Source organism: Scyliorhinus torazame, chromosome 4 (assembly GCF_047496885.1).
Source record: "Scyliorhinus torazame isolate Kashiwa2021f chromosome 4, sScyTor2.1, whole genome shotgun sequence".
Classification (NCBI taxonomy): Eukaryota; Metazoa; Chordata; class Chondrichthyes; order Carcharhiniformes; family Scyliorhinidae; genus Scyliorhinus; species Scyliorhinus torazame.
In genome coordinates, this window is record NC_092710.1 from 151,331,285 (window position 1) to 151,403,204 (window position 71,920).

General features: G+C 51.7%; 1 protein-coding gene across 1 annotated transcript; it reads right to left on the minus strand.

Moving 5' to 3' along the window:
- Positions 1 to 1,732: 1,732 nt before the first annotated feature.
- On the minus strand, positions 1,733 to 39,136 carry LOC140410540 (uncharacterized). Its single transcript, XM_072498769.1, has 3 exons — positions 38,509 to 39,136; positions 22,993 to 23,045; positions 1,733 to 2,352 (listed from the first exon to the last, which is right to left on the minus strand). Exons 1-3 carry the CDS (start codon positions 39,046 to 39,048, stop codon positions 2,250 to 2,252), a joined length of 696 nt encoding a protein of 231 aa, XP_072354870.1. The 5' UTR covers positions 39,049 to 39,136; the 3' UTR covers positions 1,733 to 2,249.
- Between the last annotated feature and the right edge of the window lie 32,784 nt (positions 39,137 to 71,920).

Sequence of the window (71,920 nt, forward strand, 5' to 3'; positions counted from 1 at the left end):
GGGGGTCACTCGGTTCTACCACTTTATAAAGTCCCGCAACCTCCCCTACTCTGTGGAGGAGGTCCGTACAGTCACAAGGAACTGCCACATCTGCGCAGAGTGCAAACCGCACTTTTTCAGGCCGGATGGTGCGCACCTGATCAAGGCTTCCCGTCTCTTTGAACGCCTTAGTCTGGATTTCAAAGGGCCCCTCCCCTCCACCGACCGCAACACATACTTCCTGAATGTGGTGGACGAGTACTCCCGTTTCCCCTTCGCCATCCCCTGCCCTGACATGACAGCGGCCACAGTCATTAAAGCCCTTAACACCATATTCACACTGTTCGGTTGCCCTGCATACGTCCACAGCGACAGGGGGTCCTCCTTCATGAGTGACGAGCTGCGCCAGTTCCTGCTCAGCAACGGTATAGCCTCGAGCAGGACGACCAGCTACAACTCCCGGGGGAACGGGCAAGTAGAGAGGGAGAACGACACGGTCTGGAAGACCGTCCTACTGGCCCTACGGTCCAGGGACCTCCCAGTTTCACGGTGGCAGGAGGTCCTCCCGGACGCTCTCCACTCCATCCGGTCGCTACTGTGTACTAGCACTAACCAAACGCCTCATGAGCGCGTCCTTGTCTTCCCCAGGAAGTCCTCCTCTGGAACGTCGCTGCCGACCTGGCTGGCGGTCCCAGGACCCATCTTGCTCCGAAAACATGTGCGGGCGCACAAGTCGGACCCGTTGGTCGAGAGGGTTCACCTCCTCAACGTGAACCCGCAGTACGCTTACGTGGAGTACCCCGACGGCCGACAGGACACGGTCTCCCTGCGAGATCTGGCGCCCGCCGGCAACATGCACACCCCCCGACACCAATCACCCCCTCCCTGCCACCGGCGCACCCCGCGACCGCCCCCTTCCCGGGAGGATTGGTCCTCCTCCCAGGTCCGACCAGAAGTGAAGCTGAAGCAGAAACCATAAGGCTCCCGGAGACGACAACACTGGAACAAGCACCACCACCGGGGCCGAGGCGATCGACAAGTACGACCAGACCGCCCGACCGACTCGTGGCGTCGATGTAACACTACAATGTTGTGGACTTTAACGAGAAACGTTTTTTCTTTTTCCCCCTTACGACTACTGTAAATAGTGCAAAACAAAAAACCCTGTACATACTGTGATGACATGCAAAAGTGTTCCTCCCAGGACCAGCCTTGTAAACCACTACCACCATGCGAAGCACCACCCCGCCGGGTTCATTTTTAACAAGGGGTGAATGTGGTAGTATGCATTAGGGGTCATGTGGGACTGTGAAGCCGTGATATCATTGGCTGACAGATCCCGGGTCCTGGTTGGCTGTTGACCTCTAGCTCCGCCCTGAAGGCGGAGTATAAGAACCAGGAGTTCTCCCCCGCAGGCCAGTCTGTTACTGAACTGCGGGGAACAAGTCACGCTTAATAAAGCCTCATCGACTTCATCTCTATTCGTCTCTCGTGAGTCTTTGTGCGCTGCACACAGTAACTTCATTTGAAGCCTACTTGTGACAATAAGCGATTTTCATTTTCATTTTTCTTATTCATCCTAAAAAGTGCACACATTATTCTACCATAAAAACGACAAGCTTTTGAGAGGAATCAAATGGTCAAAGAGAGTGGTCATACCCACCAGTAACAGGAAGACTTTGCATTTCATCACCTGTTGTGGCCTAATTACTGATTAGCTCAATTGTGGCCCAATTGTAAATTATTCTGAAGCAAACATTGAGGTATATTTATTGATGAAATTGCTTCTTTACCAAATGTTAAGACTACATTTTGAATCAAATATACTGTAGCATCTTCACCTGGCAACAGAAAACTTGCCCTTAACATTTGAAATATAAAATTATTGGCTTTCTAATGCTGGGTAATTGCGTATACAAATCCTAAGCATCGACTGTGTTCAGATATCTCTTTCAGTGGACTTGCCTCTGACTATTACTACTTGTCAATACATCCATTAAACTTGAAAATCCAGCTTCAGATTAACAATTATTAATTATTATTGTTAATATCCCTGTGAATGAGTATTCTTTATAATAATAATCTTTATTATTGTCACAAGCAGGCTTTCATTAACACTGTGATATAAATCATTTATTCTATAAAACGTATATACAAGACAATTATATTACAATGAGCAATGAATGCATCTAAAGTAATTCCTTTTCACTTTGGTAAAGTGTGTGGATTCTTTCTAATGTGCCATATTTCATTTCTGTTTCAATGTTTGGTTAGCTGTATTCTTTTATAATGCTGGCCATCAGTTCCTCTTCAGAATAATCATACAGAATTGGCGTGGCGTTCAGAGATGCATTCTTTCTATTAATATGCCACCTGAAAGAGAAGATGGTAACACATTTTTCAATGTAATTGTACTTATCTTCATTCATTTATCACCAGGAGAGTGTTTTGTTTCATGAAATTACAGAAAGAAGATTAGTAATGGTTTTGCAATTGCACAAGATTTTATATTATGGACCAATTGGCCCGTGGGTAGGTTTACATACCAATCAAATTTTGGAGCTGTAGTTCAAGGAACATTGTTGTGTCCTGTTTTTCTAGGTTACCATGACAAAGCCAATAGAGATCTTTTTCTTTATAAATTTAGAATGCCCAATTATTTTCTTTCAATTAAGGGGCAATTTAGTATGCCCAATCCAGCTACCATGTATATCTTTTGGGATTGTGTGGGGGGGGGGGGGGTGAGACCCACACAGACACAGAGAGAATGTGCAAACTCCACACAGACAGTGACCTGGGGCTGGGATCGAACCCGGGTCCTCGGTGCCATGAGACAGCAGTGCTAACCACTGTGCCGCCCTCGCCAATAGGAATCTTAACACGGTCAACTCCTGCCATAATTGAAATCGGAATTTCTGAGCTCCCCAGAGGTGGGTTTGGGGGGGGGTACCCCAAGATACTCTGGGGAATCCCTCTCAGAATGTCACAAGTGAGGGTTTGCATGGCAATTGCTCAGGAATGCAAACTCTCTCTGGCCAAACGCCCTGCACAGGGAACCATCCGAAAATGTGATTTAAATTGCAAACTTCATAAAGTTCTGGCTGTTACACAAATAATTACTCAGAAAAAGTTAGAAGAATTAAAACCTTTTCTAGACTTCCGGTGGCGGCTATGCGCTAACGGCTGTGTAACTGGTGGCTCCGCCACGGGGAAACATTTATCTGCCCATAAATCCTGGTCGGACCTTTGAATCCGATCAGAGTTCCCGATTCTCGCTGGTGAAGGTGTCGGCAATTCTTCGTGCAGGTTCCGGAATTCACGCGGCAAAGAGCAATGGAGGGAAATAAGTGGCTGCAAGTAGACCGCGAGCCAATGGAAAGCGCGGTCGAAGGCACGATGGCGGCGAGCCCCGCGTCAGCACTTCTGGCCCAATGGGCTACTGCTCAGTTGGTAGACTTTTTAACTGCTCAGTACCAGAAACAGAGGTTGGAAACCTCTAAAGATCTGGTAAGGGCCATTGATCGGATTACGGTGGCAGTAGGGCAGCTCAGGGCACGTCAGTCCAGAAAATGGAGGAATTTGTTGCTGACCACGAGGACCAGCTGGCCGCGGGGGAAGCAGACCTTTCCTTGATGGCTGACAGCTTCAAAAGGTACGTGATAAGGTGGACGTGTTGGAGAATCGAGAGCATCGGTAAAATATCTGGATAGTGGGTCTGCCGGTGGGCTCGCAACACCCGGAATATGTGGCACAGATGCTGCAGAAGCTGGTAGAGGAGAACGTTTTCAGCCACAACCCCCCCACCCCCCACTCTGAGATTGACTGCACACACAGAGCGTTGAGGAGAAAGCCAAAGGTGGGTGAACAACCAGGGGCGATGGTGGTGCGACTGCACCATTTCCTGGACAAGGATAAAATTCTGAGGTGGGCCAGGCAGGCGAAGAAGAGCTCGTGGGAGGGACGTTTAATCCGAATATGACCCAATTGGGGTACGGAACTGGCTAAACGGCGCTGGATTCAACAAAGGCAAGGTGGTCCTGCATAAGGAAGGTGTGAGATTTGGAATGTTGTTTCCGGCCCATTTGTGGATCACCTTTCATAAGCAGGAGTATTTTTCACACAACCCGGAGGAGGCGGGCAAGTTTCTTCGGGACCAGGAGATTGGGAATCCGTAAATATGTTAAAATGTTGTTGCTCTGTGCCGTTGATGATATTGTTGTTAGTTCGATTGCTGTGCATTCCTATATCTTTGCTATGTTCCTCTCTCTATCATTCTCCTTCCTGTTTTTCATTTTATTGAGGTGAGTTTGATGTTTGGGGGCTGAGGAGATGTGCAGGGTGGGATAAGGGTTTATTTATTTGTGTTTTTTTTACGATTGGGTTTGGGTGATATGGCAGCTTCAGGGTAGTCTCAGGCCTCATGGGGGGCCCATACTGGTGTGAGAACCAGTAAACAGAAGGGATGTTGGGGACAAGGTGGTGTGAGGAGGGCAAGGTTTTGAATATTTCTTCTTTTTGGTTTAGCTTGAGGGAGGTAAGGGGGTGGGGAGGGGGGTGGATGGGGAAGCTGACGGTGTGAGCAATGTCAGGGCACTGAGATATAGAAGTCAGTGGTAGCGGATGCCTCACGGGGCCCCCAAAGAGCGCGAGTTGACAACCCGGGGTGATTGGCTCAAGCGACAATATGGCTGATTATTGGGGGGAGGAGGGGGGGAGGTGCCTCCTCACTCGATTGGTAACTTGGAATGTCCGGGGCATGAATGGACTTGTTAAAAGGTCGCACATATTTGCTCATCTGAGGACGGACATGATGTTTTTTCAGGAGACCCATTTAAAGATAAGACTGAGAAGGGGGTGAGTTGGTCAGGTTTACCACTCAGGACTTGATATGAAGATGAGGGGGGGTGGCTGTGTTAATAAGTAAGAGGATGTCTTTCTCAATGAAGAGGTTCATTGCTGATCCGAGTGGAAGATTTGCGTTGGTCAGTGGGTGGTTGGAGGGCTCCCCTGTGGTACTGCGCAAAATATACGCTCCAAATTGGGGCAATGTGGATTTTGTGAGGCGGGTTCTGTCCCTGCTCCCAGATCTGGATACGCACAGATTCATCCTAGAGGGGGACTTCAATAGGGTCCTGGACCCGGTCAATCGCTGATGTTCCAGTTCCGGGAGGACATCGGAGATGGCTGGGGAGCTGTCCAGATTCATGCAGCTCATGGGAGGATCCATGGCGCTTTGGGAGGCCTAGGACAAGGGAGTTTTCCTTCTTTTAACATGTTCACAAGTGTTATTCTCCGATAGATTTTTTTGTTTCAGATAAGAGTGGCGGGGACAGAGTATTCGGGGATCGTGGTGTGTGACCACGCTCCACACTGGGTGGACCTGCGGGCAGAAAAGCCGTCCCCCTGAAGACTCCAGTGGAGACTGGACGCTGGTCTCCTTGTGGATAAAGGAATATGGGAGAGGCTGGGAGGGGCCATTTGTAATTATATGAATCAGAACGACACGGGAGGTGGGGGGGGGGGGGGGATGGGGGTTCTTTGCCGGGGTGTTGTGGGAAGCACTGAAGGCTGCGGTTAGGGTAGAGCCCATCTCGATCCGGGCGCACAGACTAAGGGAGAAGCGAGAGGAACAATAAGATTGGTGGAATTGATCTTAGCAGTCGATTGCAGTTACCTGGAATCACATGACGAGGTGCTGTTGAAGGAGTGCCAGAGGCTCCAGATGGAGTTTAATCTGGTCACCTGAGAGGAGGTGGTGAGATAACGGCCCAGAGCTGGGGGTTTGTGTACGAATATCAACAGAAGGCTGGCAGGATGCTCACACAACAACTGAGGAAGCAGACTAAGGAAATAGGAAGGGGGGGGGCGATGTGGCAACAGACCCGGCAGGGATTAATAACATTTTTCAGTCCTTCTATCAGAGATTATACCAATCGGAACCGCCGCCAGGAGATGAACTGAGATGAAGATTCTTAGATGGATTAGAGTTTCCGAGGGTGAATCGAGCATGGGCGCAGGGAGTGGGAGCCCCAGTAGGTCTGCGGGAAGTGGTGGGATGTGTGAATTTGATTCAGTCAGGGAAGTCCCCAGGTCCAGACGGATTCCCAGCCAAATTTTATAAACGCTTTGGTGCATTGCTGGGTCCATTAATGGTGCAGATGTGCAATTAAATGCTGGAGAGGGGTGTCATACCCCCCAACCCCCCACCCCACTCTGTCGCAGGCTTCCATTTCCCGCATCCAAAAAAAGGACAAAGATCCTGAACAATGTGGATCTTATTGTCCGATTTCACTCCTAAATGTAGGTGCAAAGCTTCTGGCTGAGACCTTGGTTACCCGTATCGAGGACAGTGTGCCGGATGTGGTTGGAACGGACCAAACCGGGTTTGTAAAAGGCAGATTGTTAGCACCCAATATACGGAGGCTATTGGACGTAATAATGATGATGTGGAGATGCCGGCGTTGGACTGGGGTGCGCACAGTAAGAAGTCTTACAACACCAAGTTAAAGTCCAACAGGTGTGTTTCGATGTCACAAGCTTTCGGAGCGCTGCTCCTTCCTCAGGTGAATGAAGAGGTATGTTCCAGAAACATATATATAGACAGATTCAAAGATGCCAGACAATGCTTGGGGAGCAGCGCTCCGAAAGCTAGTGACATTGAAACAAACCTGTTGGACTTTAACCTGGTGTTGTAAGACTTCTTACTGTAATAATGATGGCCAGAGGAGGAAGCGAGATGGAGGTTGTGGTGTCAATGGAGCTGAGAAGGCATTTGACCGAGTGGAATAGGTGTACGTAACTGACATTTTGGAGCACTTTGGGTTCGGTCAGGGATTCGTGGACTGGGTTGTTATATAAAGCACCGAAAGTAGGCAACTCCACTAACGGGGTTAACTCTGAGTATTTAAGAAAGAGCTTTCGCTATCTTGGGGATTCAGGTGGCACGGCACTGGGCCCAACTTCACAAGTTAAATCTGGCAAGTTTAGTGGAGGGGATGAAAGAGGAGTTCAAAAGATGGGACAGGTTGCCCGTCTCTGTCAAGGAGAGTCCAGACAATAAAGATGGCGACCCTGCCGAGGTTCGTTTTGTATTTCAGAAACTCCCAATCTTCCTGCCCAGATCTTTTTTCAGAAAGGTCAATAGGCTTTGATGCACCATCAATTACCACAAAGACGAGAGTAGTGGAATAATCGAGGCTTTATTGAGCAAAGATGTTGTGCCTCCTGTAGCTGGAACCAGAATGGCTGCAGCACCGGCGAGCACACACATTTATACGCCGCCTACTGGGCGGAGCCAGCAGGCAGGGATTTACCCATGTACCTCTAGTATATGGGCAGTGCCGTAATACATGTAATACAACTAGTGGTGATTACCACATTCACCCCCTGTTAAAAAAAGAGTCCGGCAGGGGTGGTGGAAAACATTACAAGTTAAGTCTGTCGGGGGCCTTGAGTCTCCTCTGCGATTGCCTCAGTCCTGGTGGTGACGTGCGCGCTGACTTGGTCACCTGTGACTCCGGGAGCGTGTTGTCCTCGTCTTCGTCACTCCTGAGTGGAACCAGTGGGAGGACGGATTCTACTGGGGCGGGGGCTGCGGTGAGGTTCGCTGGAGGGAGGGTGAGTGGCGCAGGGGTGAATGAGGTAACCGGGGGGAGGGGGGCGGTGTCAGGTTGGGGTTCATGGGTGGGGATCCGGCGGGTGCCAGGTCCCGGAGGGAGACTGTGTCCTGGCGCTCATCGGGGTGTGCCATGTAGGCGTACTGCGGGTTTGCATGTAGGAGGTGGACTTTTTCGACCAAGGGGTCCGACTTATGAGTCCGCACATGTTTCTGAAGGAGGGTGGGTCCAGGAACAGTCAGCCATGTTGGGAACGAGACCCCGGAGGTGGACTTCCTGGGGAAGGCAAACACCCGTTCATGAGGGGTCTCGTTAGTCGCGGTGCAGAGGAGCAATCGGATGGAGTGAAGCGCTTTGGGGAGGACCTCCAGCCAGCGGGAGACCGGGAGATTTTTAGGCCGCAGACCCAGCAGGACGGCCTTCCAGACCATCCCGTTCTCCCTCTCCACCTGCCAGTTTCCCCGGGGGTTGTAGCTGGTCGTTCTGCTCGAGACAATGCCCTTGCTGAGCAGGAACTGACGCAGCTCATCGCTCATTAAAGAGGATCCCCAATCACTGTGGATGTAGATGGGGAAACCGAACAGAGCGAAGATGCTGTGGAGGGCTTTCATTGCCGTGGCAGAAGTCATATCGGCGCAGGGGATGGCGAAAGGGAACTGGGAGTACTCATCAATCACGTTCAGAAAGTACATGTTGCGGTCGGTAGAGGGGAGGGGCCCTTTGAAGTCCATGCTGACGCGATCAAAGGGGCAGGAGGCCTTCACCAGGTGCGCTCGATCTGGCCGGTAGAAGTGCGGCTTGCACTCTGCGCAGACCTGGCAGTCTCTAGTGACGGTCCTGACTTCCTCAATGTAGTAGGGCAGGTTGCGGGCCTTGATGAAATGGAAGAACCGGGTGACCCCCGGATAGCAGAGGTCATAGTGGAGAGCCCGGAGTCGGTCCACTTGTGCGCTGGCACATGTACCGCGGGATAGGGCATCCGGGGGCTCATTGAGCTTCCCTGGGCGATACAAGATCTCATAGTTATAGGTGGAGAGCTCAATCCTCCACCTCAAGATCTTGTCATTTTTGATCTTGCCCCGCTGTGTATTATTAAACATAAAGGCAACAGACCATTGGTCAGTGAGGAGAGTGAATCTCCTGCCAGCCAGGTAATGCCTCCAATGCCACACAGCTTCCACAATGGCTTGGGCCTCCTTTTCGACAGAGGAGTGCCGAATTTTGGAGGCATGGAGGGTGAGGGAAAAGAAGGCCACAGGCCTGCCCGCCTGGTTGAGGTGACGGCCAGAGCTTCGTCCCATGCATCGCTCTCTACCTGGAAGGGGAGGGACTCGTCGACCCCCTGCATCTTTGCCTTGGCGATGTCTGCCTTGATACGGTTGAAGGCCTGGCGGGCCTCAGCTGTCAGTGGAAAAACTGTGGACAGAATGAGTGGGCGGGCCTTGTCCGCATAATTAGGGACCCACTGGGCATAGTAGGAGAAAAACCCCAAGCATTGTTTCAGGGCCTTGGGGCAGTGGGGGAGTGGGAGTTCCATGAGGGGGTGCATGCGGTCGGGGTCGAGCCCTAGGACTCCATTTTCCACGACATAGCCAAGGATGGCTAAGCGGTTGGGGCGGAACACGCATTTCTCCTTATTGTATGTGAGATTAAGGAGTTTGGCGGTCTGGAGGAATTTTTGGAGGTTTGCATCGTGGTCCTGCTGATTGTGGCCGCAGATGGTGACGTTATCTAGGTACGGGAAGGTGGCCCGCAGCCCGTACTGGTCAACCATTCGGTCCGTCTCTCACTGGAAGACCGAGACTCCATTAGTGACGCCGAAAGGAACTCTAAGGAAGTGACAGAGGCAGCCATCTGCTTCGAACGCAGTGTACTGGTGGTCCTCCGGGTGGATGGGGAGCTGGTGGTAGGCGGACTTCAGGTCCACTGTGGAAAAGATTTGATACTGTGCAATCTGACTGACCATGTCAGATATGTGTGGGAGGGGGTACGCGTCGAGCTGCGTGTACCGATTGATGGTCTGACTGTAGTCAATGACCATCCTGCACTTCTCCCCAGTCTTTACTACTACCACTTGAGCTCTCCAGGGGCTGTTGCTGGCCTCAATGACCCCTTCCCGCAGAAGCCGTTGGACCTCCGACCTGATGAAGGTCCTGTCCTGGGCACTATACCGTCTGCTCCTAGTAGCAACGGGTTTGCAATGCGGGGTGAGGTTCGCAAAGGTGAGGGAAGGTGGATCGACCTTAAGGGTCGTGAGGTCGCATAGGGTGAGGTGGGGTAGGGGTCCGCCAAATTTTAAAGTTAGGCTTTGGAGATGGCACTGAAAGTCCAGGCCGAGTAACAGGGCAGCGCAGACGTGGGGAAGGACGTAGAGCCTGAAGTTGCTGAACTCTACTCCCTGGACGGTGAGGGTCACGATGCAGTACCCCCACATTTATACGCCGCCTACTGGGCGGAGCCAGCAGGCAGGGATTTACCCATGTACCTCTACTATACGGGCAGTGCTGTAATACATGTATTACAACTAGTGGTGACTACCACAGGCTTATTCTGGGCTTTGTGCGGGTGGGGATGATTCGCCGAATTGAAAGAGTTTGTCTGGAGAGGGGTAGGCAGGGTGGTGACCTGGCTCTCCCTAATTTTCAGAGTTACTTCTTGGCTGCAAATATTGTCATGGTTCAGAAGTGGGTGTTAGATCAAGGGTCGGTGTGGTGTAGGGTGGAAGAGGCCTCGTGTAGGGAGACATCCTTAAGGGCATTGGCAGCAGCTCCTCTACCATTCTCACAGAGTAGGTACTCATCAAATTTCATAGAATTTACAGTGCAGAAGGAGGCCATTCGGCCCATCGAGTCTGCACCGGCTCTTGGAAAGAGCACCCCACCCAAGGTCAACACCTCCACCCTTTCCCCATAACCCAGTAACCCCACCCAACACTAAGGGCAATTTTGGACACTAAGGGCAATTTATCATGGCCAATCCACCTAACCTGCACATCTTTGGACTGTGGGAGGAAACCGGAGCATCCGGAGGAAACCCACGCAGACACGGGGAAGATGTGCAGACTCCGCACAGACAATGACCCAAGCCGGAATCGAACCTGTGACCCTGGAGCTGTGAAGCAATTGTGCTATCCACAATGCTACCGTGCTGCCCCAAATCTAGTGGTAGTTTCCACATTGAGGGTGTGGAATCAGTGCCGGCGACATTATGGCCTGGAGGCCACATACAGAAAGGCCCCGATTTGTGGGAACCATAGATTTGTCCCAGCAAGATTGGATGCCAGGTTTAAGGAGTGGGACCGTTTGGGGATCAAATACTTTGAGGACCTGTTTCTGGGTGGGAAGTTTGGGGACCTATCTGAGCTGACAGAGGCTTACCAATGGTGCATCTGTAAAAGTTGGTAAGGGTTAATGTGGACATGCCGAATTTCCTTAATTCCTGAGGAAGTATAGACACTGTTGTGCTTTCTTGATGGTAGCGTCGACGTGGGTGGACCAGGACAGATTTTTGGAGATGTGCACCCCTAGGAATTTGAAACTGCTAACCATCTCCACCTTGGCCCCGTTGATGCTGACAGGGGTGTGTACAGTACTTTGCTTCCTGAAGTCAATGACCAGCTCTTTAGTTTTGCTGGCATTGAGGGAGAGATTGTTGTCGCTGCACCACTCCACTAGGTTCTCTATCTCCCTCCTGTATTCTGACTCGTCGTTATTCGAGATCCGGCCCACTATGGTTGTATCGTCAGCAAACTTGTAGATGGAGTTGGAACCAAATTTTGCCACGCAGTCGTGTATGTACAGGGAGTAGAGTAGGGGGCTAAGTACGCAGCCTTGCCGGGCCCCGGTATTGAGGACTATTTTGGAGGAGGTGTTGTTCATTCTTACTGATTGTGGTCTGTTGGTCGGAAAATCGAGGATCCAGTTGCAGAGTGGGGAGCCAAGTCCTAGGTTTTGGAGCTTCGATATGAGCTTGACTGGGATTATGGTGTTGAAGGCGGAGCTGTAGTCAATAAATAGGAGTCTGATGTAGGAGTCCTTGTTGTCGAGATGCTCTAGGGATGAGTGTAGGGCCAGGGAAATGGCATCTGCTGTGGACCGGTTGCGACAGTATGCGAATTGCAGTGGGTCAAGGTGTTCTGGGAGTATGGAGGTGATGCGCTTCATGATCAACCTCGAAGCACTTCATTACGACTGAAGTCAGGGCCACCGGACGGTAGTCATTGAGGCACGTTGCCTGGTTCTTCTTTGACACCGGTCTAATGGTACTCTTCTTGAAGCAGGTGGGGACCTCGGAGTGGAGTAGGGACAGGTTAAAGATGTCCGCGAATACCTCTGCCAGCTGGTCCGCGCAGGCTCTGAGTGCACGACCAGGGATCCCGTCCAGGCTCGTCGCCTTCCGAGGGTTCACTTTCAGAAAGGCCGATCTGACCTCGGAAGCTGTGATGGTGGGTGTGGGTGAGTGTGGGCTGCTGGGGCACCCGACAGCGGATTGTTGGTTACCTGCTCGAACCAAGCATAGAATGCATTGAGTTCATCGGGAAGGCGTGCGCTGCTGCCAGATTTTAAGAATGGAGCTCCGAATCAAGCCGGAGTGTCTGCAACTCAGCCCCCACGCGGCAAACTCAGTGGCAACCTTCAAGCACTGGCTGGCGTGTTTCAATAGATATTTCAGGATGGCCACAATTACACCCACGGTGCAGTTTCTGCACTTGAGGGTGAGCCCAGAGATCTACAATCTCATCGAGGATGCGGACGATTTCAAGGCCGCAATGGATCTGCTGAAAGGACACCATATTCGCACTGTAAACCAGGTCTACGCCCGACATCTACTCGCGACGAGGCGACAAATCCCTGGGTCCTGATGGGATTTATCCTAGGATTCTCTGGGAGGCCAGGGAAGAGATTGCTGGACCTTTGGCTTTGATTTTTATGTCATCATTGGCTACAGGAATAGTGCCAGAGGACTGGAGGATAGCAAATGTGGTCCCTTTGTTCAAAAAGGGGAGCAGAGACAACCCTGGCAACTATAGACCGGTGAGCCTCACGTCTGTAGTGGGTAAAGTCTTGGAGGGGATTATAAGAGACAAGATTTATAATCATCTAGATAGGAATAATATGATCAGGGATAGTCAGCATGGCTTTGTGAAGGGTAGGTCATGCCTCACAAACCTTATCGAGTTCTTTGAGAAGGTGACTGAACAGGTAGACGAGGGTAGAGCAGTTGATGTGGTGTATATGGATTTCAGCAAAGCGTTTGATAAGGTTCCCCACGGTAGGCTACTGCAGAAAATACGGAGGCTGGGGATTGAGGGTGATTTAGAGATGTGGATCAGAAATTGGCTAGCTGAAAGAAGACAGAGGGTGGTGTTTGATGGGAAATGTTCAGAATGGAGTTCAGTTACAAGTGGAGTACCACAAGGATCTGTTCTGGGGCCGTTGCTGTTTGTCATTTTTATCAATGACCTAGAGGAAGGCGCAGAAGGGTGGGTGAGTAAATTTGCAGACGATACTAAAGTCGGTGGTGTTGTCGATAGTGTGGAAGGATGTAGCAGGTTACAGAGGGATATAGATAAGCTGCAGAGCTGGGCTGAGAGGTGGCAAATGGAGTTTAATGTAGAGAAGTGTGAGGTGATTCACTTTGGAAGGAATAACAGGAATGTGGAATATTTGGCTAATGGTAAAGTTCTTGGAAGTGTGGATGAGCAGAGGGATCTAGGTGTCCATGTACATAGATCCCTGAAAGTTGCCACCCAGGTTGATAGGGTTGTGAAGAAGGCCTATGGAGTGTTGGCCTTTATTGGTCGAGGGATTGAGTTCCGGAGTCAGGAGGTCATGTTGCAGCTGTACAGAACTCTGGTACGGCCGCATTTGGAGTATTGCGTACAGTTCTGGTCACCGCATTATAGGAAGGACGTGGAGGCTTTGGAGCGGGTGCAGAGGAGATTTACCAGGATGTTGCCTGGTATGGAGGGAAAATCTTATGAGGAAAGGCTCATGGACTTGAGGTTGTTTTCGTTGGAGAGAAGAAGGTTAAGAGGAGACTTAATAGAGGCATACAAAATGATCAGGTGGTTGGATAGGGTTGACAGTGAGAGCCTTCTCCCGCGGATGGAAATGGCTGGCACGAGGGGACATAGCTTTAAACTGAGGGGTAATAGATATAGGACAGAGGTCAGAGGTAGGTTCTTTACGCAAAGAGTAGTGAGGCTGTGGAATGCCCTACCTGCTACAGTAGTGAACTCGCCAAAATTGAGGGCATTTAAAAGTTTATTGGATAAACATATGGATGATAATGGCATAGTGTAGGTTAGATGGCTTTTGTTTCGGTGCAACATTGTGGGCCGAAGGGCCTGTACTGCGCTGTTTTGTTCTATGTTCTAAATCCCTGGGGAATCGCTGGAGGAGTTCTACTGTGCGCTCCTGGTGTTGGGGAGGAACTGTAACTGCCCGCAAGTTTCGACCACACAGAACTTTTGATCAGGGACCCATTTGTTGCAGGTATGCTGTCCCCCCAAATCCGCCAGCGATTGCTGGAGAAAGAGACACTAGGCCTCAAGGAGGCACGGGCCCTTGCTAGCTCCCTGGATGTGGCCTCCTGAAACGCCCGCGCTTACGTCCCCGACGGCGCGGCAGCCCCTTGGGCAGCGTGGAATCCCCCAGCGAACGAGTCCGATGCATCCCCCATCCCCCCACAAGCTTGTGCTGCGAGACTGCCAGGCAACCCCGGGGAGCCCCGCTGCTATATTTACAGGCAAGCCAAGCACCCCCGGTAGCACTGTCCGACCCGCTCATCCCTCTGCAAACGATGCGGAAAAAAGGGCCACTTTGTGGCGGTATGCCAGGCCCGGGCGGTCGCTGCGATCTCCGGAGGCGAATCGGGACTGCCACCACAACCCTCTCCACGGGCCACATGCGGCCAGCGGGTGCCGCCACCTTCCTCCTTCAGGGCCACGTGTGGCCTCCGGGCACCGCCATCTTGTCTCTTGGACACCACGTGTGATGGATGGGCACCGCCATCTTGTGCACCCCCAGCCACATGCGGCCCGCGGGCGCCGCCATCTTCCTCCTTCAGGGCCACGTGTGGCCTCCGGGCACCGCCATCTTGTCTCTCGGACACCACATGTGATGGATCGACGCCGCCAGCCATGTGCGACCAGTGGGCGCCGCCATCTTGGCTGAACTTTCAGGGCTCCGACTCGGCTGACCACACACCGCCCGATGAGAACATCCAACTTCTGCCACGACTAGCCTCGGTGACCCTGGACCAGTCTCGGCCCCAAACACTCTCGACAGCATCGACGACCGTGCTCATCAACGGGCATGAAACATCCTGTCTGATCGACTCAGGGAGCACGGAGAGCTTCATACACCCCAACACGGTAAGGCGCTGTTCTCTCCCCGTTCACCCAGTTAACCAAAAAATCTCCCTGGCCTCCGGGTCTCATTCAGTGGAGATCAAGGGGTTCTGCATAGTGAACCTCATGGTCCAGGGAATGGAGTTTAAAAATTACCGGCTCTACGTCCTTCCCCATCTGTACGCTGCCACACTCCTAGGGTTAGATTTTCAATGCAACCTCCAAAGCTTAACCTTTAAATTCAGCGGCCCTATACCTTCCCTTCACTGTCTGCAGCCTCGCGACCCTCAAGGTCGATCCGCCTTCCCTGTTTGCGAACCTCACCCCGGATTGCAAACCCGTCGCCACCAGGAGCAGATGGTACAGTGCCCAGGATCGGACATTTATTAGGTCAGAGGTCCAGCGATTACTGAGGGAAGGTGTCATTGAGGCTAGCTAGTAAAGACCGGGGAGAAGCATAGGATGGTCATCAATTATAGCCAGACCATCAACAGGTAGACGCAGCTTGACGCGTACCCTCTCCCCCGCATATCCGATCTGGTCAACAGGATTGCACAATACATGTCTTTTCCATGGTGGATCTAAAGTCCGCCTACCACCAGCTCCCCATCCACCCTAGCGACCGCAAATACACTGCTTTCGAAGCAGATGGGCGGCTCTACCACTTCCTAAGGGTTCCCTTCGGTGTCACTAATGGAGTCTCAGTCTTCCAACGAGAGATGGACCGAATGGTTGACCGGTACGGTTTGCGGGCCACGTTTCCGTACCTCGATAATGTCACCATCTGCGCCCACGACATGCAGGACCACGACACCAACCTCCGAAAATTCCTCCAGACCGCAAAAACCCTTAATCTCACATATAACAAGGATAAATGCGTGTTCAGCACCGACCGTCTAGCCATCCTCGGCTACGTAGTGCATAATGGAGTTCTAGGCCCAGACCCTGAACGCATGCGCCCCCTCATGGAGTTTCCCCTCCCTCACTGCTCCAAGGCCCTGAAACGCTGCCTGGGATTTTTCTCTTATTATGACCAGTGGGTCCCCAACTATGCGGAGAAGACCCGCCCGCTAATCCAATTCACGGTTTTTATCCTGTCGACAGAGGCCTGCCAGGCCTTCAGCCGCATCAAAGCGGACATCGCAAAGGCCACGATGCACCCCATTGACGGATCCCTCCCCTTCCAAGTCGAGACCGACGCGTCCGACGTAGCTCTGGCGGCCACCCTCAACCAAGCGGGCAGACCGGGGGCCTTCTTCTCATACACCCTCCACGCTTCAGAAATCCGCCATTCCTCAGTCGAAAAGGAGGCCCAGGCCATAGTAGAAGCTGTGCGGCATTGGAGGCATTACCTGGCCGGCAGGAGATTCACTCTCCTCACTGACCAATGGTCGGTGGCCTTCATGTTCGATAATGCACAGCGGGGCAAGATAAAGAACGAAAAGATCTTACGGTGGAGGATCGAACTCTCCACCGACAACTATGAGATCTTATATCGCTGAGGGAAGCTAAACGAGCCTCCTGATGCCCTATCCCTCCGAGCCCTCCACGAGGACCTCTGCCACCCGGGGGTCACTCGATTCTTCCATTTCATTAAAACCCGCAACCTGCCCTACTCCATCGAGGAGGTCAGGACCGCCACCAGGAATTGCCAAATCTGCACGGAGTGCAAGCCACACTTCTACAGGCCAGAGAAAACGCACCTGATAAAGGCTTCCCATCCCTTTGAACGCCTCAGTATGGACTTCAAAGGGCCCCTCCCCTCCACCGACCGCAACACATACTTCCTAAACGTGATTGACGAGTACTCCCGGTTCACATCCGCCATTCCCTGCCCCAACATGACCATAGCCACCATCATAAAAGCCCTCCATAGTATCTTTACGCTGTTCGGTTTCCCCGCCTACATACACAGCGATAGGGGGTCCTCCTTTATGAGCGACGAACTGCGTCAATTCCTGCTCAGCAAGGGCATTGCCTCAAGCAGGACGACCAGCTACAACCCCCGGGGAAACAGACAGGTAGAGAGGGACAACGGGGCGGTCTGGAAGACCGTCCTACTGGCCCTACGGTCCAAGAATCTCCCAGTCTCCCACTGGCAGGTGGTTCTCCCGGATGCCCTCCACTCCATTCGGTCACTGCTGTGTACCACGACCAACCAAACACCTCACGAACATCTCCTTGTCTTCCCTAGGAAGTCCTCCTCCGGGACCTCGCTCCCAACATGGCTGGCAGCTCCTGGACCCATCCTGTTCCGCAAACACGTGCGGGCGCACAACTCGGACCCATTGGTCGAGAGGGTCCATCTCTTCCACGCTAACCCTCAGTACGCCTACGTGGCGTACCCTGACGGCCGACAGGATACGGTCTCCCTACGGGACCTGGCACCCGCTGGATCCCCACAAACCCCCCCACCACCAATCCCACCCTCCCTCCCACCGGCGCACCCCACAGCCGCCCCCTTCCCAGGTGGATCGGTCCTCCCACCGGTCCCGTCTAGGGTTGATGAAGCTACCGAAGAAGCTGAACCCACGCTCCCGGAGCCACAGATGCCCGAGCCGGCGCCTGCATCACCACCGAAGCTACGACGATCGCAGAGGACGACCAGGGCCCCCGATCGACTAATTGCTTCATTCTGAACTGTAAATACATTTTGTAAATAGTTGCGATGTAACGAGGCAAAACCACTGTACTGATGTATACCGGGTACCTCCATAACCTTAACCTCTACCATTGTGTAATGCGAGGCCACCACCCCCGCCGTACTCTTTTTTTAACAGGGGGTGAATGTGGTAATCGGTATTAGAGATATTATGGTACCGTGTAATGCTGTAAGACCATTGGTGTAGGGGGTACTGTTTTCATTGGTTAAGCCTGCCAGCTGGTTCCGCCCAGTAAAGCGGAGTATAAGAGCCCGTGTCTCCCCAGCAGCTGCCTTCTGTACCTGCACTGCTGGGGGAAACATCTAGTGTAATAAAGCCTTCAATTGTCTCCAATCTCGCTTCTGGCGTTATTGATCAAGCATCACTGCTTGGCTTCGCTTTGTTGCCTGTTATGTTGTTTAGTCCTTGCCACAATCGCCGAGGGTCTGTCTGTGACTCTAGCTTGGTTTGATATTCTCTCTTGGCATTCCGGATGGCTTTGTGGAGGTCGTACCTGGATTTCTTGTATAGGTCAGGGTCGTTTGACTTGAACGCCTCAGATCTGTCCTTCAGTAGGGAGTCAATCTCGTAATTGAGCCATGGTTTCTGGTTGGGGAACCTACGTACTGCTTTCTTTGGCACGCAGTCGTCCACACATTTGCTGATGAAGTCTGTGACGGTGGTGGCATACTCATTTAAGTTGGTTGCTGAGTTCTTAAAAATGGACCAGTCCACTGTCTCTAAGCAGTCACGTAAGAGCTCTTCTGTTTCCTCGGACCAGCACTGCACGACATTCTTAGCTGGATTCTCCCGCTTGAGTTTCTGCTTGTATGCCGGGAGAAGGAGCACCGTATTATGGTCTGATTTCCCAAAGTGCTGTCGGGGATGGAACGTGTTGTCGCCCCTGGTGGGACAGAAGATGTGCTGGTGGAATCTTGGCAGTACACTCTTGAGGTTGGCCTTGTTGAAGTCTCCGGCCACGATGAACAAGGCCTCCGGATGTTCTGTTTCGTAGTTGTTTATAACTGTGTACAGTTCATCCAGGGCCTTCCTCACATCTGCCTCGGGTGGGATCTAGACCGCTGTGATAATGGCTGAAGTGAACTCACGTGAAAGATGGTAAAGACGTGGGTTTGTTCCCAATGTTGCCGCCCTTGGGTCTACAGGACAAGCTCCTCTCGGAGGATGATATTGAGGAAGGCAAGGTCTCCAATGTGTACACTGAGTTGGCCAGGAAGGAGGAAGTTTCGATGGTGGCAATGTTGCAAAAATGGGAGGAGGAATTGGGAGGAAGCACTTTGTAGGATTAATGAATCCTCGTTGTGACTAAGACCTCTTAGTCTTATTCAGCTTTAGGTTGTACATAGAGCACATATGATGCCGGCAAGGTTGAGCGGATTCTTTCCAGAATGGCCGATCAGTGTGCACGATGTGCCAGGTCGCCTGCGAATCATGCTTATATGTTCTGGTTCTGTCCAAAATTGGTGGGGTTCTGGGAGGGAGCCACGGATGTATTGTCTCAAATGGTGGGAATGGTGGTCATGCTTTCTCCATGATGAGCTATTTTTGGAGTGTCTGAGGATCCGGGTGTTTTGGAGGGTAAAGAGGCCGATTGTTGTGGATTTTGCCTCCCTGCTAGCCCGAAGGAGAATTCTGCTAAACTGGCCGTCCTCGGATCCACCAAGTATCGGGTCATCGGTGCAGGATCTTGCTGAGTTTCTTCATTTGGAGAGAATTAAGTTCACCATTAGTCCTATGGATGAGGGATTCTTTGTGAGGTGGAAGCTGTTCATCGACTTTTTCAAGAAATATTAGAACGTCAGCGGTATGTGGGGGTGGGAAGTAGGGGGTGACGGGGTAACTATTGTTTATTAAGGGGTGGGGGGTACTTTACTTTGTTCTAAAAAATATTTTGGGGGGGTGTGGCTGATGTATTAGTATATATGGGATGTTTCAGATGGGTTATATTGCTATAGTGTTATATGCACTGTTAATATGTTATGGAGTGTTCAATATTCTTTTGTGTTATTGACTGTTCCTGTTTTTGTATTTTCTGGATATACCTTCAATAAATTATCTTTAAAAAAAATTAAAACCTTTTATAAACTCTGCTTAACTATTGTAAAGACCCAGAATGACACCCCTACGAGACTCCCACCCCACATCCCCAATTCCCCAAGCAACTCCCCCATTCTCCAACTGCCCCCACCTCCACGGGACTGTCTCTGTACCCCAGTAACCATCACCCACATTGTTCTCCTCGTCTCCCCATGACTCCCCATGGGATGCCCCCTGATCCAACTGGACCATCTCCCTCACAGTCCATTCTGTTTCTCTGCTCGACATGGATAACTTCACATTTATCCACATTATAATGCATCTGCCAAAAATGTGTTCACTCACTGAACGTGTCTAAATCATCTTGAAGCCTCTTAACATCCTTGTCACCACTCACATTCCCACCGAGTATCGTGTCATCAGCAAACTTGGAAATATTACATCTGATTCCCTCATCCAAAACATTGATGTATATTGTCAAGAGTGGGGCCCAAGCACTGATCCCTGAGGGACCACACTAATCACCGCCTGTCACTTCAAAAAGACCCATTTACTCATACTCCGTTTCCTGTCTGCTAACCAATTCTCACTTCATGCCAATATATTATGCTAAATCCATGTGCAATAATGTTGTTCACTGCCTCTTATGTGGGACTTTCTCAAAAGTTTTCTGAAAATCCAAATACACCTCATCCACTGGTTCACCCTTATCTATTCTACTAGTTACATTCTCTATCTATTCTAATAGTTACTCCTACTAGAATACTCCTCAGGACCTGTTGTTTTCCACCCCAAAATATTAAAAAATAAGGTGAGGAAATTATAGATCCATTAATCATAATTTTCCAAAGCTGTCTGGATTCTAGAATTATTTCTTTCGGATTGAAAAATTGCATAAAAACAGATAACTGCCGAGCAATCAACTTAACATTAATTGTTTGGGAAGTCACTGAATCAATAATGAGAAACGGAATGGATAGCATGGATTTGTGAACTATAGGTCTTGTCTGGCTAATCATATTTACTGAGGAGGTCATATCTGATAGAAGGGGAATGTCTATGGGTGAAGACATTTGATATGTTTTTACATCAGTCCCTCCACCACTGATGAACCGTGTGTACCATCTACAAGATGCACTGCAGTAACTTGCCAACGTTCCTTAGGCGCCACCTTCCAACCCACAACCACTACCACCTAGAAGGACAAGAGCCGCAGATACCTGGGAACCCCACCACCTGGAGGTTCCTCTCCAAGTCTCACCACCCCGACTTGGAAATATATCGGCGTTCCTTTACTGTCGCTGGGTCAAAATCCTGGAATTCCCCTCCCCAACAGCACTGTGGATGTACCTACACCTCAGGGACTGCAGCAGTTCCATAAGGCAACTCACCACTACCTTCTGAAGGGCAATAAATGCTATCCAAACCAGCGACGCCCTCATCCCGTAAATGAATTTTAAAAAACATTGTCAGACTTTTGGAAAATATGAGAGCACATGTAATTGGAGGTAATCTGGCAAATAATTGGATGGGAGCTAGGAGTCAGAGAAAGGGAATAAAAGATTCAATTTCTGATTCACATGATGAAAAAAGTGAAGCTCCTCCGGTATCTGTACAGGTGCCTCAACTGTTCACCATATAGATAAATGAAGAAGAGCGAGTTGCACATCCAAGTTTGTAAATGATACTAAGTTAGAGATATGATGAAATTTGTGAATGGGAGGAGGAAATTACCGAGGGATATGGACAGTGTAAGTGAGTGGGCAAAGCTGTAGCATATAGAGTTCAATGTGGGGAAGTGTGGCGTCATCAATTTTGGAACGATGAATCAAAATCAGATATATTTTCTGAACGGTGAAAGAAGAGCTGTGGAGGAGCGAAGGGATTGGGATTTCCATGTACACAAATCACTAAAAACTAGTGCATAGACGCAAATAGTCATCAAAAAGGCTTCCAGAATATTGGTCTTTATCACAAGGGAATTGTAATTGTAAAGTGAGGCAGTGATGCTTCAGTGAGAGTCAGCCTTGGTCAAACTCCATCTGTAGTACTGCATCCGGCTTTAGGCCCTGAACCTCAAGAAATATATGTTGGCAGTTCAACGGTTAAGGATTTATGTATAAGCTAATTAAGGGTTTCACAAGGGTAGATAACAGGAAATTATTTCCTCTAGTGGAAAAATCCAGAACAAATGGGTTTAATTGTAAAATTAGAGTTAGGTCATTTAGGAATGAAATCAGGGAGCAAGAGGGCAGTGGAAATTTGGAATTCACTCTCCCCAAAAGGCCACGGATGCGAGGTTAATTGAAATGTACAAGACCAAGATTGATAAAGGCATTTAGGTAAAGGCATCAAACAATATATAACAAAGGCAGGTAAATGGAGTTGAAATCTGCCTTAGCCATAATCTAATTAAATGACAGAAAAGGAGTGAGGGGGCTGAATGGCTCATTCCTGTTCCAATTATGCAAATATTTCCACAGGAGAAATGTTGCTTGTCACAAAACATGCAAGCTTATTTTGACTGTGAATTATACAAAATTTCACAACATGTCAGAGGATACTTTCAGGAATCACTATATTGAGTGTATAACTGAGCATTCTATTAATACAAAATAATTAGAGAATTATTACAGTGCCAATTACAAGAAGAGACATTAAAGTATCATAATTTCTTCGTGTTAAGTGATTTACATCTCTTGCTGGAATATGGTGCACTCTATTTTGAAAAGTTTTTTTAAAAAATCAGCTCTACGTGCTACATTTCAGCCAATATGTTAATGTTCTGGCAATTAATTTATTTGTAGCTTGGAATATTTAAAATCGGTTCCATAGCATCAAGTACAACAAAGCACAGGCAAATTCCTCAATTAAGTTTCTTTTTTCCCCTAAATTTAGAGTATCCAATTCTTTTCTTTTCCAATTAAGGGGCAATTTAGCATGGCCAATCCACCTACCTTGCACATATTTTGGTTTGAGGGGGGTGAGCCCCATGCAAACAATGTGCAAACTCCACACGGACAATGACCCGGGGCCGGGATCGAACCCGGGTCCTCGGCGCCATGAGGCAGTAGTGTTAACCACTGCACTACTGTGCCTCCCTAATTAGGTTTCTTAATAAACTGCTTGTTTTAAAGTATGTCTATACTTTGAGATCTGTGGAGATAGAAAAATACTCTTGATGGTTAGTGAGGTACTTGCTATTAACAGTGACTGAGGTAATTTGGAGGATATATTGGAGAGAGACTTAATCCATGAATAAGGGGCAATTGAATAAGAATTTATTTAGCTTTCCAAGATCCCACTTGAGTACTACAGGCTGTCATATTTAAATTGGGCTTACCCATTGGCCAAGTTGTTATTTTCTATGTCCTGTGTACTGATAGTGAATAATTCCTGGAAAATTAAAAAAGAAATTACACATAAATTAGATAAAGTTTCTAAATATCCATTCAATTTACACAATAATAATTAGCATTTACATAGTTTCGTTAACATAGCAAAAACATCTCAATGTACTTCACAGAGGCGCAAGGACAAAATGGACACAGAGAAATGTGACCAAAAACTTGGTCAAAGATGTGAGATTTTAGCAGGGTCTTAAAGGTGGAATACTGATTGAGCCAAAGCCCCATTTTTCTGTGATGTAAAAGATTGTACAGCGTTACTTGAAGAAAAGCAGGGAAATATCCTCTCCAGTCTAGGCAAAATTCCTTTCTTAATGGCATCAGCAAAATGGGCTTATGCCTCCATTTTCACTTCTTCATTTGCTATTTGTGAGATTGTTCTATATACAAATTGGCTGCTATGTTTGCCTACAGAAGTGATTATTCAACTACAATGACATTAGTTCAGCATCCTTAGCGGTTCACAGGAACATTATCAAACAAAATATGACTCCATGTCACACTGGGAGATATTGGGACAGAAGACCAGTCAAAGAGGTATGTTTTGAGGATTATCTTAAAGCAGAAGAAGGGAATTCCAGAGATTCTGACCAGGGCAGCTGAAAGCAAATTGCAAATAAGGGATTTGTAAGAGGCCAAAATTGGATGAGCACAGAGATCTTGGAGGATTGTAGGGCTGGAGGAAATTACAGAGGTAGAAAGTTGGGAGGGATTTGAAACGAAGGATTTTAAAATCAAGCAGTTGCTTAACCAGGAGTCAACGTAAGTCATGATAGCATTGCAGCCTCACAGCGCCAGGGACCCAGGTTTGATTTGGGGGGCTATTGTTGACAGGGGTTTCTGGACCATCATGTACCTACTGCACTCTGTTCTTGTGCAGAGCTGCAGGAGTGTTGAGGCACTGTCCCAGGAGAATGAACTTACTGAGAAATGCACCTGCAGTCTTCTCTCAGGATGGCATTAGGTGAAGTGTAGTTCAGTGAACTGCTCTCTGAGTTGTCTAGTAGCTAGGAATATTGGTGATTGATGCCTTTCATCCATCTACCTGGAGCTCCGTAGAATCGCTGCAGTGTAGATGGAAGCCAGGTTCGATTCCAGGTTTTGGATCGCTGTACTTGTGTGGGTTTTAATGGCCTGTAAATTCTATGATTCTATGATTCTTCTGGGTGCTCCGGTTTCCTCCCACAGTATAAAGATGTGCAGGTAAGATGGATTGGCCATGCTAAATTGCCCCTTAGTGTCCAAAGATGTGTTGGTTAGGTGAGGTTACGGGTATAGGGAAGGGGAATGTGTCTTTTGGAGAGTTGGTACAGACATGATGGACCATGTGGCCTCCTTCTACATTGCATTTCTCAGTAAGTTCATTCTCCTGGGACAGTGCCTCAACACTCCTGCAGCTCTGCACAAGAACAGAGTGCAGAAGGTACATGATGGCCCAGAAACCCCTGTCAACAATAGCCCCCCAAAGTCGAGACGGCCACTGTCAGAGTTGCCACGGCAGCTGCAAGAGCTGTCAGGAGACCTCCATGATGGTGGGCACTATTGTTAGAGTGATAGAACTGATTTATCAGTCCATATTGGATGGAATGGTTGACAGATGTGATCCTGAAGGAAATAAGTAAAACAATGTTATATGTTTAGCAAAATCAAAAGCAAGCTAATGCTTTTCATGTATCTGAGATAAAGGTACTGAATTCAAAAGAGTTGCCAACAGTGAAAAGTCAATGATACAAGGTGCACATCTACAATACATGGTTCACAGCATTTAACATAAGATTATGTGTGTACGACATTGAAACACACCTCAAGTGGAGAAGAGTACTCTAAAGAGGTACAACCTCAGGACTATATAACAGCAGCAATTCAGTGGTAACTATAGGAGTAAGTACACATCATGCATAATTATTATTTTCAGGAAGGTGGGGGGACGCTTTCATAGAAAATGTAAAATTTTGGGCAATTTAATGGGTTTTAGAGTAGATTTCTAAATTATAACATTTGGCACATGATGTGCATTTCCTGCACACATTTGCCCTTACTACTAATTATCCTAATTTTTCTGTCATGCTTTTTGTGTCAACACTGAATGAAAAATAATACATCACTGTTGCTATGGAAAACATCTTCGGTAGAATTCAGCTCCCCTGACACTCTGCAGTTGCTAGTCACTCGCCACTAGGCGCTCCAATGGCCTGCCTCGTCAGGTCATGAAGTTATTTTGTTCATTATGCCCGGGTACGTTTTACTGCTTAAATGCCATAAAATGTACTTTCCTCCCTGCTACTCTGATTCTCTTCGGGGGGGGGCGCTTCTCTTCCCTGCTTTTCCAATGACTCCCTTGGTGATGCCTCTCTGGGCCCCAGCTCGAATGTATTGCAGAACACTCCCAGTTTGTCTTGGGCACCTGAACCATGCCATCAGCATTCGAACTGTGCTCTATAATGGGTGGCACAGTAATGGGGAGCATGGTAACACAGTGGTTAATTTTTAAAATAAATTTAGAGTACCCAATCTTTTTTTCCAATTAAGGGGCAATTTAGTGTGGCCAATCCACCTACCCTGCATATCTTTGTGTTGTGGGGGCGAAACCCACGCAAACACGGGGAGAATATGCAAACTCCACACGGACAGTGACCCAGGGCCGGGATGGAAACTGGGAACTCGGCGCCGTGAGGCAGCAGTGCTAACCACTGCGCCACCGTGCTGCACCTAACACAGTGGTTAATAATAATAATCTTTATCGTCAAAAGTAGGCTTACAGTAACACTGCAATGACGTTACTGTGAAAATCCCCAAGTCTGGCGCCTGTTCGGGTTCACTGAGGGAGAATTCAGAATGTCAAAACTACTTAACAGCACGTCTTTCGGGACTTGTGGGAGGAAACTGCAGCACCCGGAGGAAACCCACGCAGACACAGGGAGAACTCCGCAGTTCTCCTTCACAGCAAAGAGTTCCAGGTTCGATTCCCGGTTTGGATCATTGTCTGCGCGGAGTCTGCACGTTCTCCCTGTGTTTGCGTTGGTTTCCTCCGGGTGCTCCGGTTTCCTCCCACAAGTTCCGAAAGACGTGCTGTTAGGTAATTTGGACATTCTGAATTCTCCCTCTGTGTACCCGAACAGGTGTGGCAACTAGGGGCTTTTCACAGTAACTTCATCGCAGTGTTAATGATCGCCTTGGTGCCAGAATGAACCTTGTTGCAGCAATGGTCAATGTCCTGGGTAAACTCTCAGCACTCCGGTTCCCCCCAGAGACTCACGCATCGAGTGCGGGCTACCTTAAAATGAAGGAATCCAATGAAGGTCCAAAAAAATACTTTATTTTAACTCTCCTGGCGCCGACTTAAAGACAAGCCCATCTGGCATTGCAATCGCCAGCGCGTGCTCGGTTTACCCCATTAGCCGCCCCTGTCACCACCTCCCAATGGTCGGGTTGCCGCCACTGAGAATACCGTCGGCTGTGGTTCTCGGTGCCAACTGGACCGGAGAGGTTGCAGTGGGCGCTGGAGCTGGGCGGTGGGCTCGGCGTGGAGATGGACGGCGCCGGCTTGATGCAGGTGGGAGGCCTGGGATGGGGGGTAGGAGGGGTTCTTGCTGCTGTTCCCTCCCTCAGCACTGCGAGAAGCGGCTCTCTGGGTTCAGTGTGAGGGGGCCCGGGGTGAGGGAGTTCACAGTCTCCCAGGTCAGATTTGTTAATCCGCAGTATGTGTGTGGGATACAGTATGTGGGAGGTTCAACTTCATTCATTCATTTGTGCTGTGTTGGTGCTTCATCCTGAGCTGTTGGCAGCTTTTGTCAGTGGTCTTTTGTCAGTGGTCTTCCACTCACAGGGGCCAGGGTGAGGAGGCAGGCGCCAAGACCACTTCAGCTAGAGGCGGAATTGAATCTGCATTGTGAGCAATGTTCTGAGCCACACGCTAACCAGCTGAACTAACCATCAGTGTGTGGTAGTCACCACTGTTGTATTATATTGTATATACTGCACTGCATACGAGGGTATTACGGTAAGGCCCCTGTACTACAGGTACGGGGGTAGATCCCTGCCTGCTGGCTCCGCCCAGTAGGCGGAGTATAAATGTGTGTGCTGTCTGAATGGCAGCCATGTGTAATAAATCCTCTCTACTCCCATCTCGTTGTAATTGATCATGCATCAATTTATTACGCAGAGATTTTACAACGATGGATCTCCGCATCAAGCCGGATCGCCTGCAGCTGCATCCTCAAGCAGACAACGCCAAAAAGGACTTCACACATTGGCTAGCTTGCTTTGAAGCATACATCGGGTCTGCGCCAGACCCAATCTCAGAAGCACAGAAGCTCCAGATTCTGTACACGCGGCTGAGCTCCGATGTCTTTCCCCTCATCCAGGACGCGCCTACCTCTGCAGAGGCCATGGTGCTACTGAAGGAGAACTACGCCCAGCAGACCAACAAGATCTATGCCAGGCACCTCCTGTCCACGCAGCACCAAATTCCCGGTGAGTCTGTGGAAGATTTCTGGTGTACTCTGCTCGCCCTGGTGAGAGACAGTGATTGCCAGGCCGTCTCGGCCGCTGAACATTCTAACCTGCTAATGAGAGACGCGTTAATTACGGGCATAGGGTCGGCCTACATCCGCCAGCGCCTCTTAGAAGGGGCTACGCTTGACCTCGCGGTGACCAAGCAACTAGCGCTCTCGCTCACAGTCACCTCACGCAACGTACAGGTGTATGTCCCCAACCGCACGGCTCACCCCTCCTGGGCATCGTGGATCCCGCCAGCGGCCACCCCATCGTGCACCCCATCAGCGACCGCCCCCAGCCAAGCCCACGCCTGTGCCATGTGGCAGCCAACCAACCCCGGGGGACCCAAGTGCTACTTCTGCGGACAGACAAAACACCCCCAGCAGTGCTGCCTGGCGCGGAGCGCGCTCTGCAAGGCCTGCGGCAAGAAAGGACATTTTGCTGCAGTGTGCCAGGCCCGCTCAATCACCGCTATTGTCCCTGCACCCACTGTGTGCGGCCAGTCAGCGCCGCCCTCTTCCTCGCCTCAGACAACGTGCGGTCCGTGGGCGCTGCCATCTTGCTCCCCCTCACAACACATACAGCAGTGGGCGTCGCCATCTTGCTTGCCTCACAACCAATGGGCGGAACCATCTTGCCTGCCCCAGGACACGTGCGGCCCAAGGGCGCCGCCATCTTGCCAGCCTCAGGACATGTGCGGCCCGTGGGCGCCGCCATCTTCCCCGCCTCAGGACCCCTGCCTGTCGGGCACCTCGTCGGGTCACTCATCGCCTGCAACCGCCGACGACCAGCCGCGTCTCGCCTCCGCCACAATCGACCAGTCCCGACCGCACAACCTCGCGACTGGGTCGACAAAGGTGAAGGTCGACGGGCATGAGATATCCTGCCTTCTGGACTCCGGGAGCACTGAGAGCTTCACCCACCCCGATACGGTAAGGCGCTGCTCCCTCACGGTCCACCCCATTAACCAAAGAATCTCCCTGGGTACTGCATCGCCACCCTCACCATCCAAGGCATAGAATTCAGCGGCTTCCGACTCTACTTCTTCCCCAACCTCTGCGCTACCTTGCTACTCAGCCTGGACTTCCAGTGCAACCTTCAGAGCCGAACCCTGAAATTTGGCGTGCCCCTACCACCCCTTACTGTATGCGGCCTCATGATCCTTAAGGCTGACCCGCCTTCTCTGTTTGCAAACCTCACCCCGGATTGCAAACCCGTCGCCACCAGGAGCAGACGGTACAGCACCCAGGACAGGACCTTCATCAGGTCTGAGGTCCAGCTGCTGCTGCGGGAAGGTACTATCGAGCCAGCAACAGCCCCTGGAGAGCCCAAGTGTTAGTGGTGAAAACGGGGGAGAAAAACAGGATGGTGGTTGACTACAGTCAGACCATCAATTGGTACACGCAGCTCGACGCGTACCCCCTCCCACGCATATCTGATATGGTCAATCAGATTGCACAGTACCGGGTCTTCTCGACAGTGGGCCTGAAATCTGCCTACCACCAGCTCCCCATCCGTAAGGCGGACCGCCCATACACTGCCTTTGAAGCGGACTGCCGCCTTTACCACTTCCTTAGGGTTCCCTTCGGCGTCACCAACGGGGTATCGGTCTTCCAACGGAAGATGGACCGAATGGTTGACCGGTACGTACTGCGGGCCACTTTCCAGTACTTGGATAACGTCACCATCTGCGGCCATGACCAGCAGGACCACGCCACTAACCTTTCCAAATTTCTCCACACCGCCAAAGTCCTCAACCTAACCTACAACAAGGAGAAGTGTGTGTTCAGCACGAACCGATTAGCCATCCTCGGCTATGTGGTGCAAAATGGAGTTCTAGGGCCCGACCCCGATCGCATGCGCCCCCTCATGGATCTCCCCCTTCCCCACTGCCCCAAGGCCCTCATACGATGCCTGGGGTTCTTTTCGTACTACGCCCAGTAAGTCCCTAACTATGCGGACAAGGCCCGCCCACTCATCCACTCCACCGGTTTCCCACTGACGGCTGAAGCTCACCAGGCCTTCAACCGTATCAAGGCCGACATCGCCAAAGCTGCGATGCACGCGGTCGACGAGACGCTCCCCTGCTAAGTCGAGAGCGATGCATCAGACGTCGCTCTGGCCGCCACCCTCAACCAGGCAGGCAGGCTCGTGGCATTCTTTTCCCGCACCCTCCATGCCTCCGAAATTCGGCACTCCTCCGTCACAAAGGAGGCCCAAGCGATCGTTGAAGCTGTGCGGCACTGGAGGCATTACCTGGCCGGCAGGAGATTCACTCTCCTCACAGACCAACGGTCGGTTGCCTTCATGTTTAACAACACACAGCGGGGTAAGATCAAAAATGATAAGATCTTGCGGTGGAGGATTGAGGTCTCCACCTTTAATTATGAGATTTTGTATCGCCTCGGTAAGCTCAACGAGCCCCCCGATGCCCTGTCCCGAGGTACATATGCCAGCGCACAAGTGGACCCAACTCCGGACCCAGCACGACGATCTCTGTCACCCGGGAGTCACCAGCTTTTACCACTTCATTAAAGCCCGCAATCTGCCCATCTCCATCGAGGAAGTCAGGGCTATCACCAGAGACTGCCAGGTCTGCGCGGAGTGTAACCCGCACTTCTACCGGCCAGACCGTGCGCGCCTGGTGAAGATCTCCTGCCCGTTTGAACGCCTCAGCGTGGACTTCAAAGGGCCCCTCCTCTCCACCGACCACAACACGTATTTTCTCAATGTGGCCGACGAGTATTCTCGTTTCCCCTTTGCCGCCCCATGCCCCGATATGACGTCTGCCACCGTCATCAAAGCCCTCACCACCACCTTCGCTCTGTTCGGTTTCCCCGCCTACGTCCACAGCGACCAGGGATCCTCATTTATGAGCGAGGAGCTGCGCCAGTACCTGCTCAACAGGGGCATTGCCTTGAGCAGGACGACCAGCTACAACCCCAGGGGAAACGGGCAGGTGGAGCGGGAGAATGGGACGGTCTGGAAGGCAGTCCAGCTGGCCCTACGGTCCAGAAATCTCCCGGCCTCCCGCTGGCAGGAGGTCCTCCCCGACGCACTTCACTCCATTCGATCGCTCCTGTGCACGGTGAATAACGAAACCCCCCATGAAGGTCTCTTTGCCTTCCCCAGGAAGTCCACCTCCGGGGTTTCGCTCCCAACATGGCTGGCAGCTCCAGGACCCGTTCTCCTCCGCAAGCACGTGCGGCTCCACAAGGTGGACCCGTTGGTTGAGAGGGTACAGCTACTCCACGCAAACCCGCAGTACGCCTACGTAGTGTACCCCGAATGCCGCCAAGACACAGTCTCCCTCAGGGACCTGGCACCAGCTGGGTCCCCACACCCCCCCACCCCCCTCTGCCCTGGCGCCACCCTCCCTTCCCCCAGCGCACCCCACCACAGCCCCCGCTCCAGGACAATCCGTCCTCTCCTTGGTCCCACCCGGGGATGAAGAGGATGTGGACATGCTCCCGGAGTCACCGACGACCGAGCTGACGCCTGACTCGCCACCAGCACTGCGGCGCTCTCAACGACGGATTAAGGCGCCCGACCGTCTAAATTTGTAACCTTCTCTGAAATGTTAATGACAACCTGTATGTAAATAGTTTTCCACCACTCCCGCTGGACTCATTTTTATCAGGGGGTGAATGTGGTAGTCACCACTGTTGTATTATATTGTATATATTGCACTGCATACGAGGGTATTACGGTAAGGCCCTTGTACTACAGGTACGGGGGTAGATCCCTGCCTGCTGGCTCTGCCCAGTAGGCGGAGTATAAATGTGTGTGCTCTCCGAACGGCAGCCATTTCAGTAGCACCTGTAGGAGGCCACAGATCTCTGTGTAAAAAGCCTTGATTACTCTCTACTCTCATCTCGTCGTAATTGATTGTGCATCACAGTGTATTAACACCATGTGGGTTGTGTTATTAATAAAGGAACTGAAACTGTGTATAGGCAGGAAGTGCACCCTTTGTAGTTGCGATGTCACCAAATGGTGCAGCACTCCTGTTAACACACCAGGGCTGGGATTCTCCGATATCGCGGCCAAGTTCTGACGCCAGCGTCGCCCCGATCAGAAGTGCGCATATTCTACGCCACGGATGGGGCCAGCACGGGCATCACGGAAAGTGCGATGGCGCGGCCCGGTATGGCGTCACAGACGCGCGTGGTGTAATTGATGCCGCGTCGCTCTCAAATAGACGCCACCCGCACATACACAGGCCAACGTGGGAAGATGGCCGCCCGCCGCACAGCGCCGGGGTTCCAGGACGTGATATGGAGATGCTTTTGGAAGTCGTGGAGCAAAGGAGGGAGGCCTTGTACCCGGACACGGCCACAGGGTCGCAGCCAACACCGCCCACCGTCTGTGGAGGGAGGTGGGAGAAGCTGTCAGCGCCGTGGGCATAACACCCAGGACAGGCAGCCAGAGCCACAAGGAGATCAATGACCTAGTCAGGGCAGCCAGGGTAAATACCCTCCACTGTGCCCATGGCACCAACCCCTCAAACCCCCCCTCCACATGGGGAGGGGTGTTTGAGACCCACATTGCTGCACCCACCATGCAAGCTGCATTAGCAGGATGGCCTGTGAACCTATGCCAACATACACCCAACAGCTGGGCTGCAATTATATGTCCCCCTAACACTGTTTTTTAAATAAATTTAGAGTACCCAATTCATTTTTTCCAATTAAGGGTCAATTTAGCGTGGTCAATCCACCTACCTTGCACATCTTTGGGTTGTGGGGGCGAAACCCACGCAAACACTGGGAGAATGTGCACACTCCACACGGACAGTGACCCAGAGCCGGGATTGAACCTGGGACCTCGGCGCCGTGAGACTGCAGTGCTACCACTGCGCCACCGTGCTTCCCTCCCCCTAACACTGTTAATCTTTTTGTGCCCCCCACCCCCCCCAGGAAAAGTGCGCCCATAACAACCGGGGGCGTGAGAGGACCGGAGGGGGGCCACCTGAATTGCGCCCCCTCACCGTGCATGAACAGAGGGCCCTGGACCTCGCAGGCGGACCAGAGGACCGGGAGGTTGCGGATGTCAAGATCGGGGGCGCACCATCAAGTGAGACCCTCCTTGTCTACCCCCCTCCTCCTCCCCTCCTCCTCCCCACCCCCCCTTCTCGACCCTCCTCCCATCCCCCATTCCCCTCCTCCTCCCATCCCCCATTCCCCTCCTCCTCCCATCCCGCTCCTCCCATCCCTCCCTCCCCCATTCCCCCCTGCTATCCCCCCCTCACATTCCCCTCCTCCCATTCTCCCTCCTCCCATCCCCCATTCCCCCACTCCACCCATCCCCATTCCCCCTCCTCTCATCCCCCATTATCCCCCTCCTCCCATCCTCCATCTCTCACACCCCTCCTCCCATCCCCCATTCCCCCCTCCTCCCACCACCCCTTCCCCACCTCCTCCCACCACCCCTTCCCCCCACCTCACACCACCCCTTCCCCCACCTCTTCCCACCACCCCGTCCCCCACCTCACACCACCCCTTCCCCCACCTCCTCCCACCATCCCTTCCCCCACTTCACACCGCCCCTTCCCCCACCTCCTCCCACCACCCCCTCAGTCCCGTCTGCGTGTCTAACCATACATGCTGTATTGCGTCTTGCAGGACCACACGCCGATCGACCTGTCTCAGCGGATGCAGACCGCCCCCAGGCAGTGCCAGGGCGGCAACAAGCCAGGGACCGACCTGGGCCATTCGACACAGCCCGCCCACAGGCAGTGCCAGGGCGGCAACAAGCCAGGGACTGACCCAGGCCATTAGGCACAGCCCACCCCCAGACAGTGCCAGGGCGGCAACAAGCCTGGGGCCGACCTGGGTCATCAGGCATAGCCTGCCCCCAAACAGTGCTAAGGCGGCCACGCCCTAGGGACTCATCCAGTGATAGGGAGGGCAGTCACACCAACAGCGCCCCCGTCCCAGTCAACTCACGATGCCACAACACAGGGGATGGAGACACAGGGGACAGACGGGCGGGACACCATGACACAGGGGACCTACACTGATGACACGGACACACAGGACACCCAAACCCAGGACACCCACACACAGGGGGTGGACGGACAGGACACACCACCCCAGGGGACGGACGGACAGGGCACACCACCCCAGGGGACGGACGGACAGGACACACCACCCCAGGGGACGGACGGACAGGACACCCACACACAGGGGATAGATGGACAGGACACACCACCCCAGGGGATGGACAGACAGGACACACCACCCCAGGGGATGGACAGACAGGACACACATCCCCAGGGGGCCCCAAACTTTGTGTCTGATGAGGACCTCCACGTAACGCCACTGCTGTCTCCTACACCCTCCACCATCGCAGAGACACTCACCTCGATTAGTCACCTTAGCGATGAGGCATCTGGGACACTCACTGGTGCGCACCACACAGCCGTCCCGGTACAGCAGGTGGAGGTAGAACGAGCCAAGGGGCCGAACAGTCTGATGGAAGACCGGCCCCAGTAACCAGCTGCTGTCCAAAAGGATCCCGGTTTCCTGGAGTTCCCACACCCACCCATAGACCCGATGCAGTCTGGTACCCAGGGACAAGTGAAGGGGCTAACGGCCGGCTTGCAGCACCTGCAGACGCAGGTGGAGGAGTCCAACCACGTGCAGGAGCAGAGAATGGTGCCGGTCATTGCTGTACCCAAGCCGAAACCGCATGGGTGGCGTCCGCGGTGGAGACAATGAGGGCAACGGTGTTGGACATGGGTCCCAGTATGCAAGGCCTGGTGCTTTCCATGCAGGCGGCATCCCTGGCCCAGGACATGGCTGCTCTCTCACAGGCAGCCATGAGCCAGCTGCAGATCGCAGCGGCACTCACCACCGTGGCCCAGTCTCAGCAGGCTATCGGTGAGGGCATCGGCGCCATTGCCCAGGTGCTGGCCGGCGTCGCCCAGACACAGACAGGGATGGCCAACTCCTTGAGCTCCATGGCTGAAAACTTGCAGACCCTTGTCAATACCAGGGCGGGCCTCCAGGACTAGCACGCCAGGTGCCGGGGGTGCCTCGGGTGCTGGATCCACTCGCATTCCTGTCCCATGGGGACCATCGGGCATCCCTGAGGGAGGAGGAGATGCTGGGGCCCTTTCTGGGTCCCCCTTCAGGGGAGGTCCTGGAACACCATGACACCTCGGACTCCCCCCCCCCCTTCTGTCCCAGGTGCACCTGGTGGGCAATGGGCAGAACAGGCTGGCAGCTCGCCATCCTGCTCACCTGAGGCGGAGCCTGGCCCATCCAGGCTGGGCCGTCCCAGGAAATGGCTGCCAAAGGGGACCCTAGTCACAGGGCAGGAATCACAGGAGTCCACCTCCAGTTCTGCTGCACTGTCTGGGGAACCACCTAGACGTAGTCATAGGGCTTGTAAGGCCAGAAAAGTAGGCACTGAGTATGTTGGCACGGGTGCAGGGCACAGACTAGTTCTCGAGGCTAGGGCACGTGTATGTAATGTTCATCCTTTAACTCACTTTAACACCTATGGAAGCTTCCTCTGTGCTCTGTCTGATGCGTGCGGGGGTGGGGTGGGACTTGAGCGCCAGTGTGTGTGAGGGGTAATAAGATGTCGAGCTCAGGTGAGTGTGGCGTGTGCCCCCCCCCCTCCCCCCAGCTCGCACTCGCCACCCAGCCCCCAGACAGATGACAGGTCCGTGCGCTGCAGTGTCCAGGTCGCATGCGGGGACCACCCAGGTGGTTACCGTGGCCATGAGTCAGACATTGTCTAACCATGTAGAGCCCGGATCTCATTGCATCCTCCATGGCCTGCAATAGACCCACTTCCACTGGCGACCGTGTGAGCCCTGCCCGTTGTGCCACAGGTGCATGCACAATGGAGGGGTGGTGTGCAAGCGGGTGGTTGGTGGTGGGTGGGATGAGTGTGACCGGTGGTGGGCGGGGTGAGGATGGTGGAGTTGTGCCGCACTGTGCCATCCGTGCCCATGCTCAGCGAATCTCTCCCCCCCCCCCCCCCCCCGAGTCTGTGAACCGTGCGGCTATCAACTCCTTCCATGCCTGCTGGCCCAACCGGTATAGTTGGGCAGCCTCTCGTCCCTGTCCAGCCCGTATGTCCCGTACATTGCCCCCCCTCCAGATCCTCCTCATCTGGAGAGCCGCACCCTTCGGTGTGATCCTCCCCCTCCTCCTCCTCTGCCTGCAGCACATCGCCCCTCTGCTGGGCTATATTGTGCAGGACGCAGCAGACCCGCTCCGACGGGTACTGGAGGGCCCCTGAAGTGCATCTTCGCAGCCCAAAGCACCTCTCGACCACATCCCTGGTCGCACAATGGGCATCATTGTAGTGGGTCTCCGCATCAGTCCGTGGCCTCCGTATAGGCATCATCAGCCACGCTCGTAATCCTTGTCGCCTAGCAACCAGCCCCGCAGCTTGGGGGGGATCCCTCGAACATGCCGGGGATGAACGATTGTGCCAATATGAACGAGTCATGCACACTGCCTGGGTACCGGGCGCAGACGTGCAGGATCCTCATCCGGTGGTCACAGACCACCTGCATGTTCATGGAGTAGGTCCCCTTCCTATTCATTAACATGGCCCTGTTATCCGCTGGTGGCTGCATGGTGACATGCACACCATTGATCACCCCCTGTACTATGGGAACCCTGGCAACCGCGGAAAGGCCCGCTTGCCGGGCATCCTGGTAGGCACGGTCCACAGGGAACTGCATGTAGTGGGCTGCGATGTTGTACAGGGCGTCGGTCACTGCGCGGATGCACCTGTGCACCGATGCCTGGAATGCCGGACAGGTCCCCACTCGGCGACTGGAACGACCCGTCGCAAAGACGTTCAGAGCGACCGTTACCTTGACGGCCACCGGGAGAGGGGATCCACCCCATGTCCTGGATCATCCGGAGTCTCCTCCTGCCTTTGTCCTCTCTCCACAGATGCAGACACACCCGCTGAGTCTTCCCAGCAATTTGCTGTTTTTATTTCAGCTTTCCAGCATCCGCAGTATTTATTTACCTGTTCGCCCATTTGAGGGCAGATGGTGGAAACTTGGATGGGTGAGAGTGTGTGTGTGAGTGTAACGGATGCCCAACCGACTTTCTCACTACCATCCAGCCATGAGTCAGACAGTGTCTAAAACAGCGGGAAACCCTGCCCTGTTGTTCAATGACAATTCATAACAACCTCCGAAAACGGGCAGCACAGTAGCACAGTTGTTAGCACTTTGCTTCACAGCTCCAGGGTCCCGGGTTCGATTCCTGACTTGGGTCACTGTCTGTGCGGAGTCTGCACGTTCTCCCTGTGTCTGTGTGGGTTTCCTCCAGGTGCTCCGGTTTCCTCCCACATGTCCCGAAAGACATGCTTGTTAGGTGAATTGGACATTCTGAATTCTCCCTCTGTGTACCTGAACAGGTGCCGGAATGTGGCGACTGGGGGCTTTTCACAGTAACTTCATTACAGTGTTAATGTAAGCCTACTTGTGACACTCACCTGATGAAGGAGCTGCGCTCCGAAAGCTAGTGATTCCAAACAAACCTGTTGGACTTTAACCTGGTGTTGTCAGACTTCTTACTGTGCCCACCCCTGTCCAACATTGGCATTTCCACATTGTGACAATAAAGATTATTATTACAAAACACATGGCGATGCTGACACTTAGCAAGTCCACTTGCTATACTGCTATGGAATACTGCTATTCCAAAGGATTACAGAACGGTTGATAGAAAAAGGTTTGCTGAGTGTTGGGTGGGGGGGGGGGGGGGGGGGCAGCGCTTTACTGGCCCCTGCCAGTATTTGGTGGCTCAACGTCACACAAAATACCCCTTGCAGTCAGAATCACCTACTTTCTTAAACAAAAATCGAGCCTACTCTGTGCCACCACCATCATCACTTCACTCCCCTTTACCGTACTGTCTGCTCCGTTGATAGTTTGAATTATAGTTTTTCCCAGTGTTTTGCCACACAGCAGGAGCCAGGTGGGATGATTGTGTTCAGGCTTTGATGCTCAATAACACGATAGGCTCCCTACAGTGCAGAATGGCCCATCGAATCTGCACACGTTCTGAAGGAGCATCCTACCTCGGCCCGTTCCCCCGCCGTACCCCTGTAACCCCACCTAACTTTTGACCACTAAGGGGCAATTTAGCATGGCCAATCCTCCTAACTTTGATTTGATTTAGACTGTGGGAGGAAACCGGAGCACCCGGAGGAAACCCACGGAGACACTGGGAGAACATTCACTCCGCATGGTTGTAAGGAGGGCGGCAGCATCTTTCTTCATGCAAGTATATCCCGGGTGGAATAATGTGGAAATTCGCTGCCCAATATACAAACGCGTTGTCGAATCCACTAAACTGAATAGTTTCAGCGGGAAAAGTAAACAAAAAAGCACGTCAGGTATGTAAAGGATTGCAAGAGAAACGTGACAGGGGGCTGAAGACCTTTAATGATTTAACCCGTTCCTGACCAGCTTTGTTGATGTAAAATCAGAAACAATCAAAAAACAATCAGAAACAATCTTCAACATGCAGTTAACGGACTTTCAGAGTTTAGAAGTTAGCTCCTGGCTCCACCCCCTTTTTCCTGGTTACTGATATGCAACAAAGTAAATCTCTCAGTTTGCTGTGAGCATAAAAGGGAACATTCCATTGGTGGAGTGTACTCCAGATTCGCTCTGGTTTAATTTTAATTGAACCATAGAATTTGACTTGAACCAGAACACTGACTTAGATATTTCGACATATTGACATTTTTATAAAACAATGAAATAATTAAGATCCTAACTGTTGAGTTTTTTTTAACCCACCACGAAATCAAACGTGTTCTGCAGTCTGTTCCCACTGAGCGATGTTCAAATGAAATTGTGCGGTAGGCGAGTCGCTGGGTTACTGATTTGGTTGAAAGATTTCTGCTCAGTGTCCAGGCTGTCGGTTTCTTTTTTTGTAAGTAACAGAATGTGAACTCACGTGTGGGAGGTTTTGCTGCTGCTTCCTGAGGTTGGTGTGAGGTTTGGGGGGACTCAGTGCCGGAGTTTGGGTTTGAGATGCTCCTTCCCTCTCTCCTTGTTCACTGTGACCCCGTCGTGCTGGGCTTTGCTGGGAGCCCAGCAGCGGCTCGGATTGCTTCCCCACCATCTGGATGTGAGGAGTGGAGTTAAAGGCCGGTTGGCTGCGGGGGGTCGTGTGGGCGTTGGGTGGCTGGAAGGGGCCAGGCTCCGCTCTCCGGTCCTGGCACTCCTCCAGCGCCCTCTCCAGCTCCTGCTCGATGCTCCCGTCCTCGGCAGGGGATTGCGGACGGCTCTCCCTCCTGGACCCGGGGTCATGCTGCCAACGTCCACCCTCTCTCCTCTCGGTGCCTCCTGCTGTCTGCTGCCCTCCGCCACTCTGGCCCTCCTGCCCTGCTGCCTGTCTGTCTCCCCGGTCCTCTGTGGCACTCTGCCCTCTGCACTCACCTGCCTCCGGCTCCCCCACTGAAATCTTTCTCCATTTACTCCCGCCGCCTCCCATACTTGTCCCCTTCTCCCGGGGCTACTCTCCCACTTGGTGCAGCACCCCGTTGCCCACCTGTCACTTCCTTCTCCAGCAAGTCACTCCCTCCTTCTCTGACTCCTCTCCCTCCTTCCCTCTCTCCCTCCCTCCTTCTCTGGCTCCTCTCCCTCCCGCCTTCACTCTCTCCCTCCCTCCTTCCCTCTCTCCCTCCCTCCTTCCCTCTATCCCTCCCTCCTCCTCTTGCTCCCCTCCGTCCCTCCCTCCCTCCTCTGGCTCCCCTCCCTGACTTCTCACCGGGGTGGGGGGTCAGAACCTGCTCACACCCCGAATGATCACCAGCTCAGTCTCTCTGCCCCAACACTCAGGGCGGAGGGTGACTCGCCTCCCCCTCTGGTTTGATGGGTTCTGCGGTGGGGGAGAATCCAGTGCTCCACCCGCATACTCTGCCACATGTGGGGAAGGTGGTGCTGGGTGGGTTGTTTGGGCAGTTCGTCCGCTCCCCCCACCCACCCCGACTCCCAATGAAGTGATTTCCAGCGCCTCCCGAGCCAGGAATCGCTTTCAAGCTGTAGCCCAATCGCCAAGGTGATGATTAACACACCCGAATGATCACCGCATTTATATTTTCCGAGTGTCAACCTCTTCACTTTCTGTCAAGGATCCCAGACCTACGGTGAATTTCCATCAGGATTTGAGATTCAGATGAAATTCCTGAAGCTGTTTTTGAGCAAGTCTGTCCATTGGAGGTGCTCCCGCCCATAACAAGCGGGACTAGTCCATGTTGCGGCAGGTGGGCGGGTTCACTCTTTCATGCTTCACCGTTCAACCCAAGTGAGATATTTATACTTCAATGAAGGTGCTTTAGTCACACCGGGCTCATGTGGAGTTATTAAGATGTCCCCCCGCAGATTTGCTCACAGTAAGTTAACACTGTGGGGAGGCGGTGGGATTGTGTTATCGTCGCCGGACGAGTAATCCAGAAACCACTGCAGGTGATGGAATTTAAACTCTATAAAATATCTGGAATTAAAAAGTCTAATGATGACCATGAAATCATTGTCAATTGTCAGAAAACCCCATCTGGTTCACTGATGTCCCTTTAGAGAAGGAAATCTACCATCCTTACCTGGTCTGCCCTACATGAATGGGCAGCATGGTAGCACAGCACTGTTGCTTCACAGAGCCAGGGTGCCAGGTTCGATTCCCTGCACGTTCTCCATGTGTCTGTGGGTTTCCTCCGGGTGCTCCGGTTTCCCCCCACAAGTCCCGAAAGAAATGCTGTTAGGTGAATTGGATATTCTGATTTCTCTCTCTGTGTACCTGAACAGGCGCCGGAATGTGTTGACTTGGGGATTTTCACAGTATCTTCATTGCAGTGTTAATGTATGCCTACTTGTGACAATAAAGCCATGATGTGAAGGTGCATGTTGGACTGGGTGAGCACAGTAAGATGTCTTACAACACCAGGTTAAAGTCCAACAGGTTTGTTTCAAACACTAGCTTTCGGAGCACTCACCCGAGGAAGGAGGAGTGCTCTGAAAGCTAGTGTTTGAAACAAACCTGTTGGACTTTAACCTGGTGTTGTAAGACTTCTTACTGTGACAATAAAGAATTATTAATATTATGTGAATGCAGCAATGTGGTCCAACAGCCATGTGGCTACCACTCACCATTGTATTACATTGTATTATCTTGATGCCCTTGTGGGCTCCACCTATGGCCCACCATTGTATTACATGACATTACATTGTATTATGTTGGTGCCCTTGTGAGCTCCGCTTATGGCTCTGCCCCCTCAGGGGAGGTATATAGATCTGCAGCCTGTAGGCGGCACTCAGTACAGAGCAGTCACAGGCAGGCACAGTTCTAGCTGATTAAAACCACTGTTCACTTCAACTCTCCGTCTCGTGTGAATTGATGGTCGCATCAGTGGTTGACTCTTAACTGCCATCTCAAGGACAATTAGGGATGGGCAATAAATGCTGGCTGAGCCTGTGATGCCCACGTCCCATAAACACATTTAAAAAATGTTGATAAATGATGAGTTGAGCAACCATCAAAATTAACCCTTTTGTTCGGCTTCAAACCCCTGTCAAATCCTGTGATGTTTTTTCAATCGCAAGTTTCCTTAATTTCTCCACGCAATGCATTATAATTTCAATCAACATTATGAACATGTGTTTGTCTCTCTCCCTCTCTCAAATTGCTCCACTAGTTCCTTCAACAACGGACTGCACAGTTGACAATTTCATCCAAATTTAATTTTAACTCATGCTGCGGAGCCCATCGGTTGCTGTGAAGTAACCAGTTAAATAACATAGAACATTACAGCGCAGTACAGGCCCTTCGGCCCTCGATGTTGCGCCGACCTGTGAAACCACTCTAAAGCCCATCTACTCTATTCCCTTATCGTCCATATGTCTACCCAATGACTATTTGAATGCCCTTAGTGTTGGCAAGTCCACTACTGTTGCAGGCAGGGCATTCCACACCCATACTACTCTCTGAGTAAAGAACCTACCTCTGAGAGCAGTAGGTGGATAAGCAGGACTACGCTTTTAAACACGCTTCTGCTTAAATTTAAATCGCAGTAAGGGCAAAAAAACTCAATCACTGACTGAGTTTCAGCCTTATCTCCGTGACTAGTGTTAAGTTTTGGCACAGTGAATCATATTGATCTTCACTATTCACGGTTAGAAAAAAGGAAGCAAATTACCTGGTCCTGTAGCTGCCTTTCGACTTGTTTCCCACTGCAAATCTTCCACTTACCTTCTTCCTGTTTATCTTCTACTTTTTCTTCCTCTCTCTGTCTCCCGCTCTCTGTCCACTTATACATTATTGGCTTTACTTTTCATTCCCTTTGTCAATTCTCCTGGTGGTCTGACTCGAATTAATCCCTCAAATTGCACAAAGCAAAGCACATTATTTTGTCATTTATCTCATTGCCAATCAGCTCAGAACAAATTGACTGTCTTTTCCCGACATTGTAACAATGACCACACTTCAAAATGCATTATTGGCTGTCAAATGCTTTGAGGTGTCCTGGGGTTATGAAAACTGCTTTATAAATTCATGCTCCTTTGTTAATTTCTTCTTCCAGACCTTTTCTTCCAAAATCGCTCTTAACTTAACCTCATACAAGGGCAGCACGGTGGTGCAGTGGGTTAGCCCTGTTGCCTCATGGAGCCGAGGTCCCAGGTTCGATCCCGGCTCTGGGTCATTGTCCGTGTGAAGTTTGCACATTCTCCCCGTGTTTGCGTGGGTTTCGCCCCCATAACCCAAAGATGTGCAGGGTAGGTGGATTGAACATGCTAAATTGCCCCTTAATTGGAGAAAAATGAATTGGGTACACAAAATTTATATTTAAAAAAACTTAACCTCATACAGTTACTGTCCTGCTCTCTTCTCTCTTTATACATAATAGTGGAATTTTATGGTCCCTGGCTGGTGGGATTGAAGGTGTGTGTTTTGTGTGTGTGTGTGGGGGGGGGGTCATAAAATACAATGTATGGCGTGCCTGCTGCCACCTGTCTGCCCCCTAACCTCTTTCCCAATAATCCAATTAATGGCCTGTTAACTGCCTTCCCCCACCCCATTGCTATTTTACCATGCCAAACTGCTAGCCTGGCAACAATAGCTGGTATTGGACAAGGAGGTGACTTTCTTTGGGGATTTCCTGTGCCCATCACAGCCCCCCACCCTGCTGGCAAGGTCATGCTCATTTCAAGCCCCCTACTGGCCTCTCAAACTCAACCCCTCACCCTCCTCACTTCCCTCATTGCGGCCTGCCAGCGGGCTCTGCTGATACTCTGGACTTACCTTCAGTCTGGCCTCCATTTGCTCCTTTTCTTTGGGGACTGGCTTTAGTCCCAACAGTTGCTACTGCTCAAACCTGGCACTGCTGGGGCTACAGAGCTGTTGGCCATCTGATTGGTTGGCAGTTCTCAAAGGCATGACTTCCTCCCCAAGTGGGGGCCGATGACTCAGCATTAGCTAATTAATGCCCTGGTTGGTATCGGTGAGGATGTGTTCCCCTCTGATTCTTCAGGTGGCAGAGTGGGAAACCCCGCCATTCAAAAATCCTGTCCAATATCTTTTACACTTTCTCATTAGTGCTGGAACTCCATGCCACTATTACTCTTTATATGTCATTTTTGCTCACACAGGTGTTTTTTACACATGATCCCACATACACCATGGACTGGATTCTCCAATTCTGAGGCTATGTGCCCACACTGGCGTGGGAACGGCCAGAATAATGGCGTAAAACGGCCACTGATCGTTTGGCAGGGGGCTTGCATGCCAGCAGCATAGAGCACCTGGTCTAGCTCTCGATATGGCCCAGAGAATTGCCGGGTCCGTGGCCACGCATGTGCACGCCGGCAGTCTGCAGCAGCCGCGCCATGCTACATGGCAGAGTCCGCTCGTGGACCTGGCCCATAAAAGAGTGGCCTCCCTTTGGCCGGCTCGCGTGCCCCGGACCACCCCCCCATATTGCTCCAGCCCATGATTGGCCCTCCCCCGACTGTGGCGGTGCTGGACTGAGTCCGCAGCCGCCATGCCGAGTTCCCGACGGATGAGACTACATGCGACCGACGCCATCGGGAACTTGGCTAGTCGGGGGCTGAGCATCGGGGGGGGGGGCCTCAGGCAATGTCCTGAGGCTGTCGATACGTCGCGCAACGTACTCGGAGAGTATGCCACTTTGGAGGGGGAGGAGCATCACAAAAGCGGTGCCGCCCCGATTTGGTCGGGAACTGTGATTCTGCGGCCGATCGCCGAACGCTATTTTGGTGTCGCCGACTGGAGAATCCAGCCCCTGATCTCTCATGCAATGCTCATCTCCTTCTCTCTCTTTCTTTCTATTTCACGTTGGGTGGAATTCTCCCATTTTGAGACTGAGTGCAGTGGCAGGCACTCCACCAACCAGAATAGCTGGATCCACCCCAAATTTCACGCTTGGAAGTTGATTAATTATGCACAAGTGAGTTCCCCTCCGTCAGTCTTGGCTGGCTGGCTGGTAGCTAATTCAGACAGTGTCTTTAAACACTAGTCCAGCGCACTCATATCACTCTCGCCAGCCCACCTGTCTTCTCCGGACTGCAGGATGTCAGCAACGCAGAGAAAAAAGGTTAGCAGCCTCAAAAAAAGTCTGTTCTTTGATTCAACCCTCCCTTCGAGCCCATCACCTGTGAGGCACCCTCGCCCCACTTAGACCTCTACCCACTGCATCTGAAGTTTTCGTGCACCTCCTTCCAGTAAATGATGGGGTTGTGGTGAACGTATTGTACTAACCATTCACCACTGTATTACACTATATCACGCTGTTGCCCATGTGGGTTCAACCTATGGACCATTGTACGATATTACACAAAATGTATCATGTTGGTGTCCTTGTGGGCTCCCCCCCTGGCTTTGCCCCCTTGAGGGGAGGCATAAAAAGCAGCTGCCCTGTAGGGGGCTCTCACTAGCAGAGCAGTCACAGATTGTTCTAGTCGATTAAAGCCACTGTTCACTTCAACTCTCTGTCTCGCGTGAATTGATGGTCGCATCAGGGGATCCTTTTAACTCTCCCTGTTTGTGAGCTGTTCATACAGCCTTGTAAGGGTACAGCTTCCCTCCCCATAGACTTCCCTCTGCTTCCCATGCTTCATCCACCTCCTTGCCCTTTGCATGCCATTGTGAGCTCTTTTCCTCCATCCCCCTTGCATGGCCCGCCTTACACATTTCCCCCCCCTTTTCCTTTTTTTAAGCCATACCTCCCTCTCCCATCCAACCTCACCTTGCACTCCACCGCTGGTTGAACTTTGGACCTTTGTAGCAGTGGCAGCATGAGTCCCACATCACAGTGCTGTCCAAATAAAGACTGCTGGGTGGCACCAGGGGCAAGGGAACCCCTGTACTTCTCAATGCCAGGCATGGTACTGAATTGACTTGGTGACGCAGGAGAGTCCATGCATGGTGCTCTCCATGAAGACAAGCATGACATGGAGATAGAGGCAGGAACCGGTCTGCCCCGGCAGGATAGTGAATAGTGCATCAGGACCAGTGCAGCACTATGGCAGAAAATTGTTGCATTCACCCCAACGTCTCTGGCGAAGGGCAGCATGGTGGCGCAGTGGTTAGCATTGCCGCCTCACGGCACCAAGGTCCTAGGTTCGATCCTGGCTCTGGGTCACTGTCCGTGTGGAGTTTGCACATTCTCCCCTGGTTTGCGTGAGTTTTGCTACCACAACCCAAATATGAGCAGGGTAGGTGGATTGGCCACGATAAATTGCCCCTTAATTGGAAATAATGAATTGGGTACTCAAAAATTTTTTTTAAAGGTCTCTGGCGAACTGCGGACCACCTTGTGCATGCCACTCATTAGCAATTGGGTTTGATGTTGACACATTTTAATGCTAGCATGACACAAGATTGAAGGCCTGACGGGATGCTGGCGGGCAGCTGTTTTTTAAAAATAAATATTTTTATTCTCCTCCTTTTTCGCATTTTCTCCCGCATTTACACCCATCAACAATAAACAATAATCAGCAACAGATATGTCAATCCCCATAACAATAACAACGATCCCATCCTCCCACCAACCCCCAAACATCAGCCCGCATGTTTACATAAACAAATGACAAAAAATAATCAGTGATTACCCATAGTCGCCCTTAATACACACAGCCCCCCTCCCACCCCCCCAACCCTCCCACCCATCCCCCCCACCCCCAACTAATGTTCTATGTTATCCAGTTCTTGAAAGTGCATAATAAATAGTGCCCATGAATTGTAGAACCCCTCCGAGCTTCCCCTCAGTTCGAACTTAACCTTCTCAAGGGTCAAGTATTCCAACAGGTCACCCCGCCACGCCAGGGCACTGGGTGGAGAGGCTGCTCTCCATCCCAGCAGGATCCGCCTTCGGGCGATCAACGAGGCGAAGGCTATGATATCTGTCTCCGCACCCGTTTCCAACCCTGACTGGTCCGACACCCCGAATATGGCCTCCCGGGGACCCGGGTTCAGTTTCACACGCACCACCTTGGAAACTACCCTAAACACCTCCTTCCAGTACTCCCCTAGCTTTGGACAGGACCAAAACATATGAACGTGATTAGCGGGGCTCCCCCCGCAACGTTCACACACATCCTCTACTCCTTCAAAGAAACTACTCATCCTCGCGAGGTGCGCTCTATATACCACCTTCAGCTGTATCATCCCCAAGCTCGCACATGAGGTGGAGGCATTCACTCTCCGGAGCACCTCACACCAGACCCCCTCCTCTGTAACCTCTCCCAGCTCTTCCTCCCACTTTGCTTTGATCCCTTCCAGTGGTGCCTTATCCTCTTCCAAAATAGCTCCGTACACCTCTGACACTGCCCCCTTCTCCAGTCCCCTTGTCGTCAGTACCTCCTCCAGCAATGTGGAGGCCGGTTCCTCTGGGAAGCTCTTTATCTCCTTCCTGGTAAAATCGCGAACCTGCATGTACCTAAACACTTCTCCCTGCTCCAGCTCATACTTCGCTTCCAGCTCCCTCAATCCTGCAAACCGACCCCGAAGAAACAAATCTTTTAGCGTCTTAATCCCCTTCTCTTCCTATTTCCGAAAACTTCCATCCCACCTCCCTGGCTCAAATCTGTGGTTCCCCTGAATCGGCATTTCCCTTGACCCTACCCCCAACCCGAAGTGTTGGCGAAACTGCCTCCAGATTTTCAATGAAGCTATTATTACCGGACTCCCTGAGTATTTCCCGGGAGCTATCGGGAGCGGCGCTGTTGCAAGTGCCTTCAGCCCGACCCCCTGCACAAACTCTCCTCCATTCTGACCCACTGGGAATCAACCCCTCTGATCCAGCTCCGCACCTTATCCACATTCGCCGCCCAGTAGTAGTACAACAGGTTCGGGAGACCCAAACCCCCTGCCTGCCTTCCCCTCTGTAGCAGCACCTTTCTTACTCTGGCCACCTTCCCTCCCCATATGAACGAGGTAATCCTTCCCTCAATCTCCCTGAAAAAAGACGTTGGCAGGAAAATCGGTAGGCATTGAAAAACAAACAGAAATTGCGGCAACACATTCATTTTAACCGCCTGTACCCGACCCGCCAGTGACAGAGGAAGGCCATCCCACCTTGCCAGATCGGCTTTCACTCTCCCCATCAAACTAGTGATGTTGTACCTGCAATGCCTTCCCCCACTCCCGGGCAACCTGCACCCCCAGGTACCTAAAGTGAGTCCCTGCTCTACGGAATGGCAGCCCCCCCACCCCTGCCCCCACCCCCGGCCGAGACACCACAAAGTACTCACTCTTGTCCAGGTTCAACTTGTACCCCGAGAAAGACCCAAATACCCGCAGTAGCTCCAATATTCCTCCTATCGACGCACTCGGTTCCGACGCATACAGCAGCAAGTCGTCGGCATATAAGGACACCCTATGCTCTGTCCCCCCCGCACTATTCCTTTTCATGCTCCCGAACTTCTCAATGCGATAGCCAACGGCTCAACAGCGCCACTAATCTCCCCTCCAGCGCCACTGCCACAATCAAATATCTACCTCCCTGATCTGCCACCACCTTCTCCATCTGGAAGCATACCCTTTTGCTGACCAACACCGCTACCCCTCGAGCCCTTCCATCAAATCCGGAGTGAAACACTTGGCTAACCCAGCCCTTTGTAATTCTCACCTGGTCCTTCACCCTCAGGTGAGTCTCTTGCGGCATTGCTACATCAGCTTTCAAACTTTTAAGATGCGCAAGCACCCTTGACCGGACCTCCTAGCCCTCTCACGTTCCATGTGACTATCCTTACTGGGGGTCTCTCAATCCCCCCACCTTTCTTATCTACCATCACCATACCACCGGGTCCTGCCCCATAGGCCTGACCCGCCCCTGTCCATTGTTAACATTGAACCCCTTCCCCCCCCTCCCACGAATGCCCCCTGCAAAAACATCCCCCAACATCCATCCCTTCCCCCCCTCTCGCTCGCCTCGGAGGCCCATTGAAGCCTGCTATCAGGCTCCAATGTCCGCAGCCCTCCTCTCACCTCACCCCCGTTCACTAGCTAACTTTAGTCAGCTAGCGTGGGTGGCTCCCCCCGCCAAGACATCTCGCCCCCTTCCACCCAGTCCCCGAGAAAGAAACACCAAAACAAACCCAACAATCCAATCCCTGCAATTCACTAACATAACATTTAACCGTCGCAACACAGAACACCATTATCTTGAACTCTGTAACAATGCAGAAGTAAATTGCAATACAAATCAGTAAAAAGAAAGTTCTAACATTTATACATTTTCCAGCTGCTCAAACACAGTCCACAGTCTCTCTTCCAGTTCCGCTCTTCACATCTGTCCTAAGCCTTCCGCCCTCACGAATGCCTCAGCTGCCTCTGCTGTCTCAAAATAAAAATCTTTGGCGTTATATGTTACACTCAACTTCCAAATCGCACCCCCTTTTTGTACAAAGCCGCCTTCGCTCGCCCAAACGCCGCTCGTCTTTTTGCCAACTCCACCGTCAAATCCTGGTAGATCCGAACCGCAGTACCATCCCACAGCACCTCACGCTGCTGCTTCGCCCAGCTTAATACCTTCTCCTTCTTGCAAAACTTATGGAAGCAGATAATTACTGCCCTTGGCAGCTCGTTCACTTTGGGCTTCGGCCTTAATGACCGATGAGCTCGGTCTAGCTCGTACAGGGTGGGGCTCTCACCCTCCCCCATCAGCTCCGCCAACTTCTGAGCGAAGTATTGCATTGGCCTTTGGCCCTCTGTCCCTTCGGGCAAGCCCACAATTCTCCAATTGTGCCGCCTTGATCGGTTTTCCAAGTCTTCCAGCTTTGCTCGGAGTCCTCTGTTAACCTCCACCACCCTCCGCAGCTCGTCCCCCATCGAGGTGACCTGGTCGCTGTGTCGTGACACGGCCTCCTCCACTTCCTTCATCTTCTCGCCCTGCTCCCTCACATCGGCCGATGCCTTTGCCACCGCCACCCTCACCGGACCGATTGCCTCCTCCACCAATGACTTCAACGCGACCGCCGTTCCCTTCCTCAAGGCCTCCATGTGCCTCGCAAACTATTTTTCCAGCTCCACCGCCATCACCTTGGTCATCTTCTCCACCGTAAGTATCGCCTTGCAGTTTGGCTTTCGCCATCCTGTCAACACTTTTGCTCGTCTTCTCCTTCAGCGGCGAACCCACGTTTCCTCCTTTCTTCGACGCTGCTCTTCGCATCCTTTAGCGGCTTATTGTATTTTTCTATCTTCATTCTTTTCTCCCCTCTCCCCCTTCACCCTCCTGTCCTTCATCAATCTGACTTAATCTTCTTTTGAAAAAAAGCGAGGAGAGAAAAACAACTTTTACCAAACTTCCTTAAACCTTCAATCTTTCTCCTCTGCATTCACCCAGAGCTCCCCTGGGACCAGGCTTCAGCCTTCTTAATTCCTCCTGGGTGGGAGCCATCCGACGTGGAGCACCCTCCCTACATAGTGCCCTGGCCTCGGCCTCCTCGTAGCTCCGCCCCTGCTGCTCTGACCTCGACGCCGCGCTGGGCCCAGCGCTTCAGCCCCCGCCGCCCGCGTGGGGTTCTTCGCCGGATTTTAAACCAGCCCCACTGGCTGCTCGTGACGGCCCCAAAGGCCGATGATAGTCGGGGGATGCGTGACGACTTGGGGATTTCTCCGAAATCGCCGCGAATTGCGGCCACCGGCGGGAGCTATTGTTGCTGCGGCCGCCCTGCTCGCCCACGCCACCGGAATGCGGGCAGCTGTTTTAATGAGCATTCATGAAATGCTAATTAATACAAGTGGACTTGGCTTCATCTGCCAGCGGGAAGAGCGACCGGCCATTAACCCGTCATTGGGAGAATTGCAATAGGTTTTTACACCGGCCGGCTTCAACTTTTTGGTCTTACTAGATACACCGTGCCCATCTGCCACCAAACCCACCATGGGCGGGTTGGAATTATTCGCCCGTTGATTCTAGCCTCCTCACATAAAATATCACCCTCTGTCACTTGCCTTCCCTCATTTACCTTCGCTCTCTTTCCTTTCATCAGCCTCACTCCTTCATACATTACCTTTCTGTAAATGAACAACTCTTTGCAATTAGCTTTCATGTGAAAACCTACCATAAATAATTTACAAGGTTCTTAACTTTATTCCTCTTGGTCTCTTTTGCAAAATAGGACTGACATTCCTCACTGTGCCACAGAGATTGTCTGAAAGTTACACAAGCTGATGAAAGCTGCTAATTCTGGCCATTGCTGCAAATTAGGATTTGTAGTTGTTGACTCTTTGGAACTGACACTGAGGATTCTGGTTACCATACAAACTCAAGTCAGAGGCTTGGATTCATTCAAGACATTTTGGTCTCTGACTGAAAACATTAAGACTTACTTTAAATAGAGATAATGTAATTTTGTATTTTTCATGTCTTCGTTAATCTACAAACCTTATTTATTTTAGTTATAAGCCCTCTGCTTGGTGGAGGTACCAAGATAACAACCAAAGAGTTATCGCAAATATTTGAAATTATTATCACTGGCTTTATTTATGTTTAATTTTGATTATAGTGTCCATGATAACGTCTATAAGCTACCGTTTGTGACATTATTGAAACATAGGGCGTCATTCTCCGACCCCCCAGAGGGTCGGAGAATGGCCGTTGGCCGCCGTGAATCCCGCCCCCGCCGGTTGCCGAAGTCTCCGAAGGGAGAAAAGTTGGCGGGGCGTTAATGTCGCCGCTGCCATCGGAGAATGTCACGGGTCTGCGCAAGGCAGCCGATTTTTGGCCTGCCGATATTCTCCCTTCCGGATGGGCCGAAGTCCCGTCGACGTGATGACTGTTCACGTCGACATAAATTAAACCCCCTTTTCATCGGCGTGACCCTGTGCTCCAGGTTCACTCCGATGGACTCCTGTGATTCCTGCCCTCTGACACTGGATCCCTTTGGCGGCCATTTCCTGGGACGTCCTGGCCTAGATGGGCCAGGCTGCGGCCCGGGCAACTGAGATGGCGAGCTGCCAGCCTGTCCTGCCCGTTGCCCACCCGATGCACCTGGGACGGAAGGGGGGGAGTCCGAGGTGTCGCGGTGTACCGGGACCTCCCTTACAGGGGGAGCCGGGACGGACTACACCACCTCCTCCTCCCTCGGGGTGCCCGATGACCCCCAGGCCTCTACATGGGTGGGGGATGCGAATGACTGGCCATCCGACGCCCCCCCGACATCTGGCGCTGCCAGTCCTGGAGGCCCGTGCTGGTATCGACAGGGGTCTGCAGGTTTGCAGCCATGGAGCCCAGGGGATTGGCAAACCCTGTCTGTGACAGTGCGACGCCGGCTCGCACATGGCCACTGGCGCCGATGCCCTCAGCGATGGCCTGCAGAGACTGGGCCATGGCCTGCTGAGACTGGGCCATGGCCTGCTGAGACTGGGCCATGGCCTGCTGAGACTGGGCCATGGCCTGCAGAGACTGGGCTATGGCGTTGAGCGCCTCTGCCATCTGGCGCTGGCACTGGCTCATGGCCTCCTGTGAGAGGGCAGCCATGTCCTGGGCCACAGACGCCGCCTGCACGGAAAGCCCCAGGCCTCGCAAACCGTTCCCCATGTCTGACACCGTCGCACCCATTGCCTCCACCGCGGACGCCACCCGTGCGGTGTCAGCCTGGGTGCCACGCATGACCGGCACCACTCCCAGCTCCTGGACGCGGGTGGACTCCTCCACCTGCGACTGCAGCCGCCGCAAGCCGCCCGTCACCCTCTTCGCTCGTCTCCGGGTCGGTGGTTGCATCGGATCTATGTGTGGGTGTGGTAACTCCAGGAACCCGGGATCCATCTGGGCGGCAGATGTTCGCTTGGGCTGGGCTGCCCCCCGACCGCCCCGCCCCTCTGCTGCTCCTACCTCCACCTGCTGTACCGGGACGGCTGTGTTGTGCGCACCAGTGAGTGTACCAGACGCCTCATCACTAAAGTGCCCAACCGAGGTGAGTGTTTCTGCGATGCTGGAGGGTGTTGGTGACAGCAGTGGCGTTGTGTCGTGCTCTTCGTCCCACTCTGAGTCCATGGCACTTTGGGGTGGGGGTTCGTCTCCACCCATCCACTCTGAGTCACTGTCCGGTATTTCGTCTTCCTGGGTAGTGCTGTCCCGGGTAGGGGTGTCCTGGGCAGTGCTGTCCCGGGTAGTGGTGTCCCGGGTAGGGGTGTCCTGGGCAGTGCTGTCCCGGGTAGTGGTGTCCCGGGTAGTGGTGTCCCGGATAGTGGTGTCCCGGATAGTGGTGTCCCGGGTAGTGGTGTCCCGGGTAGTGGTGTCCCGGGTAGTGGTGTCCCGGGTAGTGGTGTCCCGGGTAGTGGTGTCCCGGGTAGTGGTGTCCCGGGTAGTGGTGTCCCGGGTAGTGGTGTCCTGGGTAGTGGTGTCCTGGGTAGTGGTGTCCTGGCTCGGATGTGACGGGGGCCTGTGGCTGCCCCCCTCGTCGCTGGGTGGTCGCTCCCGCACGTGACGGGGGTGTCGTCTCCCTGTTGCTCCAGGTCTCTCCGTCTCCCGTGGTGTGCGAGGGGCATCCTGCGGGCGTCGCATGCTGGAGGGTCCGGGTCTCTCCGTCTCCCGTGGCCTCCGAGGGGCATCCTGCGGGCGTCGCATGCTGGAGGGTCCGTGTCTCTCCGTCTCCTGTGGTGTGCGAGGGGCATCCTGCCGGCGTCGCATGCTGGAGGGTCTGGGTCTCTCCGTCTCCCGTAGCCTCCGAGGGGCATCCTGCGGGCGTCGCATGCTGGAGGGTGCGGGTCTCTCCGTCTCCCATGGTGTGCGAGGGGCATCCTGCGGGCGTCGCATGCTGGAGGGTCCGGGTCTCTCCGTCTCCCGTGGCCTCCGAGGGGCATCCTGCGGGCGGTCTGCATCTGCGGGGATGGGTGCCTGGACGTTTGGTCCTGCGATACACAATGAAGCATGCATGGTTAGACATCAGGCAGTGATCAGGTGATATGGGGGAGGGGGATATAGGGGAGGGGGGATATGGGGACGGGCTGTCGGTGGCTCACTTGCTACTACGCCCCCGACCTCTGCATCAGCAACCTCCCGGTCGTCAGGTCCGCCAGCCAGTTCCAGGGCCCTTTCCTCGTGTTCGGTCAGTGGCCTCTCATCAGCGGGGCCTCCTCCAGTCCTCACGTGCTCCCTATTGTTGTGTGCGTGCTTATCCTGTGGGGGGGGGGGGGGGGGCGGGTGGCAGGGGTAAAAGGCAACACTGTTAGGCAGGTATATGAATGCACGCCATCGGTTGCGTGTGCATTGCAGAGGTTAAGGCTGGATTCACTTAAGGATATGGGGGAGGGGGGATATGGGGGAGGGGATATGGGGGGGATATGGGGGAAGGGGGGATATGGGGGAGGGGGGATATGGGGGAGGGGGGATATGGGGAGGGGGGGATATGGGGAGGGGGGGATATGGGGAGGGGGGATATGGGGAGGGGGGGATATGGGGGAGGGGGGATATGGGGGAAGGGGGATATGGGGAGGGGGGATATGGGGGAGGAGGGATATGGGGGAGGGGGGATATGGGGGAGGCTCACCCTGCCTGCTCTGACGAGGTCGTTCACCTTCTTGTGGCACTGGGTGCCTGTCCGTGGTGTCAGGGCCGCAGCGGTGACGGCCTCTGCCACTTCCTTCCACAGACGCCGGCTGTGGCGTGGGGCAACTCTGCGGCCGTGCCCGGGATACAGGGCGTCCCTCCTCTGCTCCACTGCGTCCAGGAGCGCCTCCACATCCCGTGACTCGAACCTTGGGGCTGAGCGGCGGCCAGCCATCCAGTCGGGTGTTCCGGTCGGGTGTTCCGGTCGGGTGGGGGGAGCAGCGCGGCCTTATGAGCCGTCACGCCGTGCGGTGCGTATGACGCTGCACGGCGTGAACCACTGTGCAAGCGCGGATCCCGTTACGTCGCTGCTAGCCCATTTCGGGCCAGAGACTTTCGACCCATTTTTCCGATGTGACGCAAGTCGGATTTGCGCTGTTTTTTGCACCGATCGGCGGACTTTCCGCCGATAACGGAGAATTTCGCCCATGGTTACCTCACAAATGGAGGCCATTTGGCGCACTGCCAGTTCTCTGCAACAGCATCCCAGCTAGTTCCACTCCCTGCCCTTTCCCAGTAGCCCTGCAACTTATCCAATTTCCTTTTGAAAGTCACCACTGAATCTGCCTCCACCACACTCTCAGGCAAGGTATTCCAGTTTCTAACCACTCAGTATGTAAAAAACATTGTTGCTGTTGGTCCCTTTGTCAATCATTTTAAATCATTGCCCTCTGTTTCTCGATCCTTCCACCAATGGGGAATGTTTCTTTCTTTCCGCACTGACTAGACTCCTCATGATTTTAAACACCTCGATCAAACTTCCTCTCAACCTCTTTTCTCGAATGTGAACAACACCAGCTTCTCTGATCTATCCCTGTAATTGGGCTCTCGTTGTCATAAACGGTTTCTGCATCCTCTCTAGAATCTTCATATCCTTCCTTAAGTACAGTGCACAGAGACGAACATAATACTCCAGTAAATGTCAAACTAATGTTTGACAAAAGTTCATCAGAACTTTGTTGCTTTTATACTCTATGCCTGGGGCAAATTTACAAATTAGTGTTTAAAGTGCAGAGCTTCAGATATTAGGAATGGTCATCAGAAATCAAACACAGAAGTCAGTATACCTTACATGTTTTTTCTTATCTATAAACTTTATGGTCTAAAGGCATTTCTGAATTTTCTATCAAGCTTCAGTCAGCATTCTATTAAACAGTTCTATCAGAGTAAATGGCAGTAAGATTTATAATTGGAAAAGCATATCGCAGTGGTTAGCACTGCTACCTCATGGAGCCGAGGTCCCAGGTTCGATCCCGGCCCTGGGTCACTGTCCGTGTGGAGTTTGCACATTCTCACCGTGTCTGCGTGAATTTCGCCCCATAACTCAAAAGATGTGCAGGGTAGGTAGATTGGCCACACTAAATTGCCCCTTAATTGGAAAAATGAATTGGATATTCTAAATTTGTAAAAAAAAAAGGAAAAGCATATTGTCTAATGCGTAAAATGATATTTTGAGTTTTATCAGACAAGTTTTAGAATACATTTTTTTAGACAAAGTTTTATGTTTAGTTTTTAGCTGAGAGACGACACAAGGCAGAAACATTTAAAAGAGAAACGGGTAGAGACTGACTGACAATATTATTTCTGGTCCTAATTTTAATTTGTTTTGCTCCTTCCGATCGAAACACTAATTTATTGAAATTTGATAGTTTCTTATGATAATTTTTGAAAATTATAAGGTGTGAACTTTGTAATTAATGCCAATTATTTTAGCCACATATCTTTCTACTTTTCACACTGCCTGGTATCTACCACCTCCAATGTCAATGTCCAGATTCGAAACTAGAGAATTCCATCATGAAGTTGAGGCTTGTGGTTATTTGTTTGAGCTGGAGGAGCATAATGGGAGGTATCTTTTTCACCCTGCTCCTGTGCAATTCCTATGGGCAATATGCACAGGGATAACACATGTTTCATGACAACTGGTGGGGAGGAACGACTGGAAAGTTCTGGCAAATTCTGTATGTGTGAAAAACAATGAATCATGGGAGTTTCAGTTTCAGTTCCCACAATGCAGCTGCAACCACAAACTCCACAGTGTACTTTAATAAACTTACAAACCATTTTCAAATTATACATTTAAGGCACCAATGGGATGGGTTCCCGCCGCTCCCCCCCCCCCCCCCCACCCAACCCCCAAAATAGCTCCGTACACCTCTGACACTGCCCCCTTCTCCAGTCCCCTTGTCGTCAGCACCTCCTCCAGCAATGTGGAGGCCGGTTCCTCTGGGAAGCTCTGTATCTCCTTCCTGGCTAAATCGCGAACCTGCATGTACCTAAACACTTCTCCCTGCTCCAGCTCATACTTCGCTTCCAGCTCCCTCAGTCCTGCAAACCGACCCCGAAGAAACAAATCTTTTAGCGTCTTAATCCCCCTCTCTTCCCATTTCCGAAAACTTCCATCCCACCTCCCTGGCTTAAATCTGTGGTTCCCCCGAATCGGCATTTCCCTTGACCCTACCCCCAACCCAAAGTGTTGGCGAAACTGCCTCCAGATTTTCAATGAAGCTATTATTACCGGACTCCCTGAGTATTTCCCCGGAGCTATCGGGAACGGCGCTGTTGCAAGTGCCTTCAGCCCGACCCCCTGCACAAACTCTCCTCCATTCTGACCCACTGAGAATCAACCCCTCTGACCCAGCTCCGCACCTTCTCCACATTCGCCGCCCAGTAGTAGTACAACAGGTTCGGGAGACCCAAACCCCCTGCCTGCCTTCCCCTCTGTAGCAGCACCTTTCTTACTCTGGCCACCTTCCCTCCCCATATGAACGAGGTAATCCTTCCCTCAATCTCCCTGAAAAAAAGACTTTGGCAGGAAAATCGGTAGGCATTGAAAAACAAACAGAAATTGCGGCAACACACTCATTTTAACCGCCTGTACCCGACCCGCCAGTAACAGAGGTAGGCCATCCCACCTTGCCAGATCGGCTTTCACTCTCCCCATCAAACTAGTGATGTTGTACCTGCGAAGCCTTCCCCCACTCCCGGGCAACCTGCACCCCCAGATACCTAAAGTGAGTCCCTGCCCTACGGAATAGCAGCCCCCCCACCCCTGGCCGAGACACCACAAAATACTCACTCTTGTCCAGGTTCAGCTTGTACCCCGAGAAAGACCCAAATACCCGCAGTAGCTCCAATATTCCTCCTATCGACGCACTCGGTTCCGACACATACAGCAGCAAGTCGTCGGCATATAAGGACACCCTATGCTCTGTCCCCCCCGCACTATTCCTTTTCATGCTCCCGAACTTCTCAATGCGATGGCCAACGGCTCAATCGCAAGTGCAAACAGCAGGGGGGGGGACATAAGACATCCCTGTCTCGTCCCACGGTGGAGAGAAAAGTATCTCGAACTGATATTGTTTGTGCGGACACTCGCCTTCGGCTCCTTATACAATAGCTTTACCCAGTTCACAAATCTTGGTCCAATCCCAAACCGCACCAGCACTGCCATCAGGTGCCCCCATTCTATCCGATCAAACGCCTTCTCGGCGTCCAATGCCACAACTACCTCTGTTTTCTTCCCTTCCGCCGGTGCCATAACAACGTTCAAAACCCTCCTAATGTTCGAAAACAGCTGCCTCCCTTTCACGAACCCCATCTGATCCTCCCCTATCACCTTCGGGAGACACTCATCCAGCCTACCCGCCATTACCTTCGCCAACACTTCTGCGTCCACATTCAGAAGTGATATGGGCCGATACGACCCACACTCCGTCAGATCCTTATCTTTTTTTAGCAACAGTGAAATTGATGCCTGCCTCAAGGTTTGTGGCAACACCCCCTTCCCTATCGCCTCCTCAACCATCCCCACCATCAGGGGTGCCAACCTATCCTTAAATTTTTTATAATATTCTACCGGAAACCCATCAGGCCCTGCTACCTTCCCGACTGCATCCTCCCAATCGCATCCTTTAACTCCTGTTCCACTATTGCTCCTTCTAAGGTAGCCCTGTCCCCCTCCCCTAGCCTCGGGTACTCCAACCCATCTAGAAATTTCTGCATCTCACGGTCTCCCCTGGGTGGCTCTGACTTGTACAACCTCTCATAAAACTCATCAAAAACCTTGTTAATCAGCACTGGAGCCACCACCAACTTCCCTGCCCTATCCCTCACCTGAAGAATTTCCTTTGCCGCTGCCTCCTTCCGGAGCTGACCTGCTAACATACCTGACCCACCTTATCTCCATGTTCATAAACTGCACCCCTTGCTCGTCCCAGTTTGCGCACCGCCTTCCTGGTGGACAGTCGGTCGAAGCTCGCCTGTAGTTCCTTCCTCTTTTCCAGCTTTGCTGGGTCCCCATGTTCTGCATACCTCCTATCTATCTCCAACATCTCATCTATTACCTTCTGCCGCTCCAACCTCTCCACTTTGTCCACCCTGGCCTTAAACAAAATTACCTCACCCCTCACCACAGCCCTTAGAGCATCCCAGACGACTGCCTTCAACACCTCACCCGTACAATTGAAACCTACATATTCTTTAATTACCTTTTCAATTTTCTCACAGAACACTTGGTTCCCCAAAAGCCCCACATCCAGTTTCAACCCGGTCTCTGCGCTGCCCCCTTCTCCAGCACCATATCCACCCAATGTGGAACGTGATCTGACACTGCAATTGCAGAGTATTCCGACCCCTTGACTCCAGCCAGCAAAGCCTTTCCCACCACAAAAAAGTCGATCCGCGAGTATACCTTATGGACCGCTGAGAAAAACGAGTACTCCTGTTCCCTTGGGTGCAGGAACCTCCAAGGGTCCACCCCTCCCATTTCCACAATAGCCCAGCCAGCGCCTTCGCGTCACCCGATGGGACCAGCGAGCCCGGCCGTGATCTGTCCAACCTTGGCTCCTGCACCAAGTTCCAGTCCCCCCCCCACAATTAGCTCATGCGTGTCCAAGTCAGAAATGGCCCCAAACACCTTCCTCACGAATCCCACATCGTCCCAATTGGGACCGTATACACTTAACAGCGCCACTAATCTCCCCTCCAGCGCCACTGCCACAATCAAATATCTACCCCCCTGATCTGCCACCACCTTCTCCATCTGGAAGCGTACCCTTTTGCTGACCAACATCACTACCCCTCGAGCCCTTCCATCAAATCCGGAGTGACACACTTGGCTAACCCAGCCCTTTTTAAGTCTCACCTGGTCCTTCACCCTCAAGTGAGTCTCCTGCGGCATTGCTACATCGGCTTTCAAACTTTTAAGATGCACAAGCACCCTTGACCGGACCTCCTAGCCCTCTCACGTTCCACGTGACTATCCTTACTGGGGGTCTCTCACCCCCCCCACCTTTCTTATCCACCATCACCATACCACCAGGCCCTGCCCCATAAGCCTGACCCGCCCCTGTCCATTGTTAACATTGAACCCCTTCCCCCCCCTCCCAAGAATGCCCCCTACAAAAACATCCCCCAACATCCATCCCTTCCCCCCCTCTCGCTCGCCTCGTAGGCCCATTGAAGCCTGCTATCCAGGCTCCAATGTCCGCAGCCCTCCTCTCACCTCACCCCCGTTCACTAGCTAACTTTAGTCAGCTAGCGCGGGTGGCTCCCCCCGCCAAGACATCTCACCCCCTTCCACCCAGTCCCAGAAAAAGAAACACCAAAACAAACCCAACAATCCAACCCCTGCAATTCACTAACATAACGTTTAGCCGGAGGAGCATAATGGGAGGTATCTTTTTCACCCTGCTCCTGTGCAATTCCTATGGGCAATATGCACAGGGATAACACATGTTTCATGACAACTGGTGGGGAGGAACGACTGGAAAGTTCTGGCAAATTCTGTATGTGTGAAAAACAATGAATCATGGGAGTTTCAGTTTCAGTTCCCACAATGCAGCTGCAACCACGAACTCCACAGTGTACTTTAATAAACTTACAAACCACTTTCAAATTATACATTTAAGGCACCAATGGGATGGGTTCCCACCGCTTCCCCCCCACCCAACCCCCAAACCCCAGTTGCCCCACAGCTTCCAAACAACTGATGCCAGTTCCAGAAAATGCTGAAAAGACTCCTCAGGTCTGACACATCTGTGGAGATAGAAAGAGAGTTAACTTTTCAATCCCAATATGACTCTTATTGAGAGTCTAACAGATACAGTTATCTCTGTTTCTCTCTCTCCCCCATTTGCTGCATTATCTAGCATTTTCTATTTTTATTTTTAATTTCCAGCATCCACAGTATTTTGCATCTATTTCATGCCAGTTCCAAGCTTGTTTGGGATTTTGAGATTTGTTTTGAGGGAAAAATTTATCAGGCCCTTCAATGCCTCAAGGCTGTCAGTAGAAGGGCGGCATGGTGGCACAGTGGTTAGCACTGCTGCCTCACAGCTCCGAGGTCCCAGGTTCGATCCTTCCCCGGGTCACTGCCAGTATGGAGTTTGCACATTCTCGCTGTGTCTACGTGGGTCTCACCCCCACAACCCAAAGATGTCAGGGTGGGTGAATTGGTCACGCCCCTTAATTGGAAAAAAAGAATTGGATACTCTAAAAAAATTTTTTTACAAGGACTGTTAGTAGAGTCAGCCTCCCTCAGAGGCCTTGAACCATAAAGAATTACCGCCTTTTTCAAAATAAGTAAAATCCACCCTGGAAGGCCATGGGAAGAGAGTCCATGTTATGAATTCCAAAACCCCGCACAGAGCTTCATACACTGGAAGCAGATATTTGAGTGTGTAAAATCTATCTTGAGTAATATTAGAAAAGGAATTACAGAAGTTACATCTTAATCATGTTTTGTATAAAGGTAGATAAACAATATTACGATTAGATTTACGTGATGTGCACCTCCCCTCATTGTGTATTTTGTTTTAAACCTGGACTCAGTCATGGTTCAGTAATTTTGATGTGTTGTATTGTGGTTGGGTGAATTGCTTTCCCCTTTAAATAGCAACATCCCAGGAACCTTCAAGTCCACCATTCCACGTCCTGGTCTATTGTACCTGTAAGTAACACCATAAGAGACCTATCAGTTTTAGGTCAATTTCCCAGCGGCAGTTAAATATAGCTGCAAATAAATCAATAGTGTAAGTGAGCTTCAGAATGGACCCGGAGAGTGATCAAATGGCTCATTAGAATTCACTTACTGAAAAACGACAATGAGTCCATGTTATTTTATATGCCCACAGTTGCCAGGAAATTGTAAGTGTTTATACTTTCACAATGATGGTCAGAAATCATCGTTTAACACAGCTTAATCCAATAAATCACAGCCAGTAACATTTGCAAAGATACTCAGTATAACTGTTCACTTTTAGGGAGCAGGTTTATATGGCGCGGTGCTCTCTTCGTTTTGTAATTGTTGCTCAGGATCCCGATGGTAAATGATTGAATTTCCTCTTTGTGAAGAGTTGTACATTCCTTCTTGGGACGAAGAGCATCCCAGAGATCACTGACAAAGCCATTCATTCAGTCTGTTTTTACAACGCTCAGGCAACTGGACGGGGAGATAAATTCCACCCCTGCTTCAGCTTTTCAAGTTAGTTCGAGTCAGACGTCAATGGATTGGTATGTTTACCGACAATCATCACCTTGCCGATAGAAATGGGCAGAGACTGGCGCAGTCCTATCTTCACTGGCCTTGCTGTCTGGCATGTTCCACCCGCTATTTGCTCAGATAGTGACAAAAGATCAGGGGCGCGATTCTCCGACCCCCTACCGGGTTGGAGAATCGCCGGGGGCCAGCATGAATCCCGCCCCCGCCCGTGTCCCGAACTCTCCGCCACCTGAGATTTGGCAGGGGCGGGAATCGCGCGCGCCGTTCGGCGGAAATCCCCCGGCGATGCTCCGGTCCGTGGTGGGCCGAAGTCCCGCCGCTGTCAACCCACGCCAGCCGGCATGGATTGAACCACCTTTCGAACGGCGGGACAAGGCGGTGCGGGCGGGCTCTGGGGTCCTGGGGGGGGCGCGGGGCGATCTGGCCCCGGGGGGTGCCCCCATGGCGGCCTGGCCCGCGATCGGGGCTCCACTATGGCGGAGGCGGAAGAGACCCCCTCCACTGCGCATGCGCGGGGATGCCGTGAGCGGCCGCTGATGCTCCCGCGCATGCGTCGCACGGCAAAGTCATTTCCGTGCCAGCTGGCGGGGCACCAAAGGCCTTTCCCACCAGCTGGCGGGGCGGAAATCAGTCCAGCGCGCGCCTAGCCCCTCAAGGTGAGGGCTCGGCCCCCCAAGCTGCGGAGAATTCCGCACCTTTGGGGCAGCGCGATACTGGACTGATTTGCACCGGTCGGCGGACATCGCGCCGATTGCGGAGAATCCCTCCCCAGATTACGCGAAACTCGGACTCGCTGCCAATGGGATCCTAAGAGCCAGCGGGTTTCTTAGGACAGTTAGTGTGGGATTATTAATAGACCAGGGCTGGACTATAAACTGGTCCCGAATTCAGGGGAGGAATAGGGGAGAGATTACTACTGCTAGTGGAAGCAGTGAATTCTACTATGTGGTTTAGCCCTTACTAAACTTGTAGAAAACAAATGTTTATACTGATAATGTTGAGCTTCTCAAATAACCTACTCTGCCAGCATGGTTCTCTGAGCTGAGGTCCCCAGCCCGAGCTTCAGAAGGACTTGCATTTATGTAGCATGTCAACTTTGATTTTCGTACTCAACCCCTTGAAACCAGAACACTGTGACTACCAACTGAGCCACAGCTGACACTGTCACCCATTCTTTTCTCTCCATTCCCAGAAACATTGGCACATCCATCACATATCACAGCATTCCTGTGAGATAAAAAATGAAAGCTATAGTTAATAGCTGACAATATTCAATGTACCCGCTCCATTTATGGCAAAGTGACTGAAAAGCTACAGCTGTCCACCCATCACAATTTTGATGGGAATGCAGAGAAAGGCCTTGCTATTTATCCCCACTTGGGCAAACAAAAGAATTTTAGCAACTTTACACCAGGTCTGCAGAGAGAGAGAGAGAGAGATCCCTTGAAATAAACAGAGGCACTCAACACTGATTTTGAACCAAGGTTACTGCATCACAACTGTTTCTGCTAGTCTAGTCGAGACTCGATGGGGTGCTGGTCTGCACCCGAGATAACCTGGCCAGGGCAGGGCAACTCACAGGCTGGGATTTGCTTTGTCCCAAGCTTAGTGAAACAACTGGATTAGTAGATCAATGAATGAAGGTATACTGACCCTTGTAAGGACATTAGTAGTACCCATCTGGGAACCAGGCCTGAATCATGGTCTGAAATGAAAATGAAAATGAAAATCGCTTATTGTCACAAGGGGCGTCATTCTCCGACCCCCCGCCGGGTTGGAGAATCGCCGGGGGCTGCCGTGTATCCCGCCCCCGCTGGTTGCCGAAGTCTCCAGTACTGGATATTCGGCGGGGGCGGGAATCGGGCCGCGCCGGTTGGCGGGCCCCCCCGCTGGATTCTCCGGCCCGGATGGGCCGAAGTCCCGCTGATAAATTGCCTGTCCCGCCTGCGTGGATTAAACCACCTTTTGAACGGCGGGACAAGGCGGCGTGGGCGGGCTCCGGGGTCCTGGGGGGGGGGGCGCAGGGCGATCTGGCCCCGGGGGGTGCCCCCACGGCGGCCTGGCCCGCGATCGGGGCCCACCGATCCGCGGGCGGGCCTGTGCCGTGGGGGCACTCCTTCCCTTCCGCCTCCGCCACGGTCTCCACCATGGCGGAGGCGGAAGAGACTCCCTCCACTGCGCATGCGCGGGAAACTGTCAGCGGCCACTGACGCTCCCGCGCATGCGCCGCCCCGATATGTCATTTCCGCGCCAGCTGGTGGGGCAACAAAGGCCGTTTCCGCCAGCTGGCGGGGCGGAAATCCCTCCGGCGCCGACCTAGCCCCTCAATGTTGGGGCTCGGCCCCCAAAGATGCTGAGCATTCCGCACCTTTGGGGCAGCGCGATGCCCGTCTGATTGGCGCCGTTTTGAGCGCCAGTCGGCGGACATCGCGCCGTTTGGGGAGAATTTCGCCCAAGTAGTCTTCATTCTGGCGCCTGTTTGGGGAGGCTGGTACGGGAATCTGGATCCTCAAAGGCAGTTTTCTCTTGAGTGATTTTTCTTTTCAGCTCCCTACTGAACAGGGCTAATGGCTAACCTTGGGTCATGTTTCCAGGGGCAACCCAGCATTTCGCCATATTTGGCAGCCTTTCCTTCCAGAGGGCATGTTTACCCTCCAAATGTAACTAATCTTCCCCTTTCAGGTTTTGACTCATCTGCTGTGTATTTCAGCACTTTTTGATTTAATTCTATGATGCACACTACAGTGGTCATGAGTTGTTTATTAATCCAAGATCTCAGAGTAATCATTGTGGGTCCTACAAGTAGTTGCAGTTATGAACAAGAAAAATAGGTTAATGATCAGCCCTGTACCTACTGAAGTGTAAAATCAGTTTTGAGTACCTCTGTTTATGTGATCCCTCCAGGAGATTTATTAGTCTGTGGTAAAGGCAATGATTATTTTGAGTAGCCAAGTAGGAGCATACATTTGAGTATATGGTGCAAGAAGATCTGTATCGATGAGGGAAATGATGCTTATATCACCACATGCAACAAAGGTAATTTATATTGTAACACAAAAGACAAGTATTGTTCAAGTTTTTATCTAATTCCTACCATTATCTTTCTCTGTCACTCTTTCAACCAATTGCCATTTTTTTTTCTTATTCATTCATATGCTATACAAACAGTGTAAATAAGGAAGATGTTGGGTAAGGAGTTACAGGCCTTTCATCCAGCAATGATGAAGGAATAGTGATATATTTCCAAGTCAGGTTGATTTGTGACTTGGAGTGGAATTTGGAGATGATGATGTTCCCATGCACCTCCCACCCTTGTCCTTCTATGTGGATAATATTCCATGCAAGGAAACATTTGGTACATTGCAGTGAGTGTTTGTGGATCTGTTGAACATAAGTGGCATTACAAATTTGCTTGATCTAGTAGGAATCCTGGTATTATGTTCTCTTCTGCAATCCAGGGTGCTGAGAGTTGTGCTGCTGTTACCCTGCCAGAGATCAATTAGATTAGCACAGGCCAGAGGTTAAGCCTGGGACCTTTCTAGCCTGCTTGTTTCAACCACATACTTATTATTGGCTAACACTAAAGGGATAGAAATTGATTTTTTGCAACAGCTGGTTTTACATCCCTCTTAATTTGCCATCACCCATTTAACACTTTCTCACATCATCAAAACCTACTCCGATGACAGCTTACAGCTATAGTTAAACAATAAAGACAAATTATACAGAACAAAGGTTCGAGTCTGTACACTAAAACGCAGAGCAGGCTTCCTCATAGACTGCTAATTATGTCATTTGTAGAATTTGCTTATTTTCGGGTAGTATTCCTATAAGGGATGGGGATTTCTCCAATCTCCTAATGTGACTTTGGCAGAAGATCAGTAGAAATACTTTACTGTTTGTGGTAATACCAGGTATTGCAGTACCTGAGAGATGAATGACCATTGGCTAGACCGAGGGGTCTACCATTGGATAATGTACATAGCCCCGCCCTGAGAGGCGGGGTATAAGAACCGATGCCGTCCCAGCAGCCTTCACTTTCTGTATCACCGCTGCTGGGTACAGTTTTAGCTGATAAAAGCCGATTAGACATGACTCCTCTTTGTCTCGAGAGTATTGATTGTGCATCAATTTAATCAGCTAGTACTTTTGAAGGGTGGATCTCCGCATCAAGCCGGCGTGCCTTCAGCTCAGCCCTCACGCAGAAAACTCCGCTGCTATTTTTAAGCATTGGCTGGCTGGCGGCGAAAACAGCGCCGGAGGAGAGAGCCGGGAGATTTAAAAAGCGTGGGAGGAGAGAGCCGGGACAGCGAAAACAGCGGCGGAGGAGAGAGCCGGGAGATTTGAAAAGCGTGGGAGGAGAGAGCCGGGACAGCGAAAACAGCGGCGGAGGAGAGAGCCGGGAGATTTAAAAAGCGCGGGAGGAGAGAGCTGGGACAGCGAAAACAGCGCCGGAGGAGAGAGCCGGGAGATTTAAAAAGCGCGGGAGGAGAGAGCCGGGACAGCGAAAACAGCGCCGGAGGAGAGAGCCGGGAGATTTAAAAAGCGCGGGAGGAGAGAGCCGGGACAGTGCTGGGAGAGGTGAGTGCACAAAAGGTGTGGCAGGAGTGCCTTTAGTCACGGAGTGCTGATTGGAACAGAGTGCATCTGAGTTTAGGTGAGTGACTGAGTTCGGGTGAATGGCGAGAGAGGGCTGTGTTTTTGTTGATGTTCGGATTTATCCTTGAGGTTCTATAAAGAAACTTTAAAAAAAAAAATATTTAAATTAATTAACTAGTTGAATATGGCTGGACAGGTGATGTGCTGTTGCTGTATGATGATAGAACTGGTGGATCCCATTGAGACCGTCAGTGACCACATCTGCAGCAAGTGTTGGCTGCTCGAGGAACTTCGGCTCAGAATTGATGAGCTGGAGACCGAGCTGCACACACTGCGGCACATCAGGGAGGGGGAACATTCCCTGGACGCTTTGTTTCAGGAGGCAGTCACACCCGGTAGAATAAATACTGTTAATTCGGACAGTGGTCAGGGACAGAGTGGTGTGACTGCAAGGGAGGCAGGTAGGGGGATCCTGAGTTTAGGAGTTGAGGAGCCTCATCCCTTGACCTTGTCCAACAGGTATGAGGTACTTGCTCCCTGTGTGGATGAGGAAGAGGGCTGTAGGGAGGATGCGTTGACTGACCACTGCACCGTGGTACAGGAAGCCATTCAAGAGGGGGGAGCAAAAAGACAAGTGGTAGTTGTAGGGGATTCTATAATTAGGGGGATTGATGGCATCCTTTGTAAGCCAGATCGTGAATCCCGCATGGTATGTTGCCTGCCCGGTGCCAGGGTGAGGGACATCTCTGATCGGCTTGAAAGGATTTTGGAGAGGGAGGGGGTGGATCCAGTTGTTGTGGTCCACGTTGGGACTAACAACATAGGTAAGACTAGGAAAGAGGACCTGTTTGGGGATTATCAAACACTAGGGACTAAATTAAAAAACAGGTCCTCCAGGGTTATAATCTCTGGATTACTACCCGAGCCACGTGCCAATTGGCATAGGGTTGAGAAAATTAGAGAAGTTAACACGTGGCTAAAGGAGTGGTGCGGGAAAGAGGGATTCCATTTCATGGGGCATTGGCATCAGTTCTGGGGCAGGAGGGACCTGTACCGTTGGGACGGTCTTCACCTGAACCATTCTGGGACCAGTGTTCTAGCGAATAGGATAAATAGGTTGGTCACAAGGACTTTAAACTAGCAAGTTGGGGGGAAGGGAAATGTAAAGCTATGGACAGTATAATGGTTAATGGAGATCAGGCAGCAGGTTACGTGACAGGATATTATGTAGAGATATGGGTTCAAAGACAAGGAAAATTAGGAGAAAGGGTAAGAGGAAAAATAAATTGCGAAAAGTTACTGATCAAGGTGTTAGGATTCATAACAAAGACATAAAAAACAGCACAAGTGTACTTTACCTGAATGCTCGTAGTATACGAAATAAGGTAAATGAGTTGATGGCGCAAATCATCGTGAATGACTATGATTTAGTGGCCATTACTGAAACCTGGTTAAAAGATGGTCACGACTGGGAGTTAAATATCCAAGGGTATCAGACTATACGAAAGGATAGAATGGACGGTAGGGGCGGTGGTGTAGCTTTGTTGTTTAAGGATGGCATCCAGGCAATAGTAAGGGATGATATTGGTGCTATGGAGGACAAGGTTGAATCAATTTGGGTGGAAATCAGGAATAGTAAGGCGAAAAGGTCACTGATAGGAGTAGTCTATAGGCCACCAAATAGTAACAGGATGGTAGGGCAGGCAATAAGCAAAGAAATAACGGATGCATGTAGAAATGGTACAGCGGTTATCATGGGAGATTTTAATCTGCATATCGATTGGTTTAACCAGGTTGGTAAAGGCAGCCTTGAGGAGGAGTTTATAGAATGTGCCCGGGATAATTTCCTGGAACAGTATGTAATGGAACCTACAAGGGAACAAGCGGTCCTAGATCTGGTCCTGTGTAATGAGGCAGGATTGATTAATGATCTCATAGTTCGGGATCCTCTTGGAAGGAGCAACCACAATATGGTGGAATTTAAAATACAGTTGGAGGATGACAAGGTAAAATCAAACACTAGTGTTTTGTGCTTAAACAAAGGCGATTACAATGGGATGAGAGAAGAACTAGCTAAGGTAGACTGGGAGCAAAGACTTCATGGTGAAGCAGTTGAGGAACAGTGGAGAACCTTCCGAGCGATCTTTCACAGTGTTCAGAAAAGGTTCATACCGACAAAAAAGAAAGACGGTAGAAAGGGGAAAAATTGACCGTGGATATCTAAGGAGGTGAGGGAGAGTATCAAATTGAAGGAAAAAACATACAAAGTGGCAAAAATTAGTGGGAGACTAGAGGACTGGGAAGTCTTTAGGGGACAACAGAAAGCTATTAAAAAAGCTATACAGGTAGACTATGAAAGTAAACTGGCTCAGAACATAAAAGCAGGTAGTAAAAGCTTCTACAAATATATAAGACAAAAAAGAGTGGCTAAGGTAAATATTGGTCCTTTGGAAGATGAGAAGGGAGATTTAATAATAGGAGACGGGGAAATGGCTGAGGAGCTGAACAGGTTTTTTGGGTCAGTCTTCACAGTGGAGGACACAAATAACATGCCGGTGACTGATGGAAATAAAGATATGATAGGTGAGGACCTTGAGATGATTGTAATCACTAAGGAGGCAGTATTGGGCAAGCTAATGGGGCTAAAGGTAGACAAGTCTCCTGGCCCTGATGGGATGCCTCCCAGAGTGTTAAAAGAGATGGCTAGGGAAATTGTAAACGCACTAGTGATAATTTATCAAAATTCACTAGACTCTGGGGTGGTCCCAAAGGATTGGAAAGTAGCAAACGTGACACCACTGTTTAAAAAAGGAGGTCGGCAGAAAGCGGGTAATTATAGGCCGGTGAGCTTAACTTTGGTTGTAGGGAAAATGCTGGAATCTATCATTAAGGAGGAAATAGCGGGACACCTAGAGGGCAATTGTCCCATTGGGCAGACGCAGCATGGGTTCACAAAGGGTAGGTCGTGTCTGACTAATTTGGCAGAATTTTTTGAGGACGTTACCAGTGCAGTAGAGAACGGGGAGCCAATGGATGTGGTATATCTGGATTTCCAGAAAGCTTTTGAAAAGGTGCCACACAAAAGGTTGCTGCATAAACTAAAGATGCATGGCATTGAGGGTAAAGTGGTAGCATGGGTAGAGGATTGGTTAACTAACAGAAAGCAGAGAGTGGGGATAAATGGGTGTTTCTCTGGTTGGCAACCTGGAACTAGTAGGGTCCCTCAAGGATCAGTGTTGGGCCTGCAGTTGTTCACAATTTACATAGACGATTTGGAGTTGGGGACCAAGTGCAATGTGTCAAAGTTTGCAGACGACACTAAGATGAGTGGTAAAGCAAAAAATGCAGAGGATACCGGAAGTCTGCAGAAGGATTTGGATAGGTTAGGTGAATGGGCTAGGGTCTGGCAGATGGAATTCAATGTTGCCAAGTGTGAGGCTATCCATTTTGGGAGGAATAACAGCAGAATGGATTATTATTTAAACGGTAAGATGTTAAAACATGCTGCTGTGCAGAGGGACCTGGGTGTGCTGGTGCACGAGTCGCAAAAAGTTGGTGTGCAGGTGCAACAGGTGATTAAGAAGGCTAATCGAGTTTTGTCTTTCATTGCTAGAGGGATGGAGTTCAAGACTAGTGAGGTTATGCTGCAATTGTATAGGGTGTTGGTGAGGCTGCATCTGGAGTATTGTGCTCAGTTTTGGTCTCCTTACCTGAGAAAGGACATATTGGCACTGGAGGGAGTGCAGAGGAGATTCACTAGGTTGATCCCAGAGTTGAGGGGATTAGATTATGATGAGAGGTTGAGTAGACTGGGACTGTACTCATTGGAGTTTAGAAGGATGCGGAGGGATCTTATTGAGACATATAAAATTATGAAGGGAATAGATAGGATAGATGCGGGCAGGTTGTTTCCACTGGTCGGGGAAAGCAGAACTAGGGGGCATATCCTCAAAATAAGGGGCAGTAGATTTAGGACGGAGTGTAGGAGGAACTTCTTCACCCAAAGGGTTGTGAATCTCTTGAATTCCTTGCCCAGTGAAGCAGTTGAGGCTCCTTCTTTAAACGTTTTTAAGAAAAAGATAGATGCCTTTCTAAAGAATAAAGGGATTCGGGGATATGGTGTACGGGCCGGAGAGTGGAGCTGAGTCCACAAAGATCAGCCATGATCTCATTAAATGGCGGAGCAGGCACGTGGGGCCAGATGGCCTACTCCTGTTCCTAGTTCTTATGTTCTTATGTGTTTTGAGAGCTACCTCCAAATGGCTGCCGACACCCCCACGGAAAGGCAGAAGATACACCTCCTACGCTCGCGGGTCAGCCCGGCGATCTACCCCATGATCGAAGGGGCGGCGAACTATGCTGCAGCCATGGAGCTGCTAGACGGACATTACATTCGTCCACTGAACCAGGTCTACGCCCGTCACCTGCTGGCAACGAGACGACAGAGCCCAGATGAGACACTCAAAGACTTCTACCGGGCACTGATAGTGCTGGGCCAAAACTGCGGCTGCCCAGCGGTGACGGGGAAAGAGCACACGGAACTTTTAATTCGGGATGCTTTTGTGGCAGGTATGGCTTCCGCCGAAGGCTCCTCGAAATGGACACACTGGGCCTCACCGAGGCCCGGGCCCTGGCAGGGTCCATGGACGTTGCGTACAAGAACGCACTCGCGTACGCCCCCGCGCGGACGGCGCCCCCCTGGGCTGCGTGGCACCCCGCCGCGGCAGTCCCCCAGACTTACCCGCTAACCCCGCAGACTTACCCGCTAACTCCACAGGCCTGCGTGGCAAGGCACCTCGCTACCGCCACCGGCCAACGCTGCTTCTTCTGCGGCCAGGCGAATCACCCGCGCGTGTGCTGCCCGCACCGTCACCTGCAAAGGGTGCGGCAAGAAAGACCACTATGCCGCGGTCTGCCTAGCCCGCGCTGTGGCCGCGGTATCCAGCGACCACCAACAGCCGTTCTTCCAGGTCCCGGTTGTCCAAGGCCCACCGCGGCCGTTCTTTCAGGTCCCGGCAGCCCAAGGCCCACCGCAGTCCTTTTTCCAGGTCCGCCAGCCCAACGCACACCGCAGCCTTTGTCACTCCAGGCAGCATGCGACCCGCGGCCGTGGCCATTTTGCCCCCCGGCAACCACACTGGATGGGTGGGTGCCGCCATTTTGTCCCTCGCCGCCGCCATCTTCGGAGTCCCCGTCCCCGGACTCCATGTGCGACCCATGGCTGGCGCCATCTTGGATGGGGCCTCAAGCCCCCAGCACGGCTGACTACGCGCTACCCGACCAGAACGCCTTGCTGCGGCTGGCCTCCGTTACCCTGGATCAGAGTCGGCCCCGGATGCTAGCGAAGGCCACCACAACGATCGCCATCAACGGCCACGTGACGTCGTGCCTGATCGACTCTGGGAGCACGGAAAGCTTCGTCCACCCCGACACGGTAAGGCGCTGTTCTCTGGTCACCTATCCCGTCAAACAAAGGATCTCCCTGGCCTCCGGGTCACACGCGGTGCAGATAAAAGGGTTCAGCCTCGCGAACCTCACCGTCCAAGGCAGGGAATTCCGCAATTTCCGCATGTACGTGCTGCCGCACCTCTGCGCAGCCACCCTTCCCGGGCTGGATTTCCAGTGCCACCTACAAAGCCTGACTTTTACATTTGGAGGCCCTATACACCCCCTTACTGTCTGCGGCCTCGCGACCCTTAAGGTCGACCCGCCTTCGCTGTTTGCGAACCTCACCCCGGATTGCAAACCCGTCGCCACCAGGAGCAGACGGTACAGTGCCCAGGACCGGACCTTCATCAAGTCCGAGGTCCAAAGGCTGCTGAAGGTAGGGGTCATCGAAGCAAGCAACAGCCCCTGGAGGGCTCAAGTAGTGGTGGTAAAGACCGGGGAGAAACATAGGATGGTCATCGACTATAGCCAGACCATCAATCGGTTTACACAACTGGACGCGTACCCTCTTCCCCGTATTGCCGACCTGGTAAACAGGATTGCGCAATACAAGGTCTTCTCCACGGTGGATCTCAAGTCCGCCTACCACCAGCTACCCCTCTGTAATAGTGACCGCCAGTACACTGCCTTTGAAGCAGATGGGCGGCTCTACCACTTTTTAAGGGTTCCCTTCGGTGTCACGAACGGGGTCTCGGTCTTCCAGCGTGAGATGGACCGAGTGGTTGACTGGTACGGCTTACGCGCAACGT

What these genes read in the sequence shown, in the direction of transcription:
- LOC140410540 (XM_072498769.1), bottom strand. Translation starts at nt 39,048, where the DNA reads ATGGGAGGCGGCGGGAGTAAATGGAGAAAGATTTCAGTGGGGGAGCCG. An exon ending in AGCAGCAAAACCTCCCACAC is followed by an intron (nt 23,046 to 38,508) that starts GTGAGTTCACAT and finishes TTAATTTTCCAG; the next exon opens with GAATTATTCACTATCAGTAC. An exon ending in AATAACAACTTGGCCAATGG is followed by an intron (nt 2,353 to 22,992) that starts GTAAGCCCAATT and finishes CTTCTCTTTCAG; the next exon opens with GTGGCATATTAATAGAAAGA.